The sequence below is a fragment of the Thamnophis sirtalis genome, unplaced genomic scaffold (genome assembly GCF_051295495.1).
Source record: "Thamnophis sirtalis isolate CommonGarterSnake01/CBP01778 unplaced genomic scaffold, rThaSir2_p1.2 scaffold_8, whole genome shotgun sequence".
NCBI lineage: Eukaryota > Metazoa > Chordata > Lepidosauria > Squamata > Natricidae > Thamnophis > Thamnophis sirtalis.
Genome location: NW_028261388.1, coordinates 75,925,236 through 75,986,420, shown reverse-complemented (window position 1 = coordinate 75,986,420; position 61,185 = coordinate 75,925,236). Strand labels below are relative to the sequence as shown.

Sequence of the window (61,185 nt, the reverse complement as noted above, 5' to 3'; positions counted from 1 at the left end):
TAACAAAGGCACACTTTATGTGTGTGACTCTAAATCCCTGGGCACTCTTACCTTTAACAGAACTGCACCTTGCTACACTCAGCAAGATTCCTGAATAAATGTACTGTTGCTCTGCATTGCAGGGCCTCTTAGGTTCTCAATGCTGTAGATCTCTTCAGTCCTGAAATCACTAGAGATTAAATTATTCAAATATCTGGTTTTAATATATGGAGGAAATAGTACCAATCAATCTCCACACTGAGTCTCTAATCCAGTGTTTCTCAACCTTGGCCACGTGAAGATGTCTGGATTTTAACTCCCAGAATTCCCCAGCCAGCATTCGCTGGCTGGGGAATTCTGGGAGTTGAAGTCCAGACATCTTCAAGTGGCCAAGGTTGAGAAACACTGCTCTAATCCCTGTTGAACTCCTACATCCAGCATAGAGACCTCTGAAGTGCAACAGAATGGGAAGTCTTGCAATGAAGTCCTAGCCTTGGCATTTGGTGACAGGATCTTTTGTGCCAGGCAGGCTGGAGAGCTTGTCCATAGAAGTGTCTGCAGAAGAACCCCAAAAGTCAAGATGTTGGCCACAACCGTAGGATCAAAGCCCTAGCAAGGTCAACACGTTGAGTTTTTCTGACCCTTCAGTGGGCATCCTGTACAGGTGGTCCTTGGCTCATGACCCCAATTCACCCACAAAGTTTCTGTTGCTGAGTGAGACATTTGTCAAGTGACCCCATTTTACAACCTTTCTTGCCACTTTTGTTAAGTGAATTGCTGCAGTTGTGATATTAGTTACAGGGTTGTTAAATGAATCCGGCTTCCCCATTGGTTTTGCTTGTCGGAAAGGTGTCAAAAGTGATCACATGACCCCAGGAGACTGCAAAATGTTAAAGATATTAGCCAGTTGCCAAGCCTCTGAAAGAGCCGAGGTGGCGCAGTGGTTAAATGCAGCACTGCAGGCTACTCCAGCTGACTGCAGTTCTGCAGTTCGGCTGTTCAAATCTCACCGGCTCAAGGTTGACTCAGCCTTCCATCCTTCCGAGGTGGGTAAAATGAGGACCCGGATTGTTGTTGGGGGCGATGTGCTGACTCTGTAATCCGCTTAGAGAGGGCTGAAAGCCCTATGAAGCGGTATATAAGTCTAACTGCTATTGCTATTTGATCACATCAATGGGTCGCATGAAAAAAATGGCTCTAAGTTGCTTTTCTCAGTCCCGTTGTAACTTTGGACACCTCTATCGTCACTAAATGAACTGTCGTAAGTTGAGGAGTGCCTGTATCGCCCACCGATAGAATTCCCCTATCGCTGGAGAATTCTGGGAGTTGAAGTCCACAAGTCTTAAAGTTTGCCAAGTTGGAAGACTTCTGCTCCAAGCTCCTTCACGACCTTCTCCCCTCTTCCGGCCGAGGGGCGAACCTGCCTCTGTGGGTCGCGGCTTCCTCTTCTTCTTCTTTTTCGCCGTTTGATGTCGGGCGGTGCGAAGTAGGGGGAGGCAAGCGCTCCCACCCTTCCCCCTGAGAGTCACAGAAAGCCGAAGCCACTACAAAGGACTCGGCTTCTTGCCCTGGGATCCCATTTCTCGGGAAAGGCTCCAGAACAAACAGCCCTTTGTCTTACCCCCACCGGCCGTCTGCCACCACCCAGATTTTCAAAAACAGGTAGATTAGATTTTGACGGCAAATACCATCCACAACTGCAACCGAGAAAGAAGCGGGGGGGGGGGGGGCGGTTGAAAAGGACTTTTTCAAAATCCCGGATTTCCCTGTGTTCCTTGGCGTTTCTCTGCCCTTCAGATACCTGCCTTTCGACGTGAGGCGCCTTTCCTCCCCGTCTGGAACGGGAGGAAGGCGGAGTACAAAAACGATAGAAAGCCGGAGACGAAATCTGTCCCTTGAGCCTCGTCCGCCCTGTCGCCGTTCGCTCAACGAAGAGGGTGACTGACAGTGTGAAATAGCAATAGCAATAGCAGTTAGACTTATATACCGCTTCATAGGGCTTTCAGCCCTCTCTAAGCGGTTTACAGAGTCAGCATATTGCCCCCAACAACAATCCGGGTCCTCATTTTACCCACCTCGGAAGGATGGAAGGCTGAGTCAACCCTGAGCCGGTGAGATTTGAACAGCCGAACTGCAGAACTGCTGTCAGCTGCAGTACCCTGAAGTGCTGCATTTAACCACTGCGCCACTTCGGCTTGAAATACCGGAGTGCGGGTGTGGGGAGGCGGGAGAAGAGAGATCAGTGGTGAAATTCAAATTTTTGCTACCGGTTCTGTGGGCGTAGCGTGGAGGGTGTGGCGTGGATTAGTGGGCGTGATGTGGAGGGGTGGAAAGGGAAGGATACTGTAACATCACCATTCCCACCCCACTCCAGCCAGACGTGGCATTTGCCAATTCTCTGAACTACTCAAAATTCCCGCTACCGGTTCGCTATAACCTGTGAGGACCTGCTGGATTTCACCCCTTGGGAGAGACATCAGACGGACGTTCGCTGCCCTTTAACTGCCCCCTTTAAATTTGTGATTACTGCGCTAACCGGCTAAGTAAACGTTGCTGCCTTTTATTGCCTTGATGTGACAAATTAAAACATACCCCTCTTGAAAAGCGGTATTCTTTGGCGGACGGAGACGACGGGAAGGAAAAGGTGGGGGGGGGGAGTTCGGATAGAGCTGTCAGGCTGAATTAGTGTGTGGGGGGGTCGCGTTTTGCGCCGCGAACCAAAGCTTCTGCGGTTTTGCTGCCCTTGCAATCCCGAACGGGCGTGTGCTTGAGGAATTTCTCCAACTACACTGGATTTCTGGTCTTTGCCCGCTGCAGTTTATCCATCCCGACGTATTTTATTGCCTTTGATTCGCTGTATACAGACGGATTAATTGGGAACATTATCCGCCTTATAAGATCAATGTATAAAGGCTTAAATCTAATAAGAGCTGAGTTAATAAAGGCCATTCAGCCTAAAGTGGTAAAGTATGGATGTGGCTGGAAGCGGGGAGGTCAGCTGAGGTCACACCCCGCTTAGTCCCATTTCGGTGAAATGCCAGGAACAAAACCAAGATCAAAATACTTGCTGACAGAATTTATCCAGAACGCTAAACCTTTACAAGGTCCGTTTCATGGACCTCCGTGTAGGTCCGTTTCATGGACCTACATTAGAACGTAAGGTTAAGTGCATATCAGGCCATTTCGGTGTGCTAAAAACAAACAAACCATGGTTTCAGAACGATGTGTTGACACTATGTGAAAAAGCCAAATCAAATTAGTCGGTATAGTTAATCCAGATTGGAAGACACGTTCAATGAAGAGTTTAGGATCCAGGTAAGGATTACGAATGACCCTTTCTGAGAGGGGTTCCCCTTCCTTCCTGTCTACTTTTCAGCCTTGGGTTTTTCTTCTTCTCACTACATGAGTAGTTACTCACTGAGCTGATGGTCTAAAGAATACAATCAAAGGCACACCGTCTCTTTGCTTTATGGGTGAAGACTGTCCCCAGGAGAACACAAATATGTTTTTTTAGTTCATAAATATGGATCCCAGGATTCTGATTAGATCAGTGTTTCTCAACCTTGGCAACTTGAAGATGTCTGGACTTCAAGTCCCAGAATGCTGGCTGGGGAATTCTGGGACTTGAAGTCCAGACATCTTCAAGTTGCCAAGGTTGAGAAACACTGGATTAGATGATATTGCTATAATTGTGAGAGAACCAACCACTAATGATCGTTATGGAAACATTTCTGCCCTGGCAATGAAATCATGATTATAATTGTGTCTGAAAACCCAATTGATTCTCTGAAATTTACTTGGTCCTGCTTCATCTAACCTGAACTTTAAAATTGTATTTCTTGGTGAATTTCCAAAACTCTAGTTGGAAAGAACCCCTTGAGGATCAGCGCCCCTGCTTGATTCCAGTCCAAGAGCAGCTTCTACTTTAGTTTTAGGCTTGGGGGGAAATTTCTCAATTCTTCAAAAGTCGGGATAGGATAGGATGCGGTGGGTTAGGTTAAGAGAAGAGAAGTTTGTTTAGTTTGAAAAATGACTGGACTATTTCACAAATAATGTTCAACAAGGACATTTTTAAGGAGGCCACTCCATTGGTGAAAAATGCTTTCCTAACTCTTTCCATTTTTTTTCCTAGAGACCCAAGGCAGTTTAGCTGTGAGTTCAGAACGCTTTAAATGTCCCAGCCATGGCAACATTGCTTGGAAGGCTACAATGGCTCCAAGGAAACCTGCATATAGGATCGGGCTGAATGTCCATACTGGTCGGTCCTTCCTTCCTTCCTTCCTTCCTTCCTTCCTTCCTTCCTTCCTTCCTTCCTTCCTTCCTTCCTTCCTTCCTTCCTTCCTCCCTCCCTCCCTCCCTCCCTCCCTCCCTTGTCGAATGAGGAACAGGAGCCGTGCCCGAAACTGTCCGGCTGCAACCGAGGGAATGCATTCGCGTTCCCGCCCTTCCTCCGAGGAATGGGCGAAAGAGTCGCCGTCGCCTCTCTTCATTCTACTGCGGCCTCCGCAACTTCTTGGCGCTCTTCCCTTCGCAGCAGCGATCCGCTTAGCTGCCGTCCCTCCCCTCCTGAGCAAACCGATTCTGTGAGAAGGGAGAAAGACCGCGATGAAATCTTGCAGGGGAGAGCGGCGCTTCCCCCAGACCAGACAGCCAGAATTGCCCGCCCAGAGGAGGCAGGGAAGAGCTCCGAGGACACTGCTGACATCCGAATGAAATCAACTCGGAGTCCATTACACTAGAGGATTAGCTAATTGCCAAATCAGAGAGACGAGGAAGAAAAATAAATAAATATGCCTTTAAGTAACCGAAAGTAATTATAACCCCATTGTTGACGCTAACGATTAATAATTGATCGGCTGTTCTACACAATGAAATGTCAGTTTACGCTCCTTTGAATGCACATATGGTTATTTCTTTCAAGGGAGGGGGGAGGGATCTGCCATTCCGGATCCTAAACATTTTATTCGGAAAGGCAGCCGGTAGGTGAACCTTGATTTCGGAATACAAGAAGCTGAATATTCATCTGGGGGGGCCCCCGAGGGAAGAACGGGCCCGCTTTATTACATTTCAGACACTGCTTATTACAATACAAACTACTTATTTAATTACACAATCAAAGCTCCGAGCTCAGGTTCAGTTCTGGCGAGATTATCGTTATCTTTCCTCTCATAAGGACGAGGAAGCGAAAATGCCCCCCACAGGAAAGGGTCTTAGAGGATCCTCTTGTCTGTCTGTCTGTCTGATAATTTAGAGCGGAGATCACTTAACGCCCGTCATCTGGAAGTGACGCGTGCAGGTGGGTCCACCTTGAGCGGCTCTTTGCTGTCAAGGAAGCGCCGGGAATGATTATTGGGCTCAATTGGAAGAAGCAGGTCGCTAAAGACGTCGGTTTTTTGGGGAGGGGAACGTCTTCTGGAGCCAACGGCGTCCCGACAGTCCCAGGAGGAGAATCCTGTCCCCTTTGAGCACAGGGATCGTGTGAACGGAGCGGGAAAGCAGGCCGACACTTGCACACAATAGGCAGCCAGGGACAGCCACGCTTTCGTGGAAAAAAGAGCCGCGGGGCCCGCATCACAAAACGGCCCTTCTGCTGAGTGGTCACCGCTTTTCCCTTTTGGAAAAGCCGCCTTATCTCCCGCACATGCACTCCAGTCTTGGTTGGTGGGAGAGAGAGGGAGAGAGAGAAGGGGGGGAGGGACACCCGACACGTGTCTAGTCCTCAAAATTGCAAAGGTCTATTGCTGAGATCTTCGGGGTGTCATCTCCACCGTCTGTATGGATGAACGCAGTTTTAAGTGTGTTGCTCAGAGTCTGTATGTCCTCTTGGAGCCTTTTCAGATGCCACAGAACCTGGAGCTGTGGCGGTTAAACCCAAGCGGCTTACTCCCGGTTTAAAAACAAGCTCATCGGCCTTAGCCTTTCCCTTGAGGGGTAGTAAGCAACCAGGACAGCTGAATTACTTTCGACCTCTCTTTCTTCCGACGTTTATTACAGCAGCGGGTAAGGTGAATTTAGGATAAATTCATTCGGCCTTTGTCCCGCTTCGGCATCAGGGCGGTCAACAGACGGCGGCATCTCCCAAAAGTTTATCTTGTCTTCTTTAATGGGCTGCGGGATGAGATTCGACACTTTCTTAACACACACACAAACACACACACACACACACACAGAGAGAGAGAGAGAGAGAGACAGACAGACAGACAGACAGACAGACAGACAGACAGACAGACAGACAGACATCATACTGCGGCCCGCGGGCTTTGAGAGGCGAGATCCGCGGCCTGCACTAACTAGAGGTACCCTCCGAAATAACCGCCACGATCCATTGCGCTCTTGCGGGATCCGATTTTGCGAACGGCTGCGATGGGGATGTAAGCCTCGGCGTGCTCTGCTTTCTCCCAAGTAGACGCTGCAGTCGACGGGGAATAGAAATGGCGCGTTTACCTTTAATCCCACCGGGGCCTGATCCATTGAGTCAAGAGACCCGGGAGGAGCGCCGGCGAAGGGGGATCGACTGTGCTCTGTGGAGCAGTCGCCTGCAGGGTTATTACAAGTGGGAGAGAGACGCGCCGGCGGCTTCCAAAGCCGCCTTAATGGCAAGCAACCTTCGGCTGGGTGGCTCAATGGCAAGCAATCCGTGAAGTCTCCTGTTCCCGGCGGCCTTCGCCTGCAGAGCTAAAACCCTCCACCTCGCAGCGTTCCGGTCTTTTTCAAGCAAAATCACCAAAGACAGCAAAGCGATCGCAATCTTACGCTTGACTGGGGAAATGGGTGAAAAAACACCCGCGCAGGAGTCTCTTAACTGCCCCGCTCTTCCCCACCCGGCTGCAGGGAAATGAGAGCGGGACAAGTTGCGTTCTTCTTCAGATGGTTTCTTTCCTAGAAACGCACGTTGTGGATAACACAGGTTGTTAACCTTCGAAGTCAGGGCAGAAAGAGAGGAGCAAAAATTGGAGGGGGGACAAACTCGCCCCCCCCCGCCCTTCCTTTTGGGACAAACAGCCCAATCAGTCTCAGGGTTGAGGATAGAAGCCGAGAGAAGACAGCTACCAGTCTCTGAAACGAGCATTTCGTTAAAAACTAGAGGCGCGGGGTTGTGCTAACCCAACAGAAGCTGAAGGCAAAGGGAAATTGGAGAAGGCTCTTTCTTGGAAGGACAGTCGGAGGGCGAAAGATTTCGGCCACTGTCTGGGCTGCAAAGCAATGAGATATTACAGCAATAAAATCGTTCTTTAACATCGTTTAAGAAGAGATTGGCCAACCATTTGTGTGAAATCGCCTAGGGTTAGGGTTAGGCCTGAGCAGGGGGTTGAACTAGAAGACCTTCAGGGTCCCTTCCAAGTTTCCAAGTTTAGATATTCTGTTATCTAAATGGCTTCCTCATGGGAGTGGGGGGGAGTGAAGCCAAAAGGAGCCAAATATGAGAATCGCCACGTTGTCCTTTGGCAATGCATTTCAATGTTATCGCTAGCCTCTGCCTTCCTCGTCTCTATTTTTTTTAAAAAAGCATACAGGTCTGTTTAATTGGAGGGTGGGGGGAATCCCTCAGAAAGTTCTCCTGCGAGTTGAAAGAGTGAGACTTCGGGCGATCCAGCGGAGGGTTCTTAAATTAAACCTTCATTAAAACGCAGCGGATACAAACACCAGATTGCGCAGATCTAGTTCAGAAGGTCGCTCAGGTCATTTTAGCCGTACTAGATGGGAAATGGATCCTGCTCTTCTCGGAAGGCGCTTCCACCGCAGAACCTCCGCCAGGAGGGCGAGAGGAGATTCCATCGTTCTCCGTTTCGACCCCGAGATTATACCAAAACCGGCTAAAACTGACAGCGAAGAAGGAAGCCTTTCTCGGCCTCAAGTCTTCCAACTTTTCCTTTCAGGGGGAAAAAAAAATACCCCAGATCTAAATTCCAGCAAGGGGATGAGTGAATTGTGGAGATCCGAGATCATTCGTGAGCATACAAACATCAAAGTTAAAAGATTTCCTAACCATTGCCACCATTGAATTTAACCATTGACAACCATTGAATTTAAAATAAAACCAAATGGAGTGTGCATATCACCTGTAAAAAAATAAAAAAAGCTGGAATATAACAAGGGGAGGGGAGGAAAGGCAAAAAGACAGCAAAGTGGAGGTGAAACTATTATGTAAGTGATAGATCTAGGGGGGGAAATGTCTTTGTAAATATCCCCAGAAAAAGAAAAAGAGGCAGTTTGGTCTAGCGATTAAGGCACCAGGCCCCAAACCAGGAACTTTTGAGTTCTAGTTCAACATTAGGCATATAAATTGATTGTGACTTTGGGCCAGTCACATCTCTCAGTCCAACTCACCTCACATGGTTGAATTTGTGAGATAAATTGGAGGACGAAGGAGTATTAGATATGTTCAGTACTTAGAGTTATTTATAGGAATGTTAAAGGCAGGATAAAAAATAGTTTTTTGAGGAAAAAAATACGAGTCTCAGTATTTTTCCCAATAACCTGACTAGGAGAATTGATTTGTACCCTAACTGGGAAGGGAGATTGCAAAGCATTTCTTCAACATGTTTTAGTCTGGATTTTAAAAAGAAAACACGACTGTGTTGTGTTTAAATATGACATTATTTTAACACCACATGCCATTCCTAATAAGAAATCTGTTTTGCCAGCCACACAGCCATGCACGTGGTTGAGGGTTATTAGTTCCAGTCTCATTGTAATCTGGGCTAGTAGAAATATTACTAAATGCTTGATAGTACTCTCTACCACTGAAATGAATTGAAGGGATGCAAATATAGCATCTTTTATGTTAGTCCAGTTGAAAAAAAATAGGCACATCTTTTGATTTCCATTCAGCTGAAGCTTTTGGGAGAATTTCTGCATGGACTGGTCCCCTACTGTTTCCCACAGATCAGTCTACATTATCACATACTCTAAATTATTTCTTAAATGCAAAAAAAAAAAAAAATGCACAGACCCCTTACAAATTAAGGATTGGGGGGGGGATCAATAAATGCATTTGTGTCTGTATAATGAGCAGTAAACAGTTTGTGTCTGTATAATGAGCAGTAAACAGACACAATGCATTTGTGTCTGTATAATGAGCAGTAAACAGTTGGAATAACTTCTAGAAACAAGGATTAGCCTCAATAATGTGATTGGACATATTTAACTGCCTTACCCAAAATCCAAAGATGTACCTTAAAACATATTTATTTTGAAACCCAAGTCATTTATGTATGTGGGAATTTCAGGTAAAGAAAGGAATCCCATTCGGTTAAGAAGAATCTCTCTCTCTCTCTCTCCCCCTCCTTGCAAATGTGTCAACTTGTCCCAACAGTGTCTCTCTTCTTTTGGTTAAGCTGTTCTAAGCACCAAGGGACTAAACTGCAAATACCTAAAATGTTTCTAGCTTTCCTGTAGCTGCAGCCTTCCCCTCCTTTCACCAGCCCTCTTTCCCTTTCTCTCTCTCTCTCTGTTTCTCACAACTCCACATTCTTTATCCAGTTAACATTCCCTTGGCTGAAGCTTGAACTATCTGAGATCACTTTCAAATGCCCTTTCTAACAAGCCCCTGAGCCAGAGGCCACTAATTTTCAGTGAACAAAAAAGCCACTGGAGAGAGTCCCGTTTGTCAATATCAACTGTTCCAGCCATTTGCCATCTTCAGACACATCGGCCTATCTGAGCTGGCAGATGTTTAGACAAGATTTTATAAATGGTTCAATATCAGCCCGTAATGAACCCCAACTGACCATTGCGAAGCAGCTAAAAGCATCCAGGATCTCTCCTGCTGGGATCTAATAATGCTCTCATGCCGGAACATTATTAATCATGGAATAAAATAGATGAGCCTCTTGAAAAATAAGTGTATGATTGATTAAAGGGCAGTCTAAGAAGCTATTATTCTTGTTTCATAACCATAAGTTATATTCACTCAATTTATCTTTGGAAAAGAAAATAAATGGTTGTTTGTCTCTTTATTGAAATTTTACTATATGGGAATTCTCATTATTTGCTAGGGTGGGTGGGAAAAAAAAGAGAATGTTGAGCTTCTTCTTTTTTCCTTTTTTTTAAAAGCCCAAGATGGATGTCTTAGGTGATTAGTGTGTTATAAAAACGTGTAGAAAGCACTTGAAATGAGGGAGAATATTTTTACTGGGAGGATTTCTTACAGTGTTTTTACTTTTTGAATAAATAACTGCATTTATTTAAAATGTGGGTTAAAATATTTTGTATGAAAAAATGTTGGTTATTTCTATATGTGTATCTGTATTAAGTGGTTACATTTGAAGGTTTTTTAAAATTCTCCTAATAGTTTAAGTTTAACTAAGTTTTATTTAGTCACATTATTAAATAAATCCAAAAGACATAACATATCTGTAATGCTTTTTAAATTATCATAAATTACCAAATATGCATATTTATAACCAGTAAAATGGAATAAAAAGGCAGCACCTTGTGGTAGACTAATCTGTTTTATTTACAATTATAGATATAAATTAGTAAAGAATTCTTGTTAAACAACAAGGGATTGTATAACCATCGATGTTTCAAATAAAAACCAGGCATAATTTATTTACAAAAGACTTGGGATTCCATTGCAATACAACTTGCATAAATTACTAGAAGATTTCATATCATTACAAAAATAAATATCAAATATGTTTTCATTTTGTAAGTACTTGCAGTTTCTTTAATTAATCTCTACTGTCTGTATCTTTTACAAAGAGTTTGTACAATAAGTCCTATCACACCTACAGGATATAGATATATAGGTATGTATATATGTATATACCGTGGCAATGACGTGATCAAGTCAAGATATCCTGAGAAAAAAACAGATTTCCGTTTTTTGTTTTTGTTTTCCTTTTTTTTTAAAATCACACATACATTAGGGAAACTAGACTATACCAGGAAACGCACATTAATGTCCAACAAAATTCTCGTTCAATAATTAGAGAGAGTCTGTAGATCTAAGGGTGCTCTGTGGTCTTCTTTTATACAGTGGCACAAGATGTGATCCGGGTTTAGAGTTTTGTTAGAGTTACAGATAGAGATAGATAGATTAGCTGGGGGAGAGATGATGGCTTGTTGACTTTTTCTCAAAGCAATTGTGACACCTACCTGTGGACCAAGGAAAACACCAGATCATCCTCAATCTTTCATTGACACAGAATGTGTTAAAACTGGCAGCAAAGTGAAAAGGTTATTCTTCTACATTGCCTGGGAAGGACGGTTCCACCACAAAACCGCGATGCCCTTATCCGCGCCGACATAAGTGCGGAGGCAAATCCGCGGCGTCCGAAGCGCTAATAAAAAAACGACCCTACCGCCGCGACAACAGCGCGGTGACAGAAGGGCGTTCTACATGCTTCGTTCTTTGCCTCCAAAGGTAGCCCTCCTCCTCCAGCTGACAGCGGCAGCGGGCACGGGGCAAAGCGGGCTGCCCAGCAGCAGCAGCCCGCGGGAAGGGTCCAGCACAGCCGCGGGGGGCATCAGGAAGCGGAGGAGGACGCGGCAGCGGCGGCGGCTGAGGCTCTCCCGGGCCGGCGAAGCGGGCTTGCCCGGCGGAGGCAGGCTGCCCTCTTCTTCCTCAACAACATCTCCTTGGACGGGCGGCCTCCGCCGCCGGCGCCTCCCACGGAGGAAGAGGCAGGGCGGGCGGCAGCGGCGGCTGAGGCTCTCCCGGGGCCGGCGAAGCGGGCTTGCCCGGTGGCGGCGGCCGCCCATCCAAGGAGATGTTGTTGAGGAAGAAGAGGGCGGCCTGCCTCTGCCGGGCAAACCCGCTTCGCCGGCCCCGGGAGAGCCTCAGCTGCTGCCGCTGCCGCGTCCTCCTCCGCCGCCAGCGTCGGCGGCCCTGCTCGGCCCCCCCGCCGCTGTCAGCTGGAGGAGGAGGGCTACCTTTGGAGGCAAAGAACGAAGCATGTAGAACGCCCTTCTGTCACCGCGCTGTTGTCCCCGCGGTGATGACGCGCGATGATGACGTCGCGACTTTAGTGACGCGATTTAATCTCCGCTATTTTGCGTAGCGCGGTTTTGTCGTGCCACGGGGAAGGACTGGGGTAGTTTTTTTTTGTTTTATTTTTAGGGAGTAAAGAATATTTGATAATAAGATATATATTTTTTAAACCCAAACCAAATTAACTGCTTGGAAATAGATGGGGAATGAACTTAGGTAATGAATGCAGATACTCTTTGGAACCTGGCCAAGATCTATCTCATTGTCTGTCTCTGCTATTTGAAATGTGTATCAGTACGCCAGATAAATTAAAGTCTTATTTTGATACACAGTTCTTTAAATTTAAGATCTATGTAGATGCCTCATTGTGCAGCCGCCCAGAATCAATTGGAGTCAGAGGCTGTCTAAACCGAATTAATTAAATACATACAAACAAGTAGGAAGTTATTCTGCATTTCCTACTGGCACTATAACAACAAAGGCTTCTGGCGTCTATTATTTTGCACGCTTACTTCAAATAGTCGAGGGGGACAATGAGATCCATTCTGGCTACATTGTAAAGTGAACACGATTCTCTCTTCCCCCCACACCATTCATTTCAGTTGAGGACTTGGTGGAAATAACTGCCCCACTCCCTTATATCTTTCACTTGCAAATAACATTTAAAAAGTCTAATTTAAAGGATCCATTTCAAAACGGATAAAGAGGGTGGTGTGCATATAAAACAGCAGAACCTTTTTCTGCGAAGTGAAACAAAACGGGTAAACAATGGAGTTGGAGGTTCTGGGTAATCACAACCTTTGGTAATGGAGCAAGAAATGAACATTAAGCCAATTTACAGGCCCGGGCAATGTGTCTTAGGACCGGATGCCAAAACGATTCCCTAACTAAGTGCAACAGGAATAAAAGGCAGAAAGGGAAGGGGTCTCACTTACTTGCCTGGCTGCTGTGTGATTGCCCTTCTATAGGTACGGTTGAACTCCTACTGTGCACATTTCAGTGGGGTCTGTCAAAATAGAAGCGTCAGTTAGTCACAGGACACAGCTGGCTAACTAGATTATTCAGCCTGGGCACCGCTAGCTCCTTCTCGCACAAAAGCTCCGAGCTGGTTGTTTGAAAGGCCTGCCCCTATGGCATCATTTCTCAGCTGATGGAGATTTAAGGGGAGGGGTGTCATTGCTCATTGGGAGACCACCTTTCCTAATGGTCTTTTATTTAAAGCTTAAGTTAAGCCCGTAGGGTGACAGGACACCCTTAGATGCGGCTTAGATGGTTGAAGGAGCGATCCTGCGCCTTCAGAGTTTCACAACCCAACGCTGACATTTTGCTGGCTAAATATTCTCAGGGAGGGGATCGTAGGGCACACACTTCCCGAGAATTGACTCTCTCGAGGATTGTCAAAACTTCTGCTCGTTTCAGAAAGTGACGGCGACGAGGGTTATGGCTACTATACTGCTATCACGTTTGCTACTATTAACGTTGTCTCCGGAATCTTGAGATTTAGGGGATATGAAATGTGTCGCATTCGGGCAAGGTGGAATTCTGTCTGTTTATCTTTCCATTTTTAAGGTATAAGAATTCATGGCATAACTTCTTTTTTTTAAAAAACTACCCTCCCACCAAGTCCTGGCTGCTCCAGCAGGCCGGGGGGCTTTTGAAACATGCCAGCCCCACGGAAATTGTGAATGTTGCGTTTTTTAAAGTGTTGTCTTTGTCTATTTATCCCCCTTCCCTTGTCTATTGTGAGCCGCCCGGAGTCCTTCGGGAGTGGGCGGCATACAAGACAAATAAACTAAACTAAACTAAACTAAAATTCAAGTTTTAGCGCTGGTTTCAAGTAGTTTTAAACAATTTAGACTCCGAATTTTGTTTGCTCGTTATTATTTTTTCTTTTTGTTTCGTCAATCTAGTCTCGCTAATTTGGGGAAAGGCGTATTTGCATTTCCTTCCTAACATATTAATTACTAGGAGGAGGATTCTCTTGCCTCCAGTGAAACGCGCTTAAGGGCAGAATCTTGATAATCAAAACAAAACGGAGGCTGGGCCGGAGTTGATGCTGCGGACATGCCCTTTTGATTGCCTTCTCGAGCAATGGAAAAGCCGCTTCTCCCCCCCCCCTCACCCCCATAATCGCTGGACGGTCTACCCCGCCCCCCCCGCCCCCCAGTCTTATCGGGTGACCTTGTGGCTTGATCTGGAAGGCCGCCTGCTTTCCCCGCTCTTGGAGTAGGGTGCTAAACGGTTTCTCCACCCTTGGAAGCAAAAGAAGAAACGGAGGGGTTGACTTACCTTTCTTGGGCTCGGAACTGGGAGGCTTGTAGTGCTGTTCGAGGTGGCCTGTGATGCTTTTCAGCGAGTTTTCCGAGGCCGCCTTCAGAGCCGCGCCGCCGCCGCCGCCGCCGCCAGTTAAGACCGCTTGGTTGAGTCCCTCGTTGGAGGCCACGGCGGCCGAGTTGTACCTCAAGATGCCCTGTCCCTGGAGGGCGTTGAAGTTCCCGTAGTTTGTGTAATTGCTATAAAAAGGCGACGTGTAATAAATATGCCTCCCCAAGAGCGAAGAAGGCGAGTAGGCAGCGTTGTGTGGGGTGGAAGGCGGCGGGCCCGAGGGCGGGCAGCTCTGGCCCAGGCTGTGGGGATGCGGGTGCGGATGATGCTTAAGGTCCGAGGTGGCGATTTCCGCCAGAGACCAGAGCTTGGGCTTGCTGGCTTGCGTGGTCTGGGAAGCCACCGAAGGTGAGATCCGAGCGTCCAGAGCAGCTTTGGCGGCGTTTCTGGCAGAATCCTGGCCGTGCGGGTGGCCCAGGAGCGGGGCTTCTACCCCAGTGAGAGGGGAGGAGGTGACGGGCTTGGGGGGGAGGCCTCTGCCCGCCTCGTCCTCTTCCTCCTCCTCATCGTCGTCCACGTCCTCTTCGTCGTCGTCTTCCTCGAGCTCCTCGTACTTGTCCTTACACTCCGAGCCTGACTCGCAGAGCGGGTCTCCCGCCCTGCACGGGCCTTTCTCCCCGTCCGATTCGGCCGAGCAGGAATGGTCGGTGAGGGAATCCACCTGCAAGCTAATCCCTGCAGCAAAAGAACCAGAGGAGCTGTTAAGGGAAGAGGGCGACAGGATCCGCAGCCCCAAATCCCTGCTCTCTTGCCCACCACCAGGGAACTCCTTCCAACCCGAAGCTCTGGGTGACTCTTCTCGCGTTCGTACCCGGCTCGCCAGGCCTTAAAGGGGATGCCACCCTCCGCAAGGCACCAGGCCTCTTGCCCGAGTCTGGTTCGAGAGAACTGCCGCGGCTCATCGGGCCAGAACTTGGCCGGGAAGAGTCCCGCGGAGAGGCCTCCCCTGGCTTTCCCTCTTTGCGCCTCTTAGTTGTAAGGCCGCCTGCAGACACTGATATTCCTAAAGCTTTTGGAAACGTAGCTTAAGGACACCAGGATTCCTACCATTATTCCTCCAGCTCTTCTATCCTGCGCAGGAAATGAGGCCTGCCGGTGGGAGAACATTAAACTGCACAGCAACTTCCGTGCTGCGCTAAATTTGGGTGGGTGGGTTTGTTGGCTAGACTGGAGGGGCTAAAGGCCGTCAGAAAGAGACGGCGGCTGAAAACGTCTCCTAAACCTCGCTGTTCTTGAACTCAAAATGAAACGGTCCCGAATGAAACAGGCTGTCGGCCGCTGGCGCTTTCTCTCCCCCCCCGCCCCACCAACTCTCACCTTCATCCTCCGCCGACGTTTCGTTGCTGTCCCGTCCTTTGTCCGAGCCGCTCTCCTCCTTGCTCCGGATCCCGCCGCCCTCCCCTTCCAGGTCCTCGTCCTCATCCTCGCTCTTGTTGCGGGGCGCCCAAGTCATCTTGTTCTCTTTCTTGAGCCTCCGGCGGGCGTTGGCGAACCAGGTGGAGACCTGCGTGAGGGTCATCTTCGTGATGATGGCCAGCATGATCTTCTCGCCTTTAGTCGGGTACGGGTTCTTGCGGTGCTCCTGCAGCCAGGCCTTCAGCGTGGCCGTGGCGTCTCGCGTGGCGTTCTTCCGGTAGGCCGGGTCATTCAGCTGATAGGGGTAGGCTGGGCTGCCGTAGGGATGGTAGCTGATGGCCCCGCTCATGCCCGTCGTGTGGGCGTCGTAAGGAGAACCCTGCCAAGCGCCAAAGCAAAGTGTTTACTCATTTCTACAGCTGGTGGTCGGCACAAATATATTATTTTTACTAATAATATAAGCGAACAGATCAAAGCACTATATATAATGGTTTGTTTTTTTGGGGGGAACACTCCTACGCATTTTCTTTTATTAAAAAAAAGCCCGGATGGTATTTGAATCAGATTTCCTTTTCCTCCTGGAAAAACTGCTGAAATTTTCATTTAATGGTTTCAATTTATTTAACGCATTTGTTTATTTTCCTCTCTAAGCCCTCTTTCTACTTCCCCCCCTCCATGTCTACATGAATGGCTAAGATATTTTCCTTTTCGCTGGGTGGGTGGGGGGGGAGGGAGCGGACTGAGCGGGGAGGGAGAGATAGGACGAGAGACACAACAAAACCCCCCACTTAGCAATTCAGTCCGCTAATGCATTGCAAATCCAATTTGCAAACCAGGAGATATGCACCGTTTCGAATTGGTCAAATACGATATAATTAGCATTTTAATTCACCCTTTAAACGTTTAAATTACGCTGATTTAAAGTCTGCGTGATAGCGAGAGTATATATGGAGGAGGGAAAGGGGAAATTAGTTGAGCAACTTGGTAAGTTTTATAGGCGAATCGGGAAAGAAAACCACAATATGCTCCAAATCTACGTAATGTTCTTAAATAACCCATGGAGGAAAAAGAAAGAAAGAAAGAAAGAAAGAAAGAAAGAAAGAAAGAAAGAAAGAAAGAAAGAAAGAAAGAAAGAAAGACTTGGCAACTTGCGGGCGCTTTTCTTTTGCCACGAGAAAGTCAAACAGAAGAGCATTTGAGACGGGGTTCTCATTATCCTAAATAAAGATCGCCCGGCTGGGAGAAAAGGCGAAGGTTATGGGAGAGAGAAAGAGGGAGGGAGGGACGGAGGGAGAGAGAGAGATTCCAGCCAAAGACGCCCGGATCTGATATCTCGTGTGTAGTGAAAGAAAACGCACCCTTCGCCCCACTTTCCCAGGACCAATTGGCTCTGCTATCTTTAATCCTTCATCGGTTTGCAATAGCTACAAAATACGCACGAACGCCCGACATTAACATACTTCGCAGCAAAACGGGAGGTGGTGGGTATCTGCCCGAAGCTGCGCGAAAAAGAAGTGGGAGCGCGAGGACACACGCACATACACACACATACACACGCGCGCACACACACACACACACACACACACGCCCGGCTTGGGCTCCTTTAAATCAGCGAAAGGTCGGCACTCTAAATTACACAACCCAGGAGTAAAAGTGGAGACAAAAGAGGCAAATAAGAGAAGAAGGAGGAAAAAAACTTAACAGGAAAATAGTGGGAAACATAACACAGAAAGTGGGGGGAGCAGAATCCAAGGAGGAAAAAGAAATTGCAGAGGGAAAGGGAGGAGGAAGTTTTTTAAAAACGCGGGATACAAAGGGGGGAAGAAAAGGAAAAGTAGAAAAGCAGCGAAAGGTGCCATAAGCGAAGAACAAAAAAGAAAGAAAGAAAGAAAGAAAGAAAGAAAGAAAGAAAGAAAGAAAGAAAGAAAGAAAGAAAGAAAGAAAGAAAGAAAGAAAGAAAGAAAGCTTCCAGAAAGAGAAAGCCGACGAGGGAAAGACAGCTGTCCCCTCCTTTCCTCGGTTCACACGGGGAGCTTAGCGCGGGGTACATTCACACGATCCCCCCAGCCTAGCCCAGATGGTCTCGGAGATTCGAGTGGGGGGAGCGATGGATGAGGAGGAGGAGGAGGAGGAGGAAGAAGATGGAGGAGGCGGCTGCGATGGTGAAGGATGGCGCCGAGGCGGGTCGCTCGCTCGCTCGCTCGCTCGTCAGTTACCCACCATGTAGGAGGGGAATCCCGTGGCCGGGTCGGTGGAGTATTGAAGCGGGCTGCTGAAGCCGGTGGCTGCCGCTTGGGCCGTGAACGCCGCGGATCCGGGATAAGGGCTGAACGCCGAGCCCGAAGATGATCTGGCCAGCTCTTCGCTCCTGGGCGCCGCCAGCGCCGACGCCCCGTAAGCCGGGCAGGAGTAGAGCGCCAGCGAGCCGGGGGCTGGTAGAGGTAGCCCTGAGGGTAGGACATAGCTGGCTGGCCGGACGGCTGTCAGCGGGCGGGTCAAAGGAACGGAAGCGGGGGGCCTGGGCTCAACCCCCGGGCGGAGAGGAGGACGGCTGGCGCTTCAGCGGCTAAGCTGCTGCCGCCGCCGCCGCCGTGGCCGCGGCCGCCGCTGCTGCTGCTGCTGAGCACTCCGGCCGCGGAGGAGCTCACAGCCTCCGCTCCATAGGCGGGAGGAGCCGGAGCCAAAAGGAGAGCCGGGTTCGAGGCGGAGGAAAGCCGCTCTCTCTCTCTCTCTCTCTCTCTCTCTGGGCGCGCGCGCGCGTTCCCTCTCCCTCTCTCTCTCTCTCTCTCTCTCTCTCTCTCTTTCTCCTTCTCCTCCTTTCCCACGCAGAAGTCACCCACTGCTGCAGGAGGAGGAGGAGGAGGTAGCGGCGGTGGGCATCTGGGCAAGAAAAGGCGCGCGGGAAGAAAGAGAGGAGGAAGAGGAGGCGTCTCTCCCCCCACCCCACCAAACCCCGGCAGGGAAGAGGTCAAAAAGAAGGGAGAGCGGGAAGAAAGACCAGCCTCGACAGGGCTGCCCCGGGTAAGCGGTCTCCGCTGGCTCCGCAATTCTTCCCTCCCTCCTGCGCTCGTCGCCCGCCAGTAAGGTAAAGCGAGCTTTCGCCCCCCAGCAGCAGCAGCGCCTGCGACAAGTCTCGGATTTTGGAGCAGGCATAGGAGCTTGGGAAAGGCGAGCAGTTGGTGGGGAAAGGAGTTTCGGAGGGACATTGGCAAGGCGAGCTGTCCGTCACGACGACTCATCTGCATATGCGGGAAGGCACGCCCCCTCGCCCGGCTCCTTCCCAGATGGAAGCCAAGGAGGGAAGGAAGGACTTGGGCGGGGCTGTGGGAAAACAAAATCAAACCAAATCCCGCCCCCCCTCCCCTCCCCTCGGCGGCTGCGGCTCCGGCGGCGGCTCAGAGAGAATCGCGCGCGGTGGCTTGAGGCCCAGTGGTGGAGCGCAGCGGCTGCAACTGAAGGAGCTGGCCGGACGCCGAGCCACGGAATGCATTCTTGTCTTCCTCTCTCCACCCCCTCTGTTCCCCCCCCTCCCCAGCTCAGGGGGGTTATATAGCGTCAGAGCTGCCCGCGAGGGAGGCAGGAGGCGTTGAGGGAAGGGGAGAAGGCCTGCCAGCCCGCCACCCAACTAAAGGCATTCCCCCGTTGGCACCAGGCTGAGGCTTTGACAATTGTCATGTGGCTTCGTTCCATTGCAGACCAGCTCCGGATGGAGAGGCCTGCAACGGACCTCCCCTCTCTAAATCAAGGAAGGGGAGAGACTTGCAGTCGTGCGGGGAGGGGTGGAGGCTCGCTGCTTGTAAGGCAGCGCCTTTGGGACCCAAGAAGTGTTTGGGACGCGTTTGGCAGGCTGCAATCCTAAACCCAACAGAAGCTTCAATCTAAGCTCTTTTTTTTTTTTGCCTCCACCACGTCAACTGAACGGGAGAGACTTGGGTAAAGCCGAATCAAATTTCCAGGTGTGGAGCGCAACTCTCATTTGGATGACTAGGACACGTGCTTAGGGGTAGGGTCAAGAAATCTCAAAAGAGCAGCAGTAGCAAAAAAAAAGCGACCATTAACCTGAGTTTCATGGGGGCCCAAGTGATGGTGTTGGCAGGAAGCAGTCCCTATTCCAATGAAAAGGAGAAGCGGTGTGTGCAATTAATCCGTAGACACTTTCCATTGAGACGCGGTTTTTTATTTTTTACTCCTAACCTCAAGTAATTCTTTCCAAAAAAAAAACCCTCCAACGAAATTCTTCCAACCCCTGGTATTTTGGGGGGTAGCAAAGGAACTCCATCGCCTTCTATTTCATCACTGACCTCTGGAGGGTTTTTCTCACGCTAGAGAAAAATCTATGTGGTCGCTAGAAATCGACACAGACTTGATGGTACATAATCATCAATGGGTTGGGGAAATCGGATCGTGTGAAAGAGAGAGAGAGGGAGGAGAGAGGGAAGGAGGGAGGGAGGGAAGGAGGGAGGGAAGGATGGGGAGAGAGAGAGAGAGAGGGAGAGGGAGAGAGAGAGGGAGGGAGGGAGGGAGGGAGGGAGGGAGAGAGAGAGAGAGAGAGAGAGAGAGAGAGAGAGAGAGAGAGAGAGAGAGAGAGAGAGAGAGAGAGAGAGAGAGAGAGATTTTGCGCGCTCCGTCCCGATGGAGCAGCTACTACATTTGCTTCAGTGGGATGGGTGGGTGAGGGGACTTGAGGTAACTGGTGGTCTTTCTTTCCATTTACTCCGTTTTCCCCGCCGCCCGTATTCCACCCAGACTGGCTTTGGAGGAAGCATCTCTTTACTCGAGGGTCGTCCTCACGGCCTGCCACATGGTTAAGCGCTTGGCCCTTAAAAGCCACTCTGATCGCTTAGCTGAGGCCCTGGCGGCATTGCCATGAATGGCGGAGTATAAAGAAATAGTGTAAAACGACTGGCGTTCCTCGGTGATTCCGCACAAGGCACAACGCGGGGCAATCTCGATGGGGATGTCTTTCCGGTGACTCAAATCCAGGGTAAAGATCTAAAGAACACCACCACATCCTTAGCGCCTGGTCGTCGGAGCTGCTCGGAAGCAACAATTTGCTTTCACCATCCAGCAGATGGCGGGGAGGGTGACCTGAGGTTTCATGGGGTGGTGGTGGGGGGGGGAGAAGAACCCTTAAAAGTGACAGGTGGATTTACAAATTGTGTCTGAAGCTTCCCTCGAGTCTGATCGATTACCGAATGGGGCAAATCGAATCCGTGCACTTGGGGGATTGGAGCTAAAGTGGCTTCATAAGCAATCTGCTTTCTAACTTCCCTGGAACCCAATGCCTGGCATTTTCTATCTCTGCGCAAACGCGGGACGTTTGGTTCGAGACGCGCTACCGACGATTCTTGTTCTTCGCTCCGCGCCCTGACATTTGACCGCTGGAAGGTCGTTCTCACGACCATTGCAAGGCGATGGTCAGCAAGCCCACCAGCTCATAAAATTGGTAGCTTGGCGTCTTATCTGTATGTGAAATAGTAACCGCAAATAAAGCAACATCACCTGGATAAATTTAGACCAAAGGTGAAGCATAGGCTCAGCACGAACTTTCCCCCAAACGCTCTTTTGGAATTAAGTCAGCCCGCTTACCTGTCGATTATAACGTTTAGGAACCGAAAAGTCAAAATGACTGTCTTTGCCACGAGTTGTGGCCTCTACATGAACATGATCCCTGCCCCAACCTCCACCCCCCCCCCCTAAGAGTCTTCTTATTCTGGACGCCCTTGGCAGGTCGGCATTGGAAAACGAATTGGGACCCTCAGAAAGCTTTCCGTTTCTTTTCATCCCTGAGCAAAAAAAGGAATGAACCGCTCGTTCCTTTAATTCCCTTTTTGACACTTCGTAGAGGTATTCCAAATATTCGCCTTGAAATCTCCTCGAATTGGAGTCAACCGTCATGTGGGAAATGGGCTACAAAGAGGAACGTCCTTGTCCTTTCCCTTTTAGAATGACCGACCATTAGAATCAAATACAATTGGGGGAGGGGGAGATGCGATTGTCTTCGCCCTCACCCTGGCCAGAGTCCTTCGCCCAGAATGGTTTTCCCCATTGCTTCCTCCGATACGTTGGACTACAATTCCCATCATTCCTGTCCCTGCTGGGTAATTGGTGCAGGGTGGGAATTAAATTACGATGGAACACGTGCGTGTGGGGAGCCGGGAGAAGGTTAGCGAGGGTGGGTTTAGGAGCAGGTTCCCGAAGGATTTCCCCTCTAATAATGTGTCTTGAAACTGGATTTTTAACAGTCAACGGGCTCGGAGTCCGAGATGGGCTCGAAACGCATCCGGTCGTAAGACACATTGAAAACATACACTGTGTAGCAAAGAATTATCAATACATTAAAGGGAATAATCAAAGCAAAAAAAACAACAACAACTCTACCCCCAAATCTAGACATTTTAAATACCCCATGTCATGTCCATCTTCTTTTCTCATTATTTTGCTCTTCCTCCGAAGAGATAACGTTGCTTTTCTTGGAGAGAAAAAAAAAATGGGGACGGGGTGGTGGTTGAAGAGGGCGGAGGTGGAAAGCGGCTAGTTTTCCAATAAGTACTTAATGAATAGAGCATTACCATTTCAAAAGGCGACCGCTTGCTTTGGAGTTGATTTGCATAATTTTTTCTATGGCTTCAAAAACAGCAACACTGCGTTGTTGCCATGCATTTCCAAACGCAGGCAGAACACAGGCGGGGTGACAAAGAAGATTCCCCAACCCACCCCTACCCTACCCTCCACTCTCCCACCCACCCCCCAATTTGACTCCGGGGAAGAACTAACGGAGCATTTAGCTGTAAACGGGACCATTGGTCTTGTTTCGGGAGACTGTATACTGTAATTCTTTCTCTCCCGGAGTTGGGCTGTGCGGGTTTGCAAGGAAACGGCGCGCTAATCTTCCGTCTCCCACGCTTTTCGGGAAATCTTTTCTTGAACGGCTAGTTTTTATTTAAAAAATAAACAAATAAACCCTAAGGTCTTTCCGAGGCTTTAACTTTTCATTCCGCTGTGATTATGCAGCGGTCTTTCCTTTTCCTTTCCAAAATTCGCGTAACCGGCAGCGGTTACACTTCAGGGCCGCCTTTCGTGCGTCTATTATTGCTAATAAATGAACGAGATGCAAAGCGACCACAGACGCCTCAACCTTGCCAGGAAGATTCTTGTTACGTATCTAAATATTTGTTTCTTAGCAGAGGGCATTCGCACCATGCTTCTAAGCGCAATTAAGTGAATCCCCAACATTTCTCACGGTGCACTTTAGCAGAATTGAAGGAGCAATCCATTATTTCTTGTCGATCGGATCTAGAAATAAAATCTAGGGCTGGGTGGGGAAGTACTAAGCTCCTTTTTCCCAATAATTCATCTGCTCTCTGGATGACTTTAGAGGCCATCCCAAGTATCAGTGTCTATAACTGGACGCAGCCAAAGTACTTAAGATCTCTTTAAATCCCATTGATTTCAAGTAGGGGGAGAGCTGACTTAACTCTCTGCCACTCGGATCAATGGGATTTAATAACGCGAGTTGAAGATGGTCTGGGAAAGACCTTCTGGTGGAAATCAATGGGGTTTATTTTGAAGGGTATCTGCTTGAGATCGGCCACTGGAAAAAATATATCAGGATCGTGTCGTTTGAGTGATTTGATTGGCCTTGATTAACATAGTCTTCTCTGTGTTGGCTAAACTAGAAATACATCCCATGGAGCTCAATGGGGTTTCCATTTCTGTAATAGATCTGTATAGCAAGGCACTGTTAATTCCTTGAGAAAGTTTTGGATGAATCTGAAAGAAAATGCAGGTAGGACTTGCTTCACTTATGCCATTGGGCATCCCCTTCTCTCAATGGGATTTCAAGGTGCTCAAAAGGAGTTCTAAAGGAGCAAACATTCTCTCTCCCTCCCCCACCCCCTCTTTAGATGTTTCTTATCTCAGCTAGCCTTTCCTAGATAGTGTGAGCTGAGGAATTGGGTGACATAGTCCAGGATGGGTCTTGCCAATCTGATAGCTCTCAGATAGGATGGTTGCAACAGCTGGGAATCATGAAACTGCAGGCTAGGTTTTCAAGAAAAACCCAGGTGAAAATGTCTAACTTCAAAATTTGGCTCCCAACTCTAGTCCCAGATAACTCAACCCAATTACAGATGTTAAATATCTCAATAGTGCAGTCCCTATGGGCATCCATGAAACATCAAAGTATATATAATTCAGGATGCAGGGCTCAATCCAATGCATACTTCCTTCTGTGTAACGTTCATTGAATACAGTGAGATAGCCAGCTGCATCCAATATAATTTACATTCTAGCAAATATCTTTGAAACAAGAAGATCAGACTTCCAAGTAAATGTAATTCCAATCATCCTGGAGAAGCACAGTGCAATCCTTCAAATGTTTACCTAGAAATTGTATTGTGTTCATCAGAACTAGGCATGTAGGCAAAGCGATTGCACTCCGATTTACAAGCCCCATGCTTTAGAAGCAGCCACCTCCATTTTCAAACTGGATCACCCGAGTCATCATCGCAAACAACTAGAACCATTTCAAGAGCCAGTGGGTCACAAAGAGATTTAGTGGGGTGAGAATGCAAAATTCTTCTCTTGGGTTGAAAATGTTCAAGATTACATTTCAATTCCAAATCATCACCCAGGACACCTCAATAGCATTTCAATAACAATACTTTATATTTATGTTAAAGGCGTTTCTGAAGAATGCGATCAGAATATAGTAAATTGTAAACTGAATATATAGGAAATTGTGAATGTTGGTTTTGTTTTTAATATGTTGTCTTTGTCTCGTTTTCCCCCTTTCCCTTGTCTTTTGTGAGCCGCCTGGAGTCTTCCGGGAGTGGGCGGCATACAAGACAAATAAATAAATAATAAATAAATAGTACTGTGTGAAGAAAGAGGATAATTTCTCCTTCGCACTACTTTCTCCAAGCATTTCCTGTAAGGAAAGTTCAGCCATTCTTATTACGACCTTGCAAAGTGCATCACAAATTATCAAATTTGCCTTTAAACAATGTCTGTTGAAATGGAAATAAATATAGAGGCTCCTAATTCTTGCTGCATTGCTTAGCTTAATTTATGCACCGCAATCTCCTTAAATGCGTTCCCTATATGTTTAGTCTAAACACACTTGCTATTTATGCATGGTTACCTCAGGGCATGTATGCACAATGCCCATCCCTTGAAAAGTGCCTAGTGCAAGAAAGCTAGCTTCAAGATATGTAAGTTGCTGGGATGACCTCAGGTGATCTGTGAGGGCTTAGCCTTAGTGGATCCCTTTAGGATCACTATTCTACGACTTACTATTAAAAGAGTAATGGGCCTGCCTGAGTGGGCCTCCAAGGGTAATATTCACAGCAAGGACTTCCACAGCACAACAGTATTCAGGGGAGTCACTCAAGTCACACCATCACACAAAGCTTCAGCCAGCTCTGAGAAATCTAAGATGCACGTGTGAACCAGCCACTTTGTTCCCTTAGGTGGCAGCAAGTCCCTTTAAATTCAGAACTTAATCTCTCCTTGATGTTATCAGGACTGTCCCTGCAGGCTGCGATCCTCAGAGAGGTAAAAAAAAGGTTCCTTTCTAAGGAAATTCCATTGCAACAAATTAGGTGTTTTTTAACTAAAGAAATGGCTGTCCTGCAGCCAAATTGGGCTGCGGATGGTGCTGAACTGATAGCAGCTCTGCAGGCATCAAATCAATGCCAATATATATTCACAATTATTTGAATGTATCAGATTAGAAATTTTAAAAGGCCACTTGGGCCATGGTTTACTGGTTTACTGAAGCGGGTGTAAAGGAAGTTCCATTTAATTCAGCCTTCCCAGACTGTTCTTCCAAGATGTGTTTGACAATAGCTGCAACAGGGAGGAAGCCCAAGCCACTGCTTGGATGTGAGTGATGGGGACTGTAGTCAAAAACTCCCAGAGAAAACACAGGGCTAAGGAAATCAGGCTTGGTTCAAAGGGAAGCTGTTTAGATCTCAATCTGAAAAGCCCTTTTGCTTAGAAAACCTGTCCCCTGAAAGATTCACTCTGCAGATGGTGAGATCAAAACTCCCAGGTACAAAGCCCTGCTTTTGACCTGTAAATGTGTTTTTTTATTTTCCATTTTCATTTTCGTACAGTCACATATAAACTGTGCATAACCGGGGTCATATAACATTAAACAATAAACACAGCCATTCCTTTTGTCAACAAAACCCCCCAAAATAAAGACCCAATGTACCACTCTGACCCTCCATACACCCTTTCTTTCGCCCCCCTCCAACTTTCCATCTTCCCTCCACCCTTCCCCTCTATCCTACTTCCCCTCCCCCTCTACCACTCCCCTCTCCCGGTAACACTCCCTCCCTTCCTTCTCACCCTCCCTCCAGTCCTCTCTCCCACCCTCTCTACCCCTCTTTCTTCTACCCCTCTACTCCTCCCTTCAGGGTATTTCTACTATCTATTAATATATAGCAATAACAGTTAGACTTATATACCGCTTCACAGAGCTTTCAGCCCTCTCTAAGCGGTTTACAGAGTCAGCATATCGCCCCCCACAATCTGGGTCCTCATTTCACCCACCTCGGAAGGATAGAAGGCTGAGTCAACCTTGAGCCGGTGAGATTAGAACCGCTGAACTGCAGATAGCAGTCAGCTGAAGTGGCCTGCAGTACTGCACCCTAACCACTGCGCCACCTCGGCTCTTCAGCTTATCCTATCTTCAGCTTATCCTTATATTCAGCTTATCCTATTTTTACAGTGGAATTATAGAGCAACAGTATACAAGTGCAGTCACAACTTCTGAACAACTTCTCAGAAACAGAACCAGTCCTACCATCACCACCAACAGTAAACTCCCCAACAGAAAAATGGGTTGGGTGTAAAGAAAACCAAGTTTTGATTATGATGATAGTGATGATGAATAATGCTGATGCTAAAGCTTTTAGACAGACTGTTCCAGTGCAACATTATATCAGGCAAGCAGAAACACCCCACCTACCCACTATCCATTGTCTGGATACAACTAACCCACCCCCACCAGGAATGCTAAGCAAGTTGGATGGATTAGGTTGTGTGCACATGACAAATCAGATTCTGCCTGGCATGCTGCCCTTCTTAGGCCTTCTGGTAATCAGAACTGAGCACTTCATTAGTTAATTTCGCATAATTGAAGGCTGCACAGAGATTACAAACTTCTGGCATCCATTTCCTATCAAGGCTCCACCCCAAAGCGGATACTTAACTCCTTGTGTTTGGCTCCTGAAGTGTTTTTACAAATTTCATTGCAGACTCAATGATTTTAGTAGGCTTATTTCCCGTTAAGTCCACCTACCACTACTTTAAGCATGTTTATCTAGAATATTCCACTGTATTTATTTGATCTTCTTTTAGTAGGTCTTAATGAGCACACACCAAGAGCCCTCCAAATTAGATCAAAAGTCTGTTTGTAGTTCCACCAAGCATGTTTACTAAAGAACAAGGCTTATTTCTAAGTACAAGTATATAAAATAGTACTGTTAATCCTGCACTTGGTTTCCAAAAGCCTCTGAAAAAAGGCAAGTATTAAATATCTACTTTTTATCTCCAGCATAGATATACTGCCTCTAAACAAGGGGGCCCTGTTTATTTTTTTAAATATTTGCTTAATACAGGGGTATCCTACCAGTTCACACCTATTCGGTAGAACCGGTTCGTCAAATCTACCGAACCGGTTAGAAGAGGTTCCACGAGTGGACCCGGAAAGCAGACCACACCTATAGAAGAGGTTCCAAATTTTTTTGAAACCCACCACTGGTGAGTGTGTAATGTCCTGCAGTTATCTACACATTAATAATGATCTAGTAATATTTCCTTATACATTTTAGGGACCTTTCCTTACATAATTGGTGTTTTCTTTCATACTTTAGGATTTCTAATTTCTGTTTCCATTAGTTGGCAATTGCTAAAACCAATCCCACGTGAAAAAGTATTCAAAGCCTTCTTGATTTTAATTGTCAATTTATTTATTCCTACACATTGTAATATTTATTCATTTACATATCTCTGTTTTTCCACTGTTGTGCAAACACAATTCCAGCAGCTGCTAACATGTGTAAAATTAAATATATATTGTACTCCCTTTCAAATAGCCAACAAAATATTTCTGGTTTTAATTCCATATCTTGCTTTGCGATTGCTTCTAACCACTAACTTCTGAATAGCTACTTGGACCGACCTAAGTACTAATTCATTATTTCATATCCGGTCACATGGGCTGCAAGCCACTCCCATCCGGTCACATGGACAGCAAGCCACTCCCATCTAGTCACACGGGTGGCAAGTCACTCCCACAAAGGAGGCCACACCCACAGAGTAGGTTCCAACAATTTTTGAAACCCACCACTGCCCCGGTCCATGGACCAGGACTGGACTGTGGCATGCCAGCAACTGATCTGTGCCAACAAGAAGCCCCATCCATGAGATGCAAGCAGCATGCTAGTCCGCGGAAAAATCTTTCTCAATGAAACTAGTCCCTGGTGCCAAAAAGGTTGGGGGCTGCTGGCCTAATATCCTTTTCAAAGCTAGGATGAGAAGCCAGAAGGGAATTACACAAATTATGATTTTGCTAAAATAGATCTTTTTGTTTTGTTTTTTGTTTGCGTGGTGGGCATAAATCTACTTTTGGACCCGTTAATTTAAATCCAATGTCCCCAGGCTATGGGTTAGGAAGTAAAAGCCCATAGATGTTTCTGTTCTACTATGGAGTATCTCTAGATAGGTTCAGGACAATTGGTATCTTTTTTTCTTTCTTCCATAGAGGGAACAGTTCTCTTTGTCTCCCTCTGGATTTTTCTTCTTCCTGTCTAAATTTCACCTCCTCTTTTTCATCTTTTTAAAAAAAGTAATAAAAACTGAGCTATTGTCCCTTCCATGTCCTCTTTTAGCTCCACCCAGCTCATTGTTTGTACGGTATGTCACAACCAGTGGTGGGATTCAAATAATTTAACAACTGGTTCTCTGTCCTAATAACCAGTTGGGTAGGCGTGGCTCAATGGTCATGTGACTGGATGGGCATGGCCAACTCCACATCACTCACATCGATGAGCGCTTTGCCTTAGCTGTAATAAGGATTAACCGGAGAGGCAGTTTCTGTAAATAGTGCAATAAAGATGAGGCTAGAAACAACACCAGAATGTTCCCTTCCTGCCTTCCTTACAGGATTAGTCCTGTAAAGTGGGAAAAAACAAAATGAGATTTCTTCCAACAACCGGTTCTCCAAATTGCTTAGAAAGTTACCAACCGGTTCTCCCGAATAGGTGTGAACTGGCTGAATCCCACCACTGGTCAGAACATTGCTCTAATGTCTTCCGAGGTGGCGCAGTGGTTAAATGCAGCATTGCAGGCTACTTCAGGCTGACTGCAGTTCTGCAGTTTGGCTGTTCAAATCTCACCGGCTCAGGGTTGACTCAGCCTTCCATCCTTCCGAGGTGGGTGAAATGAGGACCCAGATTGTTGTTGGGGGCGATATGCTGACTCTGTAAACCGCTTAGAGAGGGCTGAAAGCCCTATGAAGCGGTATATAAGTCTAACTGCTATTGCTATTGCTATTTTCTCACTCTGTTTCAAAGTGTCCACCCGACAGGATTATCAGCAGAAAAGTGAACTCAATATTAAGACAAAATAATCCTTCAGCCCCACTTAATAGATGCCAATGACCAGGACCGGATCCTTGGTTGTCGTCATCATCTTCATCATCATCATTGATGATAAGTCCTAAATCTGGATGATTCGTCCACAGCTGAGCTTTAATTAACGGGTTTCCAAATCTTTCTGCAAACCCATGCTCTGTTAGGGTTACGTAATGTCAATAAATTGTCTTCCGGGTGCGATTCAAGGTACTAATTATGACCTTTAAAGCGCTCCATGGCTTAGGCCCAGGATACCTGCGAGACCACCTACTGCCACCGGTAGCCTCCCACCGTCCAGCACGATCCCAACACAGTCGGCCTCCTCAGACAACGCTAGACAGTGTCGGCTAGCGACACCCAGGGGGAGAGCCTTCTCTGTGGGAGCGCCTTCCCTCTGGAATGAGCTGCCCCCCGGAGCTTCGTATAATCCCCGACCTCTGGTCCTTCCGACGCGCCCTAAAAAGTTCGCTTTTCCAGCAAGCTGGCCTGGCCTGAACAAAACAAAATAAATTATTGATTATTGTTAATGTTAATTGATTTTTTAAATGTTATTGTTAATCTTAGTTGGGTTTGTTTTTTGGATATTCTATCTAGTTTTTTTTAACTTTTGTAATATATATATTTTTTAATGTTGTACACCGCCCTGAATCCTTGGGAGAAGGGCGGCATATAAATCCAATAAACCAAACCAAACCAATAAATTCTACTCTCCTAAATCAACATAAAAAAGGTCACAGCCACAAAGCAAAGTAAGGCAAGAGTGAACAGAAGGCAAAAGGCATTTCTCTACTATGGACCTCAGCAAAATGCTCCATGTGCCCCACTGATGCTCATGACCGAGGCGGATCTGGCAGAATGTTTCCTTCCTGCCTTCCTTACAGGATTAGCCCTGGAAAGTGGACGGAAACAAAAGATTTCTTCCAACAACCAGTTCTCCGAATTGCTTAGAAAGTTACCAACCGGTTCTCCTGAATAGGTGCGAACTGGCTGAATCCCACCACTGGCGGGTAGCCAACAAATTAGCCTACGACAGCTCAATCATTCTAACATCAGACTTCCTTGCTTAGTGGTGCCTTGATCTATGTTCTTCTATGTTCTCTGATGAATGGATGTTCTCCATGTTCATTAGGGACACTCTGAAAAGGGTCAAGGGTTTAGCAGTGATTCAGAAGAAACATAAGAGAGACTGGCACAAGAGTTGGCAACGTTGTTTGGTGCTGACTCAAAAATGATTGGAAAGCAATTTAATTCAGCAATGGGGGAAAAAGCCCTCTATCTGAATCTCAAAGTGAAGTTCTAGGGCAGTTTATAGAGACTTGTTGCAGCTGAGACAATCCAAAAGCCATTTTCTTACGAGTGATTTACAGCATCTGGTGACATTATCCAACTACGGCTCTGCCGATATATCAGTAATGAAGACAGGCTTTTTTATTGTCACAAGGATGGTTGGGTGATACTATAAGACACTATAAATCACTAATGAGGAAATGGTCCAAGACTCCCCAGACTATAAAGTTTACACTGCTCTTGCACTATTCGCTTTCACGGGCTAGAACTCACTTTAGCAGGAGTGGAAAAGAGTCTCCCTCTCTCCCCGACCAGGTCTATAAAAGCATAGCTTCTTGCATAAAGTTGGTGTCAGTCTTCCCAACTTGACAGCCACCAAAACAGTTAACTACAATTCCCCCTCTCCTGAGGTCACTTTCTTAATGAAGTTGAAGCAACTGTCCTTCAACATATCTGCAAGACCCAAGAGTGAAAAGGCAAAACGATGTTATAAGCAATGAGAATGAAATGAATGAATGAATGAAACAACCACAGAATAACAGTAGAACAATAACAGAGTTGGAAGGGACCTTGGAGGACTTCTAGTCCAACCCTCTATTCTGGCAGAAAACCCTATGCCATTTCAGACAAATGGTTATCCAATCTCTTCTTTAAAACTTCCAGTGTTGGGGCATTCACAACTTCTGGAGGCAAGCTGTTCCACTGATTAATTGTTCTAACTGTCAGGAAATTTCTCCTTAGTTCTAAGTTGCTTTTCTCCTTGCTTAGTTTCTATCCATTGCTTCTTGTTCTACCCACTGGTGCCTTGGAGAATAGTTTGACTCCCTCTTCTTTGTGGCAACCCCTGAGATATTGGAAGGCTGCTATCATATCTCCCCTAGTCCTTCTTTCTATTAAACTAGACATACCCAGTTCCTGCAACCGTTCTTCATATGCTTTAGTCTCCAGTCCCCTAATCATCTTTGTTGCTCTTCACTGCACTCTTTCTAGAGTCTGCACATCTTTTCTACATCGTGGCGACCAAAACTGAATGCAGTATTCCAAGTGTGGCCTTACCAAGGCATTATAAAGTGGTATTAACACTTCATGTGATCGTGATTCTATCCCTCTATTTATGCAGCCTAGAACTGTGTTGGCTTTTTTGGCAGCTGCTGCACATGGCTGGCTCCTATTTAAATGGTTGTCCACTAGGATTCCAAGATCCCTCTCACAGTTTCTACTATTGAGCAAGGTACTACCTATATTGTACCTGTGCATTTCACTTTTCTTGCCTAAATGTAGAACCTTACTCTTTTCACCATTGAATTTCTTTAAAACTTCCCGTGACCTGATAATTGCGCGATAGACATGCGCGCCGACAAAATAGCGCTGATTAAAACGCAATGTCAAAATCATGCCCACAAATTCACGATGTCAAAATCGCGACGACAAAAGCGCGATGACAAGCACAATAAAATAAAATAAAAATTAGGGTTAGGGTTATAATGTACGTATACACGTCCCACTATGTTAAAGGCCCAGCACACTCACTGGGCTGTCTATAGTTTGTTGATGACGCGATTTTGTCGTCTCGCATTTGTTGTCGTGCTTTTGTCGAAAATCAATTAGTGATTTTGATGGCGCTCATTTATCCGTCACGGTTTTGTCAGCGCGCATATGTCTATCGTGCATTTGTCGGTGAACCAAAACTTCCAGTGTTGGAACACTCACAACTTCTGGAGGCGAGTCGTTCCACTGATCAATTGTTCTAACTGTCAGGAAATTTCTCCTTAGGTCTAAGTTGCTTCTCTCCTTGCTTAGTTTCTATCCATTGCTTCTTGTTCTACCTTCAGGTGCTTTGGAGACTAGCTGGACTCCCTTTTCTTTGTGGCAGCCTCTTAGATATTGGAACATAGCTATTGTGTCACCCCCTAGTCCTTCTTTTCATTAAACTAAACATACCCAATTCCAGCAAATTCAGAACAGTTATGCAAATGTATATATATTCCCTACCCTGATCATTCATTGCACAATAATTGTGCATTAGATTAAAGGTGTGCAAAATGCTTATGTTCAAAATATTTTGTTCCAGCTTGATAATAGGCCATTCATAGAGAGCCGAGGTGGCGCAGTGGTTAAATGCAGCCCTGCAGGCTACTTCAGCTGACTGCAGTTCTGCAGTTCGGCTGTTCTAATCTGACCGGCTCAAGGTTGACTCAGCCTTCCATCCTTCCGAGGTGGGTAAAATGAGGACCCGGATTGTTGGGGGCGATATGCTGACTCTGTAAACCGCTTAGAGAGGGCTGAAAGCCCTATGAAGCGGTATATAAGTCTAACTGCTATTGCTATTGCTATTGCTATTCTAAGATACCAGAAGAGGTGTGAGCTTAAAATGGGCTGTTACAATCTTGAAAGAGCAGTTGGACTGATATGTTTGGAAGTAGCATCACTTCTGGTATACACAGGTTTTTCTGATCCTTTTCATAAGATGCTTCTATAAAACTCCCCTCTGTTGTTAAGCCCTGGACCTGCTCTTTTTCCAGTTTTGCTTGTTTGTCTGTTTTTCAGCACTTGGTTGAAGGCTTTCATTATTATTTCATTATTATTCTTTCTTTTTTTTTTGGACTTTATGTTTTATAAACTGCCTTGAGGGATATAAGCATTTATCAAAATATAGAAGTCATTTTTGTGTGCAGCTTTCAATCTGGAATTTGACAGGTGGCAGCCAAAGAATGATTTTTTAATTTCAATGTTTTTTTACTTTCTACCCTAGAAAGTTCATTGGACACTTCTTTTACTATTTTCTGGGTATTTGGTAAAAAGGTGACTCTGATATTTGAAACATAGTCACAAATAAGTGCATTAATAAATATATCCACTTTTCAAGTGCTTCAAAAGTCTTCATTCATTTTACTGTAATGGAATACTGCAATATAGTGATGAAAGAAATGTCCTTCTGAGTTCGGCTCCAAGTGGAGAAAAAGACACTGGAGACATGGAGGCTGCTTGGAAAGATGGTTTATTGGTGGACAGGACCACATGGCTTGAGCCCTGAACAGAAAAGGTGATCACATGCTTCAATGTTGGTGGAGAAGAAGAGAAGGGCTGAGGGAGGGGCTTGCTAGGCTTTTTATAACCTGTTCAGTCCCACCTCTCTGTTTCCTGTTCCTGTGTAAGAAATGTATTCTGATTGGTTGTCAGACTCCCATAGGGCCATGCAGGGGCAAGTCTCTGGGCTGTGTTTTGAATCCAGGTTTAGTTGAGTTCTCAGATGCCATGTGATCAGTTGAGTAAAGGGCCAATATTATCATGCCTTTACTCCCATCCCCCCTGGGGCTGCAGTGGAGAAGTCTTTATTATGTAAAAGGGACTAGCTTGGCCTTCTTAATGGCCCATTGACAAAGTGGGGATGGGCAGGAAGCTACAGGCAGCTATTCTGTCTTTTAAAACATGTTTCTTTCTTTTCATATCCAGAGAAATATTCTGCCTTTTCAATATTTCCTACGATATTTCATTTTTCTGGGAGAGGGCTGGATGGTAACTTCCCACAATAGCCCCCTCCCCCTGGAAATTTAGGTATTTTTAACACTTTAAGATCAGATATTTTGGTGCTATAATATTTTTCATTTAGTCTACCAGTCTCTGTAATCTATATTACATTTATTTTTATGCTATAGTACAGCTTGTTGGTGTAAAAATGTATTTCAGCGGGCATACACTTTTAAAAGTAAGTAACATCTTAAAACAGCATGTTTTTAGAAATATCTCAGCTGCATATTCTGTCCCATGAGATAAAACAGGAAACATGTTTCATGTTTCCATACCCTGTGAATTTTATAAGCCAATGAGGAGCAACACCTTAGAACAGTGCTTCTGAACTTTGGTAACCTTAAGATGTGTGGATTTCAACTCCCCAAAAATGGTACCGGCTGGGGAATTTTGGGAGTTGAAATCATACATCTTACGGTTGCTAAGGTTGAGAGACTCTCTCTTAGAGCTGATACAAAACTCAAGCTTCTGTCTGAAATATTGTTTGGGGTGTGTTTGTCTCCACATCTGCATCCAGTGATCCAGTTACCTTTTGATGCAGTGATGGGTCAGGGAAAAAAGTAGAAAAAAAAGAAGAAAGATTCAAGCTGTTAACCGTGTGTAGGAATAGCAGGTAGATGTGTAGAGATGACATTGGATTCGTAGGAAACGTAATGTTTTAATTAATTTCTTGCAACATGTTCAATATTTGCATGCTTATTATTTATTAAACCTATTGGGCTGCTCACTATGCAAGATTTTTGGTCTTTTGGTTTTTTTTTTCATGCATATGCTGTAAAGTTTAATAACAAAAACATTTTTTCTGCATTTCTATGATTATCCTTACAGTAGTTAATAAAATGCAATCTTAAATGCATGTCAAACTATCATAGAATCAAAGGCGGTGCTTTAAGATGCAAAATATTATTGTATTAAAATCCCTGTAAAACAACTGCATGAGATAAATGTTTGTTTCCCCATTTTCTTTGTCACATAATTCTCAAACTGATTTACAGTTACAGATTTATTTACATTTGGGACACTTTGATTCAATTTTACACATGCTTCTCCTTGAACTCTATTTTCAATATGGGGTATAACTTATTTTCAAAGGCATTTACCCACACTCTCTTTCTCTCTTTCTGTCCCCCCTTCTTATCCCCCCCTTAACTCCTCTACCAGAATTAGTGAAAATGGATGTATAGCTTATGGAGCATCCTAATCTAAAATTTCTTCACTCACTGGAGTCCTTGCCATCTTTAAAAATGTTAAATGCAGTTGACACCCATGAAAAGATAATTCATCCCAAAGCTAAATGAAGTGCTCACTATTAGATTTATAAAAAGAAAAGCTGAAATAAAGTATAGTTATTCATATTTTAATTTATATAGGACCACACCTCCACAGAATAGATACTAGTGGCCACTGCCTATATCTAAGAGCCGAGGTGGCGCAGTGGTTAGGATGCACTACTGCAGGCCACTTCAGCTGACTGTTATCTGCAGTTCAGCGGTTCTAATCTCACCAGCTCAAGGTTGACTCAGCCTTCCATCCTTCCGAGGTGGGTAAAATGAGGACCCGGATTGTTGTTGGGGGCGATATGCTGACTCTGTAAACCGCTTAGAGAGGGCTGAAAGCCCTATGAAGCGGTATATAAGTCTAACTGCTATTGCTATTGCTATCTTTATTTTTTTATGATGGGAATTTTGCTGCTTACCTAATGATTACAAGGAAATACTAAGAACAAAAATTTGAACTATGGCTGCAACACAATGAAAGGGCATCTCTCAAATCTCAGAAGGCCCTGGTGGGAGGAGGAGGGAGAAGTGAATCTTAAACTGTTTGCAAAACTGGACTTGAGTAGTGCTTCCAGAAACACACAATTTCATTGAAGGAGTTTCTTTGCCAAAATGCTGCCACCTTACCCACTAAGACAGGGGTGTCAAATTCAATTTCATTGAGGGCCACATCAGGGTTGTGTTTGACCTTTGGGAAAGGGTGGAGTGAGTATGGACAGCTGGACATCACTCATGTCAGGTACGCCTGGGGTGGACCGAGCACTCTGCTAGAGAAAACAGGCTCCCAAGCTCCATTTTCGGCTGTGACAGCCTCCCTCAACCATCTGCCAGCGAAAACAGAGCTCGGGAGTGCCGCGTGCAGCCCTCCCAAGCTCCATTTTTATTGGCAGAGGCACCACAGGCCAGTCCTTCACTATTTCCAGGGTGGCCCCGCTGGCCAGATCTAAGCACCCTGTGGGCCGAATCTGACCCCTGGGCCTTGAGTTTGACACCCATGACCTAAGACATTGTTCATTAACAGCATCAAAAGCAAAAGAACCTCTTCGGATTTTCCTTAAAAATCAGGATGTAGAAGAAGCAACCATTATTTAGACTTCAAGCTATATAAGCCAACACTAAAACCTTGGTAAGTAAACTCAAAAGTAAAGAGTCAGCCAAAGGGGGCTACAATGAACAAATTTCCACTTCCAGAGCTATCAAAAAGGGTATGTTGGGAAGGAGTTAAGCTAATATTGCTATAACGTTCTCCACCCCATATCACCACAATGTCTAGCATAGAACATAGGTTGGAATGGTCCTTGGAGGTCTAATCCAACCTCCTGTTTGAGTAGGAGACCCTGGCCTCCTGAAAAATGGCTGTCCAGTCTCTTGTTGAAAACCTTCAGTGATGGAACATCCACAACTTCTGAAGCTAAGCTGATCCACTGATTAATGTTCCCACTGTCAGGAAAGTTCTCCTTAGTTCCAGTTAGCTCTCTCTCTTTACTCATTACTTCTTGTCCTGCCCTCATGTGCTTTGGATAGTAGGTCAATTCCCTTTTCTCTGTGACAGCCCCTCAAGTACTCAAAGATTGCTGTCATATCACACTCCCCCAGTCCTTCTCTTAGCTAGACTAGACATATCAGTTAGGGGTGGGTTGCTGCCAGCGGTACTGCCAGTTCGCTTCCCACTCGCACCCGCTGCAAATTGTTCCCTGTAAATGTTGCTTATAAATTGTTCTGTGCATGCGGAACAATTCTACATGGGGTTGCCCCTGAAGAGTGTTCGAAGACTACTGTTGGTCCAGAACACAGCCACGCGAGCGATATGGGGTGTATCTAGATACACCCATATTATACCTATCCTCCGCGAGCTACACTGGCTTCCTATTGGTCTCCGGACGCGCTTCAAGGTGCTAGTTGTTACTTTTAAAGCCCTTCATGGTTTAGGACCTGGCTACCTGAGAGACCGCCTCCTGCCACTGACCTCCCAACGACCAACAAGATCGCACAGGTTGGGCCTCCTCCGGGTGCCGTCAACCGGACAATGCCGGCTGGCGACTCCCCAGGGAAGGGCCTTCTCTGTTGCTGCGCCGGCCCTGTGGAATGATCTACCTGCAGAGATCCAGACCCTTACCTGGCCTTCCGTAAATCCATCAAGACCTGGCTGTTCCGGCAGGCCTGGGGCTGTTGATTGATATCCAGCCCCGCTTAGATGGAATGGGTGATATGAATTTTAATACTGTATTTTATGTTTTTATCTCTATTTTTAAAATTAAATGTTTCTTGTCTGTTGTGAGCCGCCCAGAGTCCCTATGGGAGTGGGCGGCATACAAATTCTAATAAACTTGAAACATTATAAAACAACTAAAAAAAACATGCCGGCAATGGCATGGGCGACCGGGGAACCAGTTCGGGGGCATGGCGAGTCTGCCGTCCCTATTGCTTCGGCAACCCAGTCACAATTTCCACTACTGGTTCGCCTGAACCGGTGCAAACTGGTAGCAACCCACCTCTGATAGCAGTTTCCTCAATTGTTTATCAGTTCCACAAATCGTTCCACAGATTGCTTCCCAAACTTGGAATAAAATCTACAATTCTTATGCCTTTTCCTTGCTTTCAAGATCTGTGATTCATTCCAATCCTAATTTCCTTTCCAAACTGCCCAGAAGTGATGGCAGGGTCAGTAAGGGTGCCAGAAAGGTTAAAGGTCTGTTCAAGAGAAGGCAGGCAGGAAACACAGCTACTTCTGAGTGGCAGCAATAGAGACTCCGGAAGAGGATGCTTTGCTCACCTCTCCTTTTTACAGTGCTCCTGGTATGACGTTCCCAAATAAACATGCAGAGGACTATTGTTTTAAAGAGCATTATATATAGTGTATCTGTCTGTCTGCCTATCCATCCATCTAGAAGAGAATCTTAAATGCACAGCCTCTTTAAATCTAAATGACAAATCTGTCCCCATTGGCAAACAAGTGATGTTTGATATAACTGCACTAGATACTGAAAGCTTATGGAACATCATTTGTATTGCTGTTAGTTTATTATGCTCTTCTCCACCACCACAAAGAAAGTTAGCTTTTGGTTCTCACATCCCTTGAGAAGAGGGCACATTCAGCAGGTGTTATCTGTTCCCACAGGCTCAGCAGACAGAAACTGTATGGGGTAGGCAGACTTGAAGATACCCAAGCACTGACCTATTCATGGCTTTATGGGTAATGATCAGAACCTTGAACTGCATTAGGAAACAGTGCAAGGCAATGGTGTTACTTGGCAGTAATAAGACTGTCCAGTATGTGTATGAGCCACTGAACTGTACACCAGCCAAGGTTTATGGGTGGCCTCCACTTCCAGGGCAGCACCATGTAAAGAAAATTATAGTAATCCATAGGAGTAATAATAATGCTGTTGTCAGGCCTGCAATTATATTCCTTTTAGAATTTTGGCCTGCCACACTTTCTCTTATATCATTATGCTGTTTCATTAGTATAGTTGATGGGAGGGGGGAATAGAAGGAGTAGGATTGTGGAATGTATTGTTTTCATTCTTTACTAGAAGCCAAGGTCATCTTTTGTCTCCATACTTTGACACCTGACCGGAAGCAGCTGGGTGGAGATGCCAGCGTGGAAGAAGAAGATTGGACCATGTGATGGATTGTGGGTGTGGGGACAAGATCATGAACTTTTAACTGGGTGGAATTCTGATGTCATTTCCAGTATTGGGATTAATACAGATGTGCCTAAGATGTCTGTCTTATTAAATTGGAACAAAAAGGATCGTTTTGCCTTGGACTCTGATTTAATTCTGCATGATACCTGGAAAGCTGACAGTATGCTTATTTTGCATACTGTAGATGCTGTTATCTGGTACTTATTAAGTATTCAAGAAAGCTTATGGAACATGGATGGATTTGTGGGTGTGGGGACCAGATCATGAACTTTTAATTGGGTGGAATTCTGATGTCATTTCCAGAATTGGGATTAACACAGATGTGCCTAAGATGTCTGCTTTATTAAATTGGAACTTTAAGGATCGTTTTGCCTTGGACTCTGATTTAATTCTACATGATACTTGGAACGCTGACAGCTGTGAGTGACCATTTTTGATGCTCCTAGAAGGCCACAGTCATCCACAGTATACTAGGGGAAGTACGACACAGTGAGAGATGGTGTAATCCAAGAATCAGTGGGCTTTCAAATGAATAACCAACCAGTCTCCCTTGCTGCTCCAGAGGAGTTTGGTTAGTTCTCCTGACTCCTCCTGGCATCACCCTCTCATAGATGACTGCCTGAATCCACTTCCCCGTCCACTCCCATTTGCTTAAATACCCAGAAATACTCAAATCACACAGTGGCCTAGTCAAGGTTACATATCTTAGGAGCCACACCCAAACACCAAATAGAAAAGACAAACACCACATAGTCACAAAAGGTTCGACTAAGCCATTGGAACATTAGGAAAAAAGGAAAGCTAAGACACAATTTACCGAGGAAGGTGTGGGAGGGGCAGAGATCTTTAACATAAATCTATCCCAAGTGTTCAGATTCAATGTAACATTAGGGAGCGTTTCTGCAGGAGTAATTTATAGTGTCACAGAGCCATTGATGTAGTGATATAAAGCCTTTCTCCATTAGTGATTTATCGCCACTACGATGGCTGGGTAACAGTATAAATCATTAGTGTGGAAATCTTTCTTGCCACCAGCTGCTTCTATTCTCTTACTAATGAGAAAACATCTGTACAAAAGTCCCATTGCATTAATATTGGCCTCTAAATCTGGTAACCGATACAAGCAATCACAGATCTAGAACCCAATGCTTCACTCTCTACTCCTGCAGCCACACCAGAGATGGGTTGCTTCTGGTTTGGCCTGGATTGACCGAAGTGGTAGCAGCGGCAGTGGGAGGCTCCACCCACCCAGTGATGGGTTTCAAAAATTGTTCGAACCTACTCTGTGGGTGTGGCCTCCTTTGTGGGAGTGGTTTGCCGCCCATGTGACTGGATATGAAGATGCCGACGACACTTGTCAGAACCACCTTATATTACCTCACACACAGCACTGGCATGCATAAGAACATGATGTAAACTTGTTTTTTAAAAGGCATCTTTGGTTTGCGTTAAAACAACTTCAACACACGCAATGTTCTGATTGCACCACAAACGCAGTAGTCATCCTTACCTTTCACAGAGGCACTGAGTTTTATAAATAGGAGCATGATAGTGTAGAATAATCATATCCAAGGACCAGTGGTGGGTTTCAAAATTTTTTGGAACCTCTTCTGTAGGTGTGGCCTGCTTTCCGGGTCCACTGGTGGAACCTCTTCTAACCGGTTCGGTAGATTTGACAAACTGGTTCTACCGAATAGGTGCGAACTGGTAGGAACCCACCTCTGCACCCACCTGTCTGGATGCTTCTTACGCATTTGCAGAAGCGTCGTGCGTGCACAGGAGCGCAGGATCGCGCCCAAATCTGTAGTAAAAATATTAGCAACCTTAACCTCTATGCCACGCCTCTGTTTTCATGGTCCAAATGTTTCATCGGTATTTTTTTTTCTCATATAGTTAATTTTCTTGGCTAGTTGACCTTCTTTCCTTGCCTAGTGTAAAATATCAGAGAAGTCCTAAAGCAAAGTCTTTGGAAACCAGCTACCCAAGCTCCTCCCAGGCTTGTTATGGCTGTAACCTATCAGAAGGGGGAGCTGCTACTCTAGTCGTGCTGCACTTCCAGACCATCATTGTTAAGGATCAAAAGGGACCCATCTTAGAAGTGGACACATGCCAAATGTTATCCCTGTTCTATATTGTTTCAGAGGCTAATGTGGATTTTTAGGCTGTCCATCTCCAACAATCCAATCCAACATTCTGATTGCTACAGTTCTGAGGAACCCGGGGGATATTAACTGGCCTCCATTATCTCTGTTAGCAATGGCACCAAATCAGTGGTGGGATTCAGCCAGTTCGCACCTATTCGGGAGAACCGGTTGGTAACTTTCTAAGAAGTTCGGAGAACTGGTTTTTGGAAGAAATCTTTTGTTTTTTCCCACTTTACAGGTCTAATACTGTAAGGAAGGCAGGAAGGAAGGAAGGAAGGAAGGAAGGAAGGAAGGAAGGAAGGAAGGAAGGAAGGAAGGAAACATTCTGGTGTTGTTTCTAGCCTAATCTTTATTTCCCTGCTTGCAGAAACTGCCTCCCCTGTTAACCCTTATTACCATTGTAGCAACTAAGGTGAAGTGCCCATCGACCTGAGTGACATTGACTTGGCCACGCCCACACAATCACATGACCACAGAGCCCTGCCTACCCAGCTGGTCATTAGGGCAGAGAACCAGTTGGTAAATTATTTGAATCCCACCAGTGCACCAAATTATGCAATGGTTGGGTGCGGAAGGTATCTTCAATGTGTTCATAAAAACTATTGTTTTGAAACAGGCATTCCCTTTAACAGATCTTTGATTTGACTTGTATTTAAAGGTAGAAAAGGCCATGATTTCCTCTTGCTATTGCCATCCAATCAATTAAACATCACTAAAGGTAAAGGTAAAGGTTCCCCTCGCACATATGTGCTAGTCGTTCTTGACTCTGGAGGGTTGTCCTCATCTCCATTTCTAAGCTGAAGAGCCAGTGCTGTCCGAAGATGTCTCTGTGGTCATGTGGATGCCATGACTAAACGCCGAAGGTGCACGGAGCGCTGTCACCTTCCCACCAGTGATCCCTATTTTTCTACTTGCATTTTTTTACATGCTTTCAAACTGCTAGGTTGGCAGAAGCTGGGACAAGCAATGGGAGCTCACTCCAGTTTGTGGCGCTAGGGATTCAAACTGCTGAACTGCTGACCTTCTGATTGACAAACACAGCGCCTTACCCCTGAGCCACCTCATCCCTTAAAGGTCACTACACTAGTGTAAACGAAAGTGCAAATTCTCTTCCTATTTTTCCTTAGAACCAAATAAATGCCATAAGCTTCTTCCTTATCCAACTTGCCTTTTGAAAAAAAATTAATGATAGAAACAATGAAATTGCAAGCTGGTGAAATGGGAATTTTAGATCTAATGCTGTCCAACTAATTCATTTTCTGATTAACTAACTGAGGTTTTAATCAATTAGATTCATGGTTAAGTTTATGAAAATTTTCTTACATAGCTGATAATTTACTTTCCTTCCTTTCAATTCTGGAATTTAAAATGACATATAATAATATGGTTACATTAAACAATTTCTCTCTCTCTCACTCTTCCCTGCTCCCTGCCCCCTAGATTAAAGAATTAAATCCTGTTTGAAAGATAGCAAAGTCTTTAGAACAGATAGACAATTTGGGAATCAATAGATGGATAGAAACGGAGTTGCCTATTTCTTTTTGGATCTCAGGAGGAAGTCACAGGTTTGTGACTTAATTTTTATCATACTTTTTACCATGTTAGAACACCAAACAATTAAGGTCCTGAAATAAAGATCCTTTTCTTAGGTGAATTTCCAACAATAATTTTTGGATGAATTACAAGCCTTATTATAAATTCTCTAGGGAAGGGTATATTAAGTTATTATGCAGATAAACAACTGAGTGACAATACAATAACAATCAATTTGACTTGTATAGCACTTACAACATAACAAACTGAGTTATAAAACTAAAATTGTATAATGAAATAATGAGGACAAGACAAGTGATCAATGTATGTGTCAGGCCTGCATTTATATTCTTTTTAGAATTTTGGCCTGCCACACTTTCTCTTATTTCATTATGCTGTTTCATTAGTATAGTCGATGGGAGGGGGGAATAGAAGGAGTAGGATTGTGGAATGTATTGTTTTTCATTCTTTGCTAGAAGCCAAGGTCATCCTTTGTCTCTGTACTTCCACACCTGACCGGAAGCAGCTGGGTGAAGATGCCAGCGTGGAAGAAGAAGATTGGACCATGTGATGGATTTGTGGGTGTGGAGACAAGATCATGAACTTTTAACTGGGTGGAATTCTGATATCATTTCCAGTATTGGGATTAACACAGGTGTGCCTAAGATGTCTGTCTTATTAAATTGGAACAAAAAGGATAGTTTTGCCTTGGACTCTGATTTAATTCTGCATGATACTTGGAATGCTGACAGTATGCTTATTTTGCACACTGTAGATGCTGTTATCTGGTACTTATTAAGTATTCAAGAAATATGGGAATATTGCCCAAATTTGATTCAGCATTAGAATGCAGCATCGCACATGACATGTGATGATGTGATGATTTCACAGATGTATACAGGTCACATTTTTTTTGTCTCTTAAGGAATGTTAAGAAGAAATGGATGTCGCAATTTGCCCTCTGACTCCTACCCTTATGGATGCTCATGATAGAAATTGACATTTGAACATTCTGCAATTTTGCTTAATATTCGACAGCATTTGAAAACTAATATGCAGTGATCAGTATTACCTGACAATGAGTAACAAGGCACCATCAGTGTCATAGGAGATCTGGCAGCTGACATACAGCAGTGATCATTGCTTGATAGTTCCCTTTCTCCCTGACTGCCTTCCTTCCACTGATTTCTGAAGTGGCTAAAAAGAATACCAGATATGTTCAATATGGATATGTATTTAAAATATCAGTGCATTAAACTTTTACAGCAATATTAATTAAAGAGCAAAATTTGCAGAGGGGAGAAAAACAGTCAGTGGGATCATAACTCCCCCCACCCCTGAACCGTGACCCGTCAAAACTGCGCTTGACTAAGCCATGCCCGATTAAACCGCGTCACTGACGTCATCAACAGGGCGACAACAGCCAGCGTGGAGAAAGAAGGGCGCTTTAAATAGCGCTTTGAAAGCAAGCCAATTCAACTTAAGGTAAGGGTTAGGTTTAGGGTTAGCTTTAGGGTTAGGTTTAAGGTTAGGTTAAGGGTTAGGGTTAGGTTTAGGGTTAGGTTAAGGGTTAGGATTAGGTTTAGGGTTAGGTTAAGGGTTAGGTTTAGGGTTAGGTTTAGGGTTAGGTTAAGCGTTAGGTTTAGGGTTAGGTTTAGGATTAGGTTTAGGGGGGTTAGGTTTAGGTTTAGGGGTTAATTTTAGTTTTAGGATTTACAGCGTGCTTCTGTCTCCACGCTGTTGTCACCCTGTTGATGACGTCAGCGACGTGGTTTAGTCGTGCGCGGTTTAGTCGAGCGCAGTTTTGTGGTGGAACCCCCCTGAACTTTGGGAGAACTTTGTGGCTTTTATTTATTCTTAAAAACAATTTAAGCATATTTCCCATGTTAATAACTTTTTGTCTTAACACAATTGAAAATGCCAGTGATCAGAAGGCACCTCCTTCTAAATGGGTGTGGTCTTTTCTAAATGGGTGTGGTCTTGTAGAGAGAGTTTTTAGGGAGAAAAAGAAAAAAAACCATTTGTAGTATTTCTTATTGCTTTGAGGATTTTAAAATTATTTCAGATTGGTGGATGACATCTAACCTTAAACAGACCATTCCATAATTTACAATTATTGCAGATTTAGCAACGCAGAGCCATTGGATTATTTTTTAATTTAACAGATTTATATTAATAGGTTGATTTATTCATCTTCATGCTGCTCTTCAGGCTGGAAACAAAGTAAAAAAAAATAGCAATAGCAATAGCAGTTAGACTTATATACCGCTTCATGGGGCTTTCAGCCCTCTCTAAGCGGTTTACAGAGTCAGCATATTGCCCCCAACAATCCAGGTCCTCATTCCACCCACCTTGGAAGGATGGAAGGCTGAGTCAACCCTGAGCCGGTAAGATTTGAACAGCCGAACTGCTGAACTGCAGTCAGCTGAAATAGCCTGCAGTGCTGCACTCTAACCACTGCGCCACCTCGTAAAGGAGAACAGGAAAAAGTTGAACCTTAACTTAGAGCCCAAGATTGGTTATTAAATTGTTAGTAAGTGGGTTGGTGCATTTTCAATTTTAAAGTTCAAGTGTCATGTTCAGAATGAAGCTGTTCTTTTTTCATTCTTTTCCTTTTCTAAATATAAAATGCTGCATTTGGATTCCACCCCCCCCCCCTAGTTCATTTCTTTGGAGCACAGGGTCCATTTGAAGACAATCAGAAACAACCTTTCAATCATTGACTAAAAAGGGTGGGGGGGGCTACCTACTTACAGGCCCATTTTCAACACACCTTTCCATTCTTCCACAGCCATCTTGTTACCACTGTCTCTTTCTTACTATTATTTTTTACACTTTCTCAGTTCAAATAAATAACATCCATACTAATTAAATTATGTGAGGGCAACCAAAAAGTTCCTGAATATTCTTGTCTTTTATATTATATTAATGCCTCATATTAGCTACTTTCTGACTCTAACTTAAGTAGAATACTGTTTGATCCCTAATAAAATAAAATAACCACCCAGTCCTGAGATTAGTGTGAGCAACTATTGGTTGCTTGGGGGGGTGAATTACTTTGTTGAAATCATACTCATGGGATTAAAAATGAGTATATCCTCTGGGAAATCATAGTGCTTTCTAAATCCATTCTGAGTTTTCTTCAAAAGAACTTGTAAGGGAACAAGTAGTGCAGTATATAGAATGATTTCCCATGATCTTTGAGAAGCAATTCATCTAATTGTGTTACATTTACATAACTCCAATGCTGTCTTTCTCTGCTGGCTTCTTTCCCCCCATCCATCTGTCATATTTTATTCATTAGAACAGAAACCACAACAAGCCTCGGAAAGTTTAATGATTAAAACTATTAACAGCACTTTTGCATACAATAGGTACATCCAGTAGTGTAAATATTATCAGGGAACGTTGAAGAGTCCAGAATGGGAACGAGGAGCTTCAGTTGGTGACCATCTGAGACCAAGTCAAGGAAACTAGGCATTGATTAGTTCTGCTAAGATGCCAAGGTCTGCCTAGAATAATACTGTACCTCAGCAGCACTTATAGTTGGCAGGCGATATGAAGCTTTTCAATGGACAAGGGGCCACAAGAAACATTGTTGTCTATGACAGGCGTTGGAGTGACTTCCCTGTGAAGAGGATTCATTGTTGTTCTTTTTACCACCTCAAATCAAATCAAAGATTTATTATACACATCAGTGGTGGGTTTCAAAAATTGTTCGAACCTACTCTGTAGGTGTGGCCTCCTTTGTGGGAGTGGCTTGCCACCCATGTGACCGGATGGGAGTGGCTTGCCGCCCATGTGACTGGATATGAAGATGCCGACGACACTTGTCAGAACCACCTTAAATTACCTCACACACAGCACTGGCATGCATAAGAATATGATGTAAACTTGTTTTTTAAAAGGTATCTTTGGTTTGCGTTAAAACAACTTCAACACACGCAATGTTCTGATTGCACCACAAACGCAGTAGTCATCCTTACCTTTCACAGAGGCACTGAGTTTTATAAATATGAGCATGATAATGTAGAATAATCATATCCAAGGACCAGTGGTGGGTTTCAAAATTTTTTGGAACCTCTTCTGTAGGTGTGACCTGCTTTCCGGGTCCACTGGTGGAACCTCTTCTAACCGGTTTGGTAGATTTGATGAACTGGTTCTACCGAATAGGTGCGAACTGGTAGGAACCCACCTCTGATACACATCATGTTAGTTCATTCAAAGATCAGAAACCTGATCTTTCAGTAGATATTATAATAAGGAACATCTAACTCGCTCACCCTCCTGATTCCATAAGTGTGCAACAAAAGGGGTATTCTGAGAGTTATTTTGTAATGGAGCAGAAAGTTGAAGCATACTTTTATTTAGGAAGATTTGACACCTGTAAATAGTTTGCCACTTTAATCCCATAATTGGAATTCTCAACACAGGTAACAGGGAACAGATTTTATTTGCTTGAGATTGCATATTTTGGAGATCTAAATCCCTAATTCTCTGTGACAGTAAAATTTTAGCCTGATTAGCTCCTGACATTATTAAAACCTCAGGGGGAAAAATGTAGTACGTATATCTTGTTTCAAGGAATTTCATTGAAGCAGAAATGTAAACTTCACTATGTAGTTGACCAATAACCCTTACTGTAACAGAATAACCTGAGGCACAGTAACAGGCCTTAGATCTCACTAGCTGGAATCCAACCTCCAGATTAAAAGCTAAATCCCCAACATATCCAAGAAAACCAAGAACAGGGCAGGGGCCAATACCTGAAGCAGATGGCCCATCATTTTCAACCAAGTTTGCAGCTCCAAATAGCAACTGGATAAGTGACTTAGACTGAACATGTTTGAGCATTGAGAGTAGATGGGACACAGCTTTTGAATAAACAAAGTGAACAATAGAATTTGAAAGCTTTGTCGTGCGGCCTTAATTCTGTCACTCTGTGACACCAACGTTGGAGGTTTAAACATATCCAAACACAAATAAGACCTCATCAATCACCGTAGCTTTTCATTGCACCTCTTCACTAAAATTCTCAAATCTTTAGAAGATTTTGCAATGGTAGTTTCCTCAGAATTAGTCAACTATTGTTTGTTAAAATTGTAAACCCAAAAATTATGAAAATTGGCATTTGGTGGGTGGGGATGGGAACAGAAATCGTAGGTAAGAAATGAGCTGAAGATGTCCCCCAAACCCTTTTTCTATAGCTTGAAATGTTGTCAAATAGGCTCTCTATACCAATGAAAAGTAAATTTTCTCTCAGAAATGAAAGAGATCATATAACAATTCCTCGCTCTCTTTTGATGTCATAATATCTTTGCACACATAGGGTTTTTTTAAAAAAATAATATAACTCTTGGTGCAACCTTGAGGTGACATTAGAATTGATGATGACCAAGATGATCCAAATTTTTTTGCATAACCTTCTGAGAAATATATGTAAATGAATAAGCACAGAAATGACAAAGGAGGGAAGAACCTCTTTCTCCTAAACAAAAACAGAGTCAGAGATGTGTTCTGCTTGGCCATGATGAAAATATAAATTCAAAACTGAAAACTCTATTACTGTTATCCAGTTCCTGAACGATAACAATATAGAGATAGAGATGACTAAATCAAAAGCAGTTAATACACCCAAAGTTGACCCACCTTTACTCTGCTTGCAAGATGAAAGGAAAAGAAGTAAACATAAGGGAAAAAATCCTGGTCTAAAATCAGTTTAAACTTGATGAACTGCCTTTTATAAATCACTCCATACAATATATAGAAATTATGCTATTTGGGGTAAACATGAGACAGAGTGCAGAAAAGGTACAAGAATCAAGCATAAGAAATTAAAGCATAAGATGAGAAAGAGAAATGGCAATATAGATTAATTTCATTTTAACCAACACCATTTTTAACACTATCCTTGGAAAGCTTTCTTGCCTGTCTTAAATTCATATATTGCTCCATATTTTGCATCTTGTTCTTTAATCTTCTCATTTCTCTCTTCTTGAGGATTTCATCAACCCTGTTTCTCCTTCATCTTTTCCCATCTACTCTTTCTTCATATGTTTGTTTTGTCAAGCCTCATTCATTGTCTCTACATGCTAGGGGTGGGTTTCTCCTGGTTCACACTGGTACACCAGAATGGGTTCATGAAATTTAGCATACCTTTTGGAACCTGTTCCAAAAGGAAGGAAGGAAGGAAGGAAGGAAGGAAGGAAGGAAGGAAGGAAGGAAGGGAGAGATACACACAGGAAAGGAAGATATACACATAAGAAAGGAAGGAAGGAAGGAATGGAGGGAGGGTGAGAAAAAATAGAGAGAGACAAAGATAGAAAGAGAAACAAAAAAGAAAGAAAAAGGAAGTGGGAAAGAGAGAAGAAAGTAAGAAAGAGGGGGAGAGAGACAAAAGGAAGAAAGGAAAGAAAGAGAGAGAGAGAAAGAAAAAGAAAGATAATTTATAACCACAATTGAGCCCAAAAGTTTGGTTGCTAAGCAAGAGCATTGTTAAGTGAGTTTCACCACATTTTCCAAGTGAGCCACGCCCACCCAGTCACACGCCCACCCAGTCACACCCACCCAGTCACATGACCACCAAGCCACTTCCACAAAACAGGCCACACCTACAGAATAGGTTCTAAAATTTTTGAAACCCACCACTGCTACATGCCCAAACCAGTTTGAGATCCCCTGGGACAAGGCGATAACAATGGCTTCTTCTCATGAAAAAAGTAACTTTCATAACTTGTTAAAATGAGCCATTTGCTGACCCTACAAGCAAACTGTATTCACAGTTTAACAATTCTCTAATTATATCATCTATGCCCGCTGCCATATCATTTGGTAATCTTCTTATAGCGTTTTAATTCCTTTTCATCCATTTCCTTTCCTTCGACACCAACAATTTTTTTGTTTCAACTCCACTCTTCCACATAGTTCTGTTATCATTACAGAGATCTCTGAAATACCCCTGCCAGCATTCCTTTAATTCAGTTTTATTAAATATTTGCTTTTATTTTTCATTCCATTCATTTTGCTGGAGGTCCTCTCCACACCCATCTGAAACCTTTTTTATGCATCAAATTCACTCTGAGTTTTCTCTGCCTTTTTGTTTTACTTATTTATTAGTCTTAACTATTCTTTGCTTTCTTTGACTATATTATTTACAGCCATCTTTTCTTTCTATACACATATATAGGAGATTTCTCTGATTCCTCAGTTTTTGTAGGAACTGCTCTCTAATATGCATGTTTTTTTTCCCTTATCCACAGGCTCCTTCCTTTATTCTTCTAAGTATCCTTCTTGTGTTTCTAATTATTGTAACTCCACACAATTCTATGGTATATGCAATGCAATTCTTGTTACTCTGCTCCAGGGGTGGGTTTCAACCGGTTCGCGGCGGTCCCTGCGAACTGGTTGGTCGCCGAACCCAGAAGTAAGTAACTTCTGGGAATGGCGAAGGGCGCGCCTGCCTGCCGTCCTTACCCGGTTTTGACGAGTTCTATGCTTCCACGCATGTGCAGGACGCATACAGCACCTGCGGGATTGTCCAGGAGCATCTGGAGCATTGTGCAGACGCTAGTACGCATGCGTGCACCGCACACGTGCACAAGGACGCCACCGGCCCCCTTCCAACCGAACCGGTTGGAACGGGGCGAGAAACCCACCCCTGCTCTGCTCCAATCTCTTCCATGTCTTCTTTTCTTATGTTTATTTTTCAGTTTTGGCACGGTTTTATCCAAGCGTGTCCATACTATTCTATGCAAGTTAGGATCTCCAATGTAATGACTAGTTTGCAAGTCAACACATTGTTGTCCACATCCTACCAACTAAGATGTATGTGTTGTGCACCACCACTCAAGACGTGATGGATTTCAGACTATTGCCAAACGCTGTTATATAGGAGCTTACCATATTTTTTTCCTAGTTATCGTAGATGGGGAAAGTGGGAAATAGTTCTTGGATAGTATTTATACTGTGATGCTACATATTTGTCCAATTTCTGAGGAATTCTAAATTTTGAATTATAAGCAGGCTACATAACTTTAAAAAAAGGCATTTCAAAACTCCTTTCAAACACAGTGCTAGTTTTCCTGCGGTCAGGTTGTCAGTATAAAAACCTCTGTTTTGATGATGCTACAATCTAAATGCTACAATCCAGCCTTTTGCTTTTGCCTGATCTAGAATCAGTGGTGGGTTTCTCATCCCGTTCCAATCGGTATGGTTGGAACGGGTTCGGTGGCGTCCTCGTGCACGCGCGCAGTTCACACATGTGTCTTAGTGCCTGCGCGATGCTCCAGCTGCTCGTGGAGAATCACGCAGGCGCTGTATGTGCCATGCACCTGCGTGGAAGCGCAGAAGCCTTCAAAGACCGGTAAGGAACACGGGCGGGCGCGTGGGCCCTTCGGTGTTCCCAGAAGTTACTTATTTCCAGGTTCACTGACCAACCAGTCCGCGCAGACCACCACGGACCGGTTGAAACCCACCCCTGTCTAGAATGCAGAATTATTTCGCCTGCTTTATCACTTTACCAAATTTTCTATTTACAGCTCCAGCTCTAATAGCTAAATAACATTCCTTCAACAAATTGATACTAGATTTGCTCCTTCTCCTTAAACATGGATTTCCATACAGGCTGGAAATTTGCCATCCAGAACAGGAACTTCTAGCCAGTGAAGAAGTAGGTGACACAGCTATGTAAGGGTGGTTCCACTCTTATCAGTCTCTTCATCCTTTGATCTGGCATTAAGGGTTGCTATGAAACACCCAGACATTTACTTTCCATTTTTAATGTTAAGAAACTAGTGATTCTTTTCCTACGATCTGGAATTTCATATGTGTTTTCAATCCAGTAGAGAAAAACAGAAATTGTAAGTTTAGCCTGAGGCATAATTCTGCAATTCGGTGATCCAACAGGACTCGCTGTTTCTCAATCTTCATTTACTTCAATAGGCTTTGTGAAAAGTTCTCTTGTCTGGGCCTAAAGAAAGTACGGGAATTAGTGCAGAAGTGATGCCCGGGTGGATTGTACCCTCTATTTATCTTATCACAATCTTCTATGGACTTAACCGCCTTTGATCTTATCTAATAATAGATAAATGGCTAAAATAATCACCATTTAAATATATTAGGTTGTTTGACATAGGTACTACACACAAGGAAAATCAATAATGATTATACAATCAGGAGATACAATGTAAACGGCATACCACAAATGCCTTTGCACAGTTAGATAACATCACAGATCTCCTAATGAAAGTCAATAGCTATTTGTTTTCAGAAGCAGCACTTGAACTTTGAGGGTATTCATTTTTGCAATTACTAATCCAGCTGTGTGTGCAAGGTTTTAAAACAAATGGATATCAAAGGAAGAATGACAAGTAGACTCAACAAACAAGTGTGTGAGAAAGAGCCTTGGTACCCTTTTGAAAAACAAGTAGCTCTATCAGTTTTCACAAGAGAAAAACTAGTATCAGCCAGATCAGCTTGATGATGAATCACGCTCTGGGCACAATATAATCAAAATTACATGCTAACTTTTTAAACGGGAGAATATAAGTTAATGCTCACATGGAAGTCAATGCTATCTTTCTATTATTTTCTGCATATTTATTCTATCTATCTATCTATCTATCTATCTATCTATCTATCTATCATCTATCTATCTATCTATCTATCTATCTATCTATCTATCTATCTATCATATATTTATCATATATATGAGGTATCACAAATGAGGTATTTGATTTATGGCATGTGGAGACCATATAGCCCTGCATTCATAGCCATTGATATTCACTGTCCTGAGGTTGACAGAATGCTATCTATCTATCTATCTATCTATCTATCTATCTATCTATCTATCTATCTATCTATCTATCTATCTATCTATCTATCTATCTATCATCTATCTATCTATCTATCTATCTATCTATCTATCTATCTATCTATCTATCTATCTATCTATCTATCATATACTTATCATATACCTATCATCTATGTCAGGGATGGGTTTCTCGCCCCGTTCCAACCGGTTCGGTTGGAACGGGGCCGGCGTCGTCCTCGTGCACGCGCGCGGTGCACGCATGCGTACTAGCGTCTGTGCGATGCCCCAGCTGCTCCTGGAGGATCGTGCAGGCGCTGTATGTGTCCTGCGCATGCGTGGAAGTGCAGAACTCATCAAAACCGGGTAAGGAGCACGGGCGGGCGGGTGGGCCCTTCGCCGTTCCCGGAAGTTACTTACTTCTGGGTTCGCCGACCAACTGGTCCGGGGGGACCGCCGCGAACCAGTTGAAACCCACCCCTGATCTATGTATATCTCATCACAAATGAGGTATTTGATTTATGGCATTTGGAGACCACATAGCTCTGCATTCATTGACGTTGATATTCACTGTCCTGAGGTTGACAGAATGCCCTGCTCCGATTTGTATTTTTGTTGGTTTGGTTTTGAAGAGACTATTAGTAGCAAGGAGAAGCAGATGTAACACTCTTCAACCAGAAGCACATATTGGCATCTGGGAATATGCGTGGAATATGCACACTATGCTTTTTATTAGAAATTCACCAGAAGGAGTAGGAGCAAGCCTGCTCTTCCAACCACTATTTTCATTCAATGCTTGAGAGGGATGTAGCTTACGGTAGTTTGTTTCTTCTTTTTAAAACAAAATCAAAAATAATGTCTATTGCAGAACGTCTACTTCATTTTTCATTCGGGTTATAGATTGAAAAAGGCCATGTACATTGTTTCGAGGTGGCCTAACTTGTTGGTGTTTCAAAATGTCTAGAATTGTAGAGATGTTTCTACTAAGAAACTTCTTAAATAACTTTTGTGATGTCTCTTCTCTTACAGTACCACCCTGAAAATTTATCTTTTTTTTAAAAAAAAGTGATGTTTGGGCTTAATTTGTCAGTCTTCTCACATTGTAAAACAAAGATTGCCCACATAGCAGAATTAATTGCTTGCTTGCTGCACCTACTCAATCTTCTTCCCCTTTCCTGCTGTCTTTTCATACTGCAGTTTCTGGATTGTAAGTTCTTTGCTGACTGTGGTCTCAGTTTTGATTATGGTCTTCCATAATGAGATATGCCCATTGATGTTGCCATATAAGTGGAGACATATTTAGAGAAACAGTATTTTACTGTTCATGTACCTGTAATTGGAGGAGCTGCCCAAAAATTCAGTGAGTAGATAAACATCCAACTGGGAAAAAAAATATTAATTGGTAATTAATTCTCTTTGAAAATGAAGGGCTTCTGTCAAATATTTATTTTATTTCTTTAAAAAAAAACACAAATATTTCATCATTTGTCAATCATTAAGACATTGTAGTACAATTTTTTTTGTGTGTGTGCCCCTCCCTCCCTCCAACCCCCCAACCCTCCTCCTCCTCCCCCCCCCCCGACTTCCCAGAACCCGTACACTGTATGGATTTTTAACTAACACAGTCTAAAGAGAAAAAAGAAATAAAGAAATTAATGACATTCTACATTGACCTTAGCTTCTTCTTACTGAACTAACTTTTAACAGTTTAAATCATTTCTGATCTTAAGCATAGGCTAACTGGAATTTCTTGGTCCCGTATTTATTTTGTATATAGTCAATCCATTTTTTCCAGTCTCGTTTATATCTCTCATTTGAATGATCTTTAAGATATGCCGATATTTTAGCCATCTCGGCTAAGTGTCACTTTCAATGTCCATTCTTGGATTGTAGGCAAGTCTTCCTTCTTCCAATATTGCGCCACCAACAGTCTTGCTGCAGTTATCAGGTGCAGAATCAAATTAGTCTCTACCACTGTAAAGTCAGTACATATACCTAGTAAAAATAACTGAGGAATAAACTTTATCCTTCTTTTAAAAATATTTTGCATGACCCACCATATTTTTATCCAGAATGCCTTAACTTTTTGGCAGGTCCACCATATATGATAATATGTAGCATCGAGAGAACCACACCTCCAACATTTAGGCTGTACATTCGGATACATAGAAGCCAACTTTTTAGGATCTAAATGCCATCTATAGAACATCTTGTAAAAATTTTCTCTCAGATTTTGAATGAAAATGAAGGGCTTCTGAAGGTACAAAACTCCACATTCTGTATCTTTGATCTCTGAGTCTCCCCAACATGGCTGTCACATTTACTGTTTACATTTTTCTTTGTAATCACCTCCATTATGTACTTCATCACCTTCCCCGCCCCCATGATTCGACTTAATGGTTTTAAACGGGAAGGAAATGACTTGTCTGGGCTGCCAGCACTTGACACTTTTATGGGTCATTTGTAATGAAGCCATTCTTTGGTTTTAATGGAGACCTTGATTTGGATTGGTGTGAATAATCGTCAAAAGGTGATTAATTAAATAATCACCACAAGCAGCACCCTGTAAAATGAATCAACGCATTACCTTAATGCAATACACCGATCCAAAAGTTAGTTTATTTCTGCAGCAGACTTTGAATTTCTATGCATTTAAACAAGCTTTAAGCCCAGCTGTATAATTTACTATACATTAATTATACATTGTGCGTGTCCAAAGAAAGTGTTTTACACCTTTTTATTAAAGCTTAGTAAAGAATACTGTCATGGTGTTTAATAACAGAAAGCTAGATTCTTTGGTGGGGGGTGGGTGGATATATTTCACCTGATCATTAAGCAGAGTCATTTAAAAATTAAATAAAATTCACTTTGATTTAATTTCAGGAAATGTCAGCATGTTTTAGAAACGTGATACCTTAGCTATTGGAACAATCTATTATTTCTTGAAAGCAGCTCCTAAATGTTTACTTATGTGGATTCAAAGACTTCGAAGAAGGATAGTTAAAGGGTTAGTCAGACATGAGATAAATTAATAAGCTCTACAGAATTATCAAGTGGTGTTCTTGAGTTCAGGGAGTACTCCAAAGAACCAGGTCCTGCTTTGAATTTTTTTCCCTGAAATTAAACACACACATCTCCTCAAAAGATATATAAAAGCACCATTGCCTCTTTTCTATTGACCTAAAGTTATTTTTAAAGGTTTAAATCCTGAGTAAATAAATGTGGTGTTTATTTATAACAGCCGTGGCTTTTCTCTCTGAGGAAAAGATTTGATGTTGGGAACAGCAGCCAATACCATTAATTTATGAAGTACAAAGGATGCTTCTGTACAGGAAACTTTGTATGACGGGGGCCTTGGTGTGCCTATATTCATACTTCAAATTCCAGGTGAGGAACAGAAAGCTGTGTAGCCCAAGGTGTTAAAATTCACAAAAGTTTGTGGCACAAGTGACACAGATAGGAGGTAAGTGCTTGAAAGTCTTCTCTGAAGGACAAAGAAAGTTCATTGAGAGAGGGCTGTTCAATTTAAATATAGATGGAGAGATTGACCACAATGGGAGACACAGGTGAACCCATGGTGCAATCGTGTTTTTGTCTGTAGAGACCTTCACTGCATTTAAAATAGGTAGTGATCAAGTAGAGGTCCGGTATGACACATATATGGCCTGGGCTGAGGTTAGTTCTGTCATCCAATGTACTCCCTTGTAGTAGTTGTTTCTTCACTACCATGACAGCTTTAGTTGTGGGAATGCAGGTGAAGTGTGAAGTGACATCATAGGAAACCATGGTCTCATCTGGATCCAATTTAATTCCCAAACCTTGCTGTCAAATCCTGTGAGTTGTTGACGTGATGGATGGTGTTGCCGACTAGGGGATCTAATGCGGTGGTTAGATGTGTTGCAATCTTGTATATGACTGAGTTGATGCTGCTGACAATTGGCTTGAATGGAGTTCCCTCTTGGTGGATTTTGGATAGTCCATATATGCCGGAGGTGGTTTCCTTAGGGTAAACGTGGTAGTATTGTGGCGTGTCAATGGCTATGTCTTTTAGTAGTGTTTGATGGAAATCAATAACCCTTTCCTTAGAACTGCTGGTAGGATTTCTCTTCAGAGCCTCATATGTAGTAGTTTACCTTGGCATTGTAGCCATCTGTGTTCAGGATAACAATTTGAATTTGAATTTACTTTATTTGTATGCCGCCCTTTTCCCTGAAAGGGACTCAGGGCGGCTCACAATTCAAGGGAGGGGAAAAAGCAAACAAAGTTACAAAATATAAAGACCATACACAGTTAAAAAACACAACAATCATACCATTCGAAGTGGGGCTGCAAGTCTTTAGCCCCAGGCCTGTTGGAACAGCCAGGTTTTAAGGGCTTTGCGGAAGGCCTGGAGAGTGGTGAGGGTACGAATCTCCACGGGGAGTTCGTTCCACAGGGTCGGAGCCGCCACAGAGAAGGCTCTCCTCCGGGTAGTCGCCAGTTGACACTGGGCGGCTGATGGAATTCGGAGGAGGCCTAGTCTGTGGGATCTTATTGGTCTAGTAGAGGTAATTGGCAGTAGGCGGTCTCTCAAGTATGTCTTCCTTTGTCAGCTGGTTCATCAAGATGGTGATGTTTGGGTCTCTTCCTCTTCAAGGAAAAAAAGAAAGCCCAGTTGCCTTTTGAAAAGCACCTTTTGGAAGAACCATGACCTGGATGGTTGAGAATCTCCATAGACACTCCATCTGGGGTGTTTGAGGAGGAATTCATTCCGCACACCACCATGTTAGGGAAAGAGTCATATTTGCAGGTCATGTTTGCTTATTAGTTTATTCATTTACAATGAGATTCCATTCTTGTATTTTTCACTGGAGAGACTCCCGAGAACCCCCAAGATTCCAAAATGCCTAATTTTTGAATAAATCATGCCTTTTGTATGCAAATTGTTTTCAAGGGTAAGGGTAACATTAAAAGTAGACTGAAGAGGAAATGCTCAGACTCATGTATAGTGAACCTGTATCTCTGCCAAAATATAAACCTGCAAGGGAAGTGTGCGTGTGTGTGGGGGGGACTCTTAAAGGATTATTTTGGGGCATAACATTTCTGCAAAATATTTCTGTCTACAAAATATTTCAGTGGGTTGACAACAGCCCTATTTCAGTCAAACATGAAATAGTTCCAATGTGTTAAGTGATGATGACAGAAAAGGTAGCACTTCAGAGAGAAAAGTGGGTGTCTGCTGTACTCCAAAAGGCAAACAGCTGTTTTGAACTGTGAAAACTATTTAAAGGTTTAGTGTACACCTTGGATTCCTGCTGTCTACATAAGTACAGAGACCTAAATCCACTGCATACTGGGACTATCTGATCAAAGCAGTAGTTAAATCTATCCATGGAAAATCTAAGTAGCCTTTGGAGGCAACTCTTTGAATGCAGATTAGTGATTTCATTGAAGTAGTCAATCAACGGGGTGTTTCTCCCCCCCTTGTTCCTGGCTGTTAGAATGTCATTGAACAGAGAAAAAGCAAGAGAGAGAGAGAGAGAGAGGGAGGGAGGGAGAAGGAGAGAGAGAGAAAGAAAGAAAGAAAAAAAGAAAGAAAGGAGAAGTGTCAAAGAGAATATGCTTGTACACACAAACACACACACAAACTTGCTCTTCCTAAGACTTGATCCCATGAATCTGCTTGAGACTCAAGATCATTTCAGAGGTAGCTACAGGAATGAATCCCACAAAGGGACTAGGTTTAATCATCCAATCTCAGACCGTATTGATTTTGGAACTACTTGCAATGACTATATAAATAAGCCATTTCTTTGCAACTGTATCTGGGGTCGGTCATGAACCCAAAAACCTTCACAACCTAGTCTAAAGTGAATTATGCCCTGCAGAAATAAATTAATAAAACCAACACATCTAGGCTTCTCGACCAACTTATTTTCGCGTTTCAAGAGCTTAAAAATATAAAATCAATAATCATTTAGTCATAAGGGTAAATGAAGCGACAGAACATCAAAGTATACCCTTTAGCCATTCAAGTCATTCTTGGTAATTTATCTCATCAAAAGGCAGGGGTAATAATCCTTTCCACTCTCAGACAAGCCGCCACACAGCTGCTGTATTATCCCAGAGTAAACAAGTTTGGAGAAAATATTAAAAATCGATATCTGTTTCCTTCTATCAGGCCAGATGGCATCCATCATAAATCTGTTTTTTTTTTAAAGAGTTCTTTAACTTGAGCAGACTGTGAAAGACAACTGCATTAACGACCGAAAACTCTGCTCCATTTAATGGGAATTGACAGCTGGATTTCCTTACACTTGCAATTTTGAAGGCAATGAGACAATTTTCTGAAAATTAAACAGACATGCAAAAAAAAAAATCTGTTACATTTACAGTGCATAGGCACAGGAAGTCTGGCCAGGACTGGGGACTCCAAGGAGTCACAGTGGATTTGCAGAATGCATGAGAGCACAAATGGAAAGGGGGGGGGGGCTGGCCCTCTGCGGGGAAGTTCTTCACGTTGGGCCATTTCAGATTAAAGTGACATTGTGTCTTTCCTCTAAACAGTCCTGCAGGACTGCGTTTACATAGCATGTAGGGGAAATGTTCAAGCTATTTCCTCTGAGTATCGTAGGAGATGGTATCTTACAAAGACTAATTCTTAGAGTATGCTAGGAAGAGAGTTAAAACCTGCCTAACATTTCATTCTCACTCATCCAGCAACCTGCATATACTGTGCATCCAATCATGCAAACTTCTCAACCTGAAGGCTGCAGTGGTACAATCTCAGGGTGATTTTGGCATCTCATTTGATGTTTATGTAGTTACAGATCAGGGGTGGGTTTCAAAAATTGTTCGAACCTACTCTGTGGTTGTGGCCTCCTTTGTGGGAGTGGCTTGCTGCCCATGTGACTGGGTGGGAGTGGCTTGCTGCCCATGTGACCGGATATGAAGATGCTGACGAGACTTGTCAGAACCACCTTAAATTACCTCACACACAGCACTGGCATACATAAGAATATGATGTAAACTTGTCTTTTAAAAGGCATCTTTGGCTTGCATTAAAACAACTTCAACACACACAATGTTCTGATTGCACCACAAACGCAGTAGCCATCCTTACCTTTCACAGAGGCACTGGGTTTTATAAATATGAGCATGATAGTGTAGAATAATCATATCCAAGGACCAGTGGTGGGTTTCAAAAAATGTTGGAACCTCTTCTGTAGGTGTGGCCTGCTTTCCGGGTCCACTGGTGGAACCTCTTCTAACCGATTCAGTAGATTAGATGAACCGGTTCTACCGAATAGGTGCGAACTGGTAGGAACCCACGTCTGTTACAGATATACATTTATCAGGAGCCACTCAAGGACACCCAGGGATTATAGTTTCTTCCTCCCTCCCTCCCTCCCTCCCTCTCTCTCTCCCTTCCCTTCCCCTCCCATCTCTTCTCTTCCCTTTCCCTACTTATTACAAACTTTAATAAATAAGTTTATCTGTAAGGTGCTATCAAGCTCCCTCTGCTTTCTTCCTTGGACTGTTTCTCACTGAACAATTGAATATCTTCCATCTCATAGCTGTTTTTGCCTTCCATTTTGAAAAAGGATAGTCAGCTAGAAGTGGGGTTTGTAAGAACTCAAGCTGATCTTCCATTATGTAGAGAGTTAATGTTGCCCCTGGTGGCAGATATTAAGGACCAGTTCAGACAGAACCTCGCGTACCACCAGATCTTCCCTTCATCCTCAAGGCTAGACTGATGTTCTCAAAGGCAGTACCTGACACTACCGCTCTTTGAAAATAGGATTTAGCTGTCAATCCATCTGCCTTTTGAATGTTGGTATTTTACCCATTTTCCATTGTCTTTCACTTCAGGCTGTAGCCTATCTTGGTTGAATTCTGATGACAATCTTTTGCTCTAAAGTTTTTTTTTTTAAAAAAAATAACACAATTCAATAGTTCAATAGTTTTTTAAAAATAACACAATTCAAATGCTGTAAAACCTGCAGCAACAGTATTGCATCAGAGGTGAAATCCTAGCTCTAGAGCAGGGGTGGGGAATTATGGCCCTTTTATGACTTGTCAACTTCAACTCCCAGAATTCCTGAGCCAGCCATGCTGACTCAGGAATTCTGGGAGTTGAAGTCCATAAGTCAAAAAGGAGACGTAGTTCCCCATCCCTGCTCTAAACGATTAGACCCAACCAGAGGTGGGTTCCTACCAGTCCGCACCTATTCGGTAGAACCGGTTCGTCAAATCTACCGAACCGGTTAGAAGAGATTCCACCAGTGGACCCGGAAAGCAGGCCACACCTACAGAAGAGGTTCCAAAAATTTTTGAAACCACCACTGGTCCTTGGATATAATTATTCTACACTATCATGCTCATATTTATAAAACTCAGTGCCTCTGTGAAAGGTAAGGATGACTACTGCGTTTGTGGTGCAATCAGAACATTGCGTGTGTTGAAGTTGTTTTAACGCAAACCAAAGATGCCTTTGAAAAAACAAGTTTACATCATATTCTTATGCATGCCAGTGTTGTGTGTGAGGTAATTTATGGTGGTTCTGACAAGTGTCGTCGGCATCTTCATATCCGGTCACATGGGCGGCAAGCCACTCCCATCCGGTCACATGGGCAGCAAGCCACTCCCACAAAGGAGGCCACACCCACAGA

The 61,185-nt window shown here is 44.0% G+C and overlaps 1 protein-coding gene across 1 annotated transcript; it reads right to left on the bottom strand.

The window, feature by feature from the left end:
- Positions 1-10,414: 10,414 nt before the first annotated feature.
- IRX2 (iroquois homeobox 2) lies at positions 10,415-18,262 on the bottom strand. The gene is given in 6 exon segments (XM_014070148.2): positions 10,415-11,082; positions 12,853-12,923; positions 14,207-14,977; positions 15,620-16,037; positions 17,879-18,090; positions 18,093-18,262. Coding segments are annotated over 5 exon segments (1,473 nt in total). The 5' UTR covers positions 18,121-18,262; the 3' UTR covers positions 10,415-11,082; positions 12,853-12,879.
- Positions 18,263-61,185: the final 42,923 nt, after the last annotated feature.